The 69,233-nt window shown below is 45.1% G+C and overlaps 1 pseudogene across 1 annotated transcript; it reads right to left on the bottom strand.

Annotated features, from left to right (window-relative positions):
• Window positions 1-38,143: 38,143 nt before the first annotated feature.
• On the bottom strand, window positions 38,144-64,432 carry LOC308578073 (protein CIMAP1C-like; annotated as a pseudogene). The gene is made up of 5 exons: window positions 64,421-64,432; window positions 58,006-58,066; window positions 56,555-56,665; window positions 55,822-55,935; window positions 38,144-38,628 (listed from the first exon to the last, which is right to left on the bottom strand). The product of its transcript is annotated as a protein CIMAP1C-like (transcript).
• Between the last annotated feature and the right edge of the window lie 4,801 nt (window positions 64,433-69,233).

Here is a 69,233-nt window from a genome sequence, read left to right as displayed (position 1 = left end):
GAAAGCGGTACCTATTTATCTACTTGCACTTAAGTGTGCTTTCGAAATGCTAGGTGGGCAGAAGCTGGGACCGAAAGACGGGAGCTCACCCTGCCGCGGGGATTCGAACCGCCGACCATACGATTGGCAAGTCCTAGGCACTGAGGTTTTACCCACAGCGCCACCCGCGTCCCATTTTCCCATTCATAGGTAGAGGTAAATTAGTGATTACATAGAACAACAACATTCATCACAAGATTAGGAGCTGTTTACTTATTGTGGCTACAGTGGTGGCAAAACACACACAGAAAGAGAAAATCTGCTGTTACTCCTGCTGCAACAAGTAAGCAGCCATGGACCATTAGGTGAATTGTACTCTGCCCTCCACAAAATCACTCCAATTCCCTCTGCCGTCTGAGTTTCAAGTCAAACGTTTGTGCTAAATAATGTTTAGTTTGGCAGTGAAGTAACGATTTAAAATGTGGGCCTTGAATTCTACAGAAGCTCCAACAGTCAACACATACAACAGTCAACAAGATTCACATCTAGTTCTTTTTCCTCTCAAAAATACATTGACACAGGGATGTTGTGTCAACTTGTAGCTAATAACAATATTTATTTATTTATATACCACTACTTAAATGCCAAAGTGGCATATAATGCACATTCAGTCCCCAAGCCTCTCAAGTTAAGCTCCAATGAATTCAGTGGAGCTTCTGGCATCCGATTGTGCTGTCAGAATAACAAAAATTTCCCACCATTTTTTTCAGGTTTCTGGTCCTGCATTTTGAATTAAGAGAAGACATTGAAAGCAACTCAGTGGTACCGTGTGGTGTAGTGCTTAAGAGCGGTAGTCTCGTAATCTGGGGAACCGGGTTTGCGTCTCCGCTCCTCCACATGCAGCTGCTGGGTGACCTTGGGCCAGTCACACTTCTTTGAAGTCTCTCAGCCCCACTCACCTCACAGAGTGTTTGTTGTGGGAGAGGAAGGGAAATGGAGAATGTTAGCCGCTTTGAGACTCCTGAAGGGGAGTGAAAGGCGGGATATCAAATCCAAACTCTTCTTCTTCTTTCTCAGAATCCTGCTATTTATGATTTGCACTCTTGAATAATATTTAAGATCTACTCCAAAAGCAGCAGTAGTAAATACCTTTATTGGGACCCATTGGGAAGATACAGACTAGTAAGCAAGCTTTTGAGTGCACAAGGACACTTACTCTCACTGGATGTTAAGTAAAGAAGAAAAGGTCTTGCTTGGCATGGGGGCAGTTGTGTTATATTTCGTTTTGGAATTTTCCACTGTCCTAACAAAGTTACTAGCGGTATTTTATTTGTTTGTTTTTTAAAAGTATTCGAAAATGTAGCTACCCAGGAAGAGAGTACTAGCACTGGAGGACAATGATTTTCTGCAATGGAGCTTTGCTTATGGGAAGGAACATACCCTCTCTCTATTATTATTTATTGAATTTATATACCGCCCTATACCAGAAAGTCTCAGGGAGGTTCACAGAACAAAATCAAAATACAAAACCACAAAATACATAATCAAAATAAAAACAGCAACTCAAGAACACCCCCTCCCCCAAACCCCTACATCTTAAAAGGCCTAGGATGTCAATCAAATCAACCAAAGGCCTGGTTAAAAAGGTGTATAATGAAGACACCAGGTGAACTTTCCTGGGGAGAGAATTCCACAGACAGGGAGCCGCTACAGAGAAGGCCCGTTCTCGTGTTCCCACCCTCCAAGGCCTCTCAAGAAGGAGGCACACAAAAATGGGCTTCAGAAGATGATCTCAGGATCCGAGTTGGTTCATATGGAAAGAGGTATACCTTGAGGTATTGCGGTCCTGAGCTGTTTAAGGCTTTGTAGGTCAAAACCCGAACTTTGAATTGTGCCTGGAAACTAATTGGTAGCCAGTGCCGTCGGACCAGGATTGCTGTAATATGCTCAAACCATCTTGTTCCAGAGAGCAACCTAGCCGCTGAATTTTGCACTAGCTGAAGTTTCTGAACTGTCTTCAAATTCAATTACAATTACCTATGTATAATGCATTGCAGTAATTTAACCAGTGTTTTTTTCTGGTGGGGGGCATAGAGGTACACATACCCCTAAACATTTTGTGAATCTAAGTTTGGCCTCATTGAGGGGCAGTATTTCAATATGAGAAGGAAAATGAGAGTACCCCTAAACATTTTTTTTAGAAAAAAGCATGGAATCTAACCTTCATGCTACCAGAACACAGACAACAGTAGTTAGGCTATCCCTATCCAGATAGGAGCATAGCTGTGCCACTAGCTGAAGCTGATAGAAGGCACTCCAGGCCACTGAGGCCACCTGAGCTTCAAGCAACAGCAAAGGATTCAGGAGTACCCCCCAAGCTATGAACCTGCTCCTTCAGAGGAAATGTAACCCCATCAAGAGCAGGCAATCTCCCACCCATCCGGTCTAGGGAACCACCCACTAACAGTGCCTCTGTCTTATCTGGATTGAGCTTCAGTTTGTTGGCTCTCATCCAGTCCATTACTGAGGCAAGACATTGGTCCAGCACTTCCACTGCCTCACCTGCAGATGTAAAGGAGAAATAGAGCTGAGTGATGTCAGCATACTGCTGACAACATACTCCAAACCTCTGGATAACACCACCTAGTGGTTTCATGTAGATGTTAAACAATGTGGGGCATAGGATTGCGCCCTGAGGAGCCCCACATTGAAGGCTCCATGGGGTTGAAAAGCATTCCCCAAGCAACACCCTCAAGGAACGACCATCCAAGTAGGACTGGAACCACTGCAAAGCGGTGCCACACATCCCTAGTTTGGACAGTTGTTCCAGAAGGATACCATGGTCAATGGAATTGACAGCTGAGAGGTCAAGGATAATTAACAGGGTCATGTTTCCCATGTCTCTCTCTCAACAGAGGTCATCATACAGGGTGACCAAAGCAGTTTCTGTGCCAAAACCAGGCCTAAAACCTGAAGAAATGGATCTAGAATATGAGTTTCTTCCAAAAGTGCCTGGAGTACTACTAGGTGCTGCTACCCAATTTGGATTCCATGGAGAGTGGTTTGGATCCAGGCTAATTTACTTTAACTTAGGCCCCTTTGACATCACTCATGCAAACTTAGTCTAGATTATTTATTTATTTATTTATTTATTTATTTATTTATTTAATGAATGAATGAATGTACTACTGTGCTGCTTAACATTAATTGCCAGCCTTGTAATATGAGGACAATAATGACATCTTGACTTTTGATTTCTGTTTTACAATAGATCAATTTTAGTACAATTGCTGTAGATCTAGCTTTTATATTAATGATGAGAACCAGCTGGCTTCAGCTTTCTTAAGCAGAGCAGCAGTCAGATGCTGGTAACAACGCATGTAGTTCCTGGCCCTACCTTGCTGCTTCCTGCTTGTCTTGACCCTTGACCCCATGATCATTGGATTCCCTGACCCCTGAACCACCTGACCATGCAGATTGCTGTTCACCTGACCCGAGGACTGGACCTGACTTTGGGTGCAAGTACATCTCAGAGACTCTTCTGGCTGGCTGGCCTCCCACGCCACTGAGCCCTGCGCATTGTTGCTCAGCAATGAGACTACAACAGTTTGTTGCCAGCCCCTTCAAGCCCTGTTTGCCTGGAACCCAAGCAGCCAGCTGGTTCTCATCAGTGCCTTCTGCTCTGTTTCCTTGAAGGCTGATCAGATGCAGGTGGAGTCACTGCTCATCAGCAGGGCAAGTGGACTCTGGGTCTATGACAAACAACTAATTACAGGGCATTTAAGGAGTAATGCTGAAAACACCGAAGGAGAAAATTAGAGGCAGAAGACACAAAAAAGAAGCTTATAATATAAGGTATAGGAGACCATTCCTGAACTGAACTTACTTCAGAGGGAACTGCGGCTCTCCACAGGTTTGCAGGCCCATGACTGCATCTCTCATCAATCAAAGCCTGCTATAGAAGGATATTGTCAATGGGGAGAGACACTGCCATATAATATAAGGTAAGTGCTCTGTGGAGCAACCATTTTCATTCTTCTTCCAGCTCTTCATGGAAAAGCAATGCCTCATCATTGCTGAGGGCCCTTGAGTAGAAGCAACTCTAACGAGCAGTTCATCCTGCACCTGTATACTCAGAAGTAAATCCCGTTAAGTTCAATAACTGACTGCCAGTTCAGTGTGTATAGGACTGCAGACTCCATTTCGTTTTAAGACTACGAGAAACAACCAATTTGAGCTTTTTATCATGGACGCCAACATATTTTTCTCTTTCCTGCTGCTTTTCTTATTCTTTGCATTCAGCTGAAAAAAGAGTTTAAGTCAACATTTGGAAAATAATACAATAAAACACAACAGTTATTATACAGTAAGAATGGGGGCAAAATGCAGTGCAGTTTCATTTAAAGGCAAACCTGCTTAATTTGTACTTTCTAAAACAATATGAGAATTGAAACAGATATCCTTAGAAATATACTACTGCAATGCGCTCTATGTGGGGCTACCTTTGAAGGTGACTTGGAAACTACAACTAATCCAGAATGCGGCAGCTAGACTGGTGACTGGGGGCGGCCGCCGAGACCACATAACACCGGTCTTGAAAGACCTACATTGGCTCGCAGTACGTTTCCGAGCACAATTCAAAGTGCTGGTGTTGACCTTTAAAGCCCTAAACGGCCTCGGCCCAGTATACCTGAAGGAGCGTCTCCACCCCCATCGTCTGCCCAGACGCTGAGGTCCAGCGCCGAGGGCCTTCTGGTGGTTCCCTCATTGCGAGAAGCAAAGCTACAGGGAACCAGGCAGAGGGCCTTCTCGGTAGTGGCGCCCGCCCTGTGGAACGCCCTCCCATCAGATGTCAAAGCGATAAATAACTACCTGACATTCAGAAGACATCTTAAGGGAAGTTTTTAATGTGTGATATTTTAGTGTATTTTTGGTTTCTATGGAAGCCGCCCAGAGTGGCTGGGGAAACCTAGCCAGATGGGCGGGGTACAAATAAATTATTATTATTATTATTATTATTATTATTATTATTATTATTATTATTATTATTTATTTGCTCTGAATTTTGCACTGCATTATGCTAGGAGTGATTGCTAAAATGTTTCTATTAGGCAAAATTGCACATATGTACATTAGTAGTGATTCACACTTAAACACTGATGAATTTTGATGAGGACTTTTTTTAATAATAAAAAACCCCACCACATAGTGATGCAGAAATATGAACAATCAAACTTAAATTTGGAGAAAAAAAAGAAACTGAGAGAAACTGAAATTGACAGATCCGCTCATCCTTATTATATGATCAAAGTCATAAATCATGAAGGCTTGCTCACTACTCTTTGTGCCTTTCTAACTGGGCCTGATAAGAGTATTATCTCCCTGCTACTTTTGGATTTTTACCCCTTAATGCACCAACATATGTCCCTGCAACTATTTAAACTTCAGATTTTAATACAGGAAGCAGAGCATTACACTGATATGTACTATGCATATGTTGATGATTTGTTTTTTGATGTGGTATGCTTGCTGCTGGTTTGAATATTGCTCCAACATAGGCAGTGTAGATTTGACCTCGTTTGTCTGTGTGCCCTTGTCTTGATAGCTGAAATCCTGCAGCTGTAGCCTCGACCCAACTGTACATCAAGTGCGGTGCCCCTATGGCCCTGTCCTACTTATGGAAATTCCTAACGACTCCAGTTCAAACTGTGGCTCAGATCAAAACTGAAAATGAGTTTCAGGTCTCATTCGACTCTCCATTTGTTCACTTCCAAAACCACAACCCAATTTTGCATGATTCTTGAGCAGTTATTGCCAGAGGGCAGAAATGGGGAGGGGGGACTTCAGGAAGATGAAGAAAATTGGGCAATGACGTCTTCATTAGAGTACTATAATTAGATCAGCTAGTCAGTTCATGAATTCAGTAATTAAAAAGAGAGAAAAAAGACAACAAATATTTTCTTTGAGGTCGTGTTTGAATTGAGGATTATAGAACTCGTTGATATACTATAGAGAATGGCATTTTATCTATGAGCAGGTCATATAGACAGTCTATAAAGTTCAGCAATGTTGGTAACTGCTCCTAGATTATCTCTCTGGGGTAGTTACCAGCTCAAAGCTGCTCTTTCATGGCTGCCAATGCCCAGATCATGCAAGTAACATTGGAATGTTGTATCATGCAGATAGGCCTGGATTGCCATAGTAAGGTTCCTCTTCTGTTGGAGCTGCTGATGTTGGCATGGGAAGTACCCATGTGATTTGACCTACTCTCCAGATACAGAAAGCCTGCCTTACTCCCAGTGCAGCATAGAAGCCAGTCACTGGCAATTGGCTTTGTGGCATAAGCTGCATCACAGAGACTCATGTTCATTACTTTAATAATGATATGTCTTCAGATGCTATTCCTTGTAGCCTTTGTTCTACCTTAAGTCTGTCCTGCCCCCTCCCCCAAATGGCTGTATCCAGCCATTTTGTTATGAATGCTAGTTCAATTTGTTATTTCTGTAGTCACATTTTAGGAGCTTTTGCTTTGGGTGAAATCATGCAACTAATTGCTGGTGAGAGCGTGGGAAGTACCCCCCCCCCCTCCTGGGGTTCCAAGTGCTTTTCTAGGGTTCTGTTTCCTTAGAATAAAGGTCAACGGAAACTGTGCTGTCTTTAGCATACATGGTTTTAATTGCACACATACACAACATGAGCATAGGATGAGAGCTTTCACAGATCTCATGGACCAAACAGATCTTGTTTTTCCATTAGATTTCTAGCTTTCCATCTATTTCCCACTCAGCTCTCACACAATTCTTTCATTGTTCTCCTACTGTTATGTACTGAGAACAATAGGATCCAAATTGCAGCAGTCTGATTAGTCCTAGAACAATAGGATTCAGAATGCAGCAGTCTGATTGGTCCTAGAACAATAGGATTCAGAATGCAGCAGTCTGATTGGTCCTAGAACAATGCAGCAGTATGATTGGTTGGCAGGAACCACCCAATCCTGCTGCAGATAGAAGTGAATCCACAACCTGATTGGCTTACAGTAGAATTCCGGAATTAGCCAATCATGTGCAGCCCATTGTGTAAATAATGTATATAAAGCAGATACTGTGAGGGGACATTCATTCATTCCTCCTCACCACTATGAGCTGAATAAAGAGCATGAAAATGTTGATATTGCAGAGTCCTGTGCACAACGGAATGACGAACAGTACGTGCCACATGCTTAAAGTTGCTTTATTTTCAGTTAAGAGTTGATAAATTACAAACATGCATCTTGCCTCTGCTGGAGCAGAGAAGCAACCGTCCTTCTCATCGGAATGAAGAACACCGTGAGAACAGAGTGAAAAACAGGAAACCAGTGTACGTCACATCCAGCTTCCCATTCCCGTGGGAAAACCCAACAGTACTCTGACTGTGGAATGTAAACATTGTCTTGTGACAAGCACTCTGCTGCACAGTGAAGAGAGCAGAAACCAACATCCTCCCCCTTTCCGTGAACATCACTGGGCAGCGTGTTCGTACAGTATCAGTACAAACCCAACTTCTGTACATAGGTACAGTGTTGATCCCTTGATACAATCTTGGACAATACATCAGCAGGAATTTCATTACCTGGCATATAGGACACCGTTACGAGTCCCTTCTGAATATGTTCCCTAGCATGTTGCAACTTCAATTGCAAGTGCTTCGTGCTTTGCTTACAACTTTCCGAATTCAGCAAAGCCAAACATGCTTTGTTGTCCTGGTAAACCTGGATTGGACATTTGACAGGAATTTTCATGTCTTTGCACAATTGTAACAACCATTCACAATCCTTAAGTGAATAAGACAGTGCATTCAGTTCAGCTTCACAAGTACTTAAGCTAATTGTTGTTTGCTTCTTGCATGACCAATCAAAAAGACCCTGATTGTACATGTAGCAAACTCCAGACGTACTTTTCCTGTCTGCAGTGTCACTTCCAAAACTTGCATCTGCAAAAATCTCAAGACCACCAGACTTCTGATTGTTAAATCTCAGTCTGTAATGCATAGTGCCTTTCAAATAGCGTGCTATGCGTTTCAGAGCTTTCCAATCCTTAACAGTAGGATTGTTGACTTGTCTGCTTAGCAAATTACAGCTAACAGCAATGTCAGGTCTTGAACATCTGGCAATAAAGTTTAGCTTGCCTAGCACACTTCTGTACAGTGTAGTGTCAGAAAACGCTTCTTCAGTGTCTTCTACCTGATAACCTGTTGTCATCGGTGTGTCTACAGGGTTAGCATCCATCAGGTTTAGTTTGCTTAACACATCAGCAATTTTCCGTGACTGGTGTACTAGAATGTTACCACTTTGATCTTTCTCTATTTCCAGAGATAGGTAATTGTTTACCTCACCAAGATCTTTCATGTCAAAATGCTCTTTCAGTTGAGCTAGGGCATTATTGTACATTGTGACATCTTTCCAAAAGAACAAAATATCATCAACATAAAACAAACAATACAGCTTCTTTTGCCCCTCCTCTTTGACAAATACACATGGATCAGCTTTCCCTTGCTGAAAACCTAGAGAAAACAATGCTTCAGTGAGTTTTGTGTGCCAACACCGTGCACTTTGTTTGAGACCATAAAGGGACTTTTTCAGAGCACAAACAAATCCCTGTTTTACCTGTACGCCATCAGGTGGAAGCATATAAAGTGATTCACCTAGAGATCCGTACAAAAACGCTGTATTCACATCGTGGTGACTAATGTGTAGATTCTCCTCTGCAGCTAGCTTGAGCATAAGCCTAATGCTCTCATATCGTACCGTGGGTGAGTAGGTCTCGTGATAGTCTTCACCTGGTACCTGTGCAAAACCTCTGGCTACCAATCTGGCTTTGTGTCTGACTATCTTACCATTTTGATCAGTCTTCGCTTTGAAGACCCATTTGCTTCCAAGCAGTTTCATTCCTGGAACTACTGGAACTAGCTCCCAAGTTTTGTTCCTTTCTAAGGAATCAAGCTCAGCCTTCATTGCATTTAACCATGGCTCAGCTTCCTTAGAATCCAAATCCTGGATTTCTTGGAAACTTGAAGGTTCAAATACCTTCTTGGAGCTTTTAACAGCTGCTACTGCTGTCTTAGCAAATTCATCAGCAAATCTCTTTGGAGGTCTGCCTTTTGTGGCTCTTTGTGACCTGCGAATTAGTCTTTGGTCTTCAACACTCTCCTCTTCCTTCTTAGGAGAAAAGTGGCCTATTGTGAACAATGGTTCTTCCAATTCCTGATCAGAGCTTTCAGAGGGTCGCATAGAGGCTTTCGCACTCTTGAAATCCTCTGAAGTATCCGATTCAGTTTCAGACTCAGAATCAGAACCTTCATCAGTGGGTGTGGGTTGTTGCGGCTGCTTATCCTCGGTCTCATCACTGTCATCAGGATAACATTGGAAAATTCCCACATTCTCCCCCCACTTGGCATTGTACTCAACACTTCTTGTGAGCTTAATTGTCTTAGAGTCAGTCATCATTATTCTGTAAGAACCTTTCTGATAACCTAGAAATATACCATGCAAACCACGTTTGCCTAACTTGGAGCTTTGTGGCGAATGAATCCACATGTCAGAACCAAATATTCTCATGTGTTTGATGTACGGTTTCTTACCAAACATCTTCTCATAGGGGGTACAACCAATCGCTGAAGATAACCTGCGATTGTAACTGTAAATAAAACACGAGAGAGCTTCGGCCCAATAACTCTCTGGAAGATTGGCATCATGCAGCAAGGTTTTTAACCCTTGAAGCAATGTTTGATTTGCCCTTTCGCAAAGTCCATTCTGCCATGGCGAGCGAGGACTGGACAAATCGTGTTGAATTCCTTTCTCAGTCAGAAAAGCTTCAAACTGCTGAGAAGTGAATTCTCCCCCGCGATCTGTGAAAAGAATTTTTATCTTCTTACTATGCACATTTTCCAACCAAGCACAGAATTCCTTGAACCTTGGAAAAGCCTCTGATTTCTGCTTGAGATTGTACACGTAAATATACCTGGAAAATGCATCAATGAGAACCATGAAGAATCTATTGTCACCCAAAGAGGGTGATAGTGGACCTACTAAATCAGCATGAACAATCTGGTATGGTTCTGTAGCTTGCCTACTAGACACCTTACCTTTCACAGCCATTTTCACCTTGTTTGCTGTGCATGCTTTGCACTTCATGTGGTACCTGCAGGGTTTAATAGTCATACCTTCAACCAAGGTAGGCATCTTAGATACTGCCTCAAAATGCAAATGACCAAATTTCCTGTGAAAATCATGAATACATTCTGCATGCAAACTTTTGTTAGAACCTGCAATGCAACAAGTCTCATTCTGCACAACATCATCATAATACAAAACAAACAAACGATCAACACATTCAGCATGCAATACATAATCGTCTTTCTTTGTGATGGTGCATTTCTTGTTCTTGAAGGAAACGTCAATGTTCCGTTCATTCAGCTGCATCACACTTAGAAGATTGTGTGTGGCATCTGGAACATACAGTACATCCTGTATCGATAAGTCCAAACTGTGAAGAACAACAGTTCCGTAGCCTTGACTGGGGATCGTGTGGTCATCCGCCTGGTGAATCGCACCTTCCTGCGGTGTAAAAGACACGAACAGTCTCTTGTCGTTGCACATGTGGTGGGTAGCTGCTGAATCAACAACGAAGAAAGATCTAGACGTCTTCTGGACCTTTGCAACCTTTGGAGTAAAGCGTGAGACCATTGCCTTGTGCTGCGTTGTCCTGGACACCGGACCTTTGCCTTTGCTTTGGCCTTTTCCACGCGATGAACTTCCGCTGCGCTGCTCTGTCTTGGCCTTGGGATGTTTGCATTCCCTCTTCATATGGCCTAGACGTCCACACGAGTAGCATTTCTCTGCCTTCAAAGCTTTGGCGCCCTCTGGTGGTTCCACTGCACTCCGGGATGACGTCTGTGAAGACTCCCCCATACCCATGCAGCTAGCACCCCGGCGATCTGCTTCATTCTGGATCACGGCAGTAACATAGGCTACTGTGAGTTGAGCAGTTGGTTGAACAGCAATCTGAGTGGCAACGGACTCCCAACTTGGACCCAAAGAATGTAGTATCATGAAGGAATACACAGCCTCTGGAAAGTTGAGTCCTCTCTGCTGCAACTCATGTCTCAGATTCTGCATCTCCATCAGATGTTTACGCACATCTCCACCTTCAGCAAGAGCCATACCATGCAACTTGGCATAGTAGTACATTGAGGAACCAGCTTCTGTCCTCAAGTGAGCCTCTCTTAAAGTGTGCCAAATTTCTCTGGCTGTGGTCTTTCCACGCAACAGACAGAGCTCTTCTGGGGATACTATCAACGTAAGCGTTCCCCGTGCTTTGGAATCCTTAGCATTCCATTCAGCTGTAATTGGAGCTGGGGGGTTGTCTGTAATAACATTAAACAGACCTTCTTTCCGCAGAATTGCCTCTGCATAAATTACCCACTCCGTGTAATTATTCTTATTGAGCGTAGGAATCCCAAAAGCATCAACCAGCTTTGCATCAGCCATCATTGCTGCTTTAATCCAGCTGCGTCACAGTACTGCAGCTTCTTCCAAAAGCACTTTTAAAAAGTACTTTCGTTTTCCCCAGCCATTGCCTGATATCGCGGCAAAACGGCTTTAAAAGTTCAAAGACCAGCCATAAAGCAATTAACTAGAAGCTGGCAGGCTTCCCGGAGCATGAGCACATACCTTCATCAATCAAACTTGACGCGCAGAGCAGATAACGCGATCCGTTCCTCTGTACCTCTGCCGGCATTCTTCAGTTTGATTTACGTCTTTCTGGGCCCATAACCAAAATGTTGATATTGCAGAGTCCTGTGCACAACGGAATGACGAACAGTACGTGCCACATGCTTAAAGTTGCTTTATTTTCAGTTAAGAGTTGATAAATTACAAACATGCATCTTGCCTCTGCTGGAGCAGAGAAGCAACCGTCCTTCTCATCGGAATGAAGAACACCGAGAGAACAGAGTGAAAAACAGGAAACCAGTGTACGTCACATCCAGCTTCCCATTCCCGTGGGAAAACCCAACAGTACTCTGACTGTGGAATGTAAACATTGTCTTGTGACAAGCACTCTGCTGCACAGTGAAGAGAGCAGAAACCAACAGAAATCACTTTGCGACTCTGAGTATATTTCACTGGCGACGAAGGTGGGATCCCGCTGAGCTGACTGCCACACACAGCACCGCAGCAACGCCACCTGCCGCACCGCTGCCTCGCACCGTGTATCCAGGCTTCAGCTCCGGGACACAAGGAACTCAGAATGGCAGCCAACAGCAGCTTCTCGCCATTCAACCCAGCATCTGGAGACTGGGAAGCGTATGCCTCCCGTTTCACCTTCCTCCTAGAAGCCAAAGGGGTCACCGACGAAGAAGACGCCAAGAAGAGGGCGATATTCTTCAGCGTCTGCGGAGAGGAGACGTTTGAAATTGCCCGGGCTCTTCTTACGCCTGAAGATGTTGCTACTGTTCCATACAAAACTATAATGGAACAGCTGAAGGGGCACTTTTCGCCGCAGCCCTCAGTGGTGGCTCGTCGAAATGCCTTCTACGCAAAGCGACAAGCCCCTGGGGAAACCATAACTGGGTTTGTGACCTCTCTCCGCCAAGCCGCCCGGTTCTGCAACTTCTCAGAGCTGGAGAACATGCTTCGTGACCGCCTCGTCGGTGGCCTGAAGGATGAGAAGCTGCAACGACGCCTCTACGCTAAGAAGGACCTAACGTTCCAGGTCGCTCTGGAGGAGGCCCTGGCAACGGAAGCTGCCGAGAGGTCGACGCAAGAGGCACGGCCGAGCCTGCCATCCCAACCGAGGGTCCACCATGAAGACCTCACCGACGACTCAGGATCCGACAGGGAGGAGGTGCACCGAGTACAGCAGCACACTCAAGCAGCGCACAAACCACAGCTGCCTCGACGAGAAGGAGGAAACTGCGCAAGCTGCGGAGAGAGTCACGAGAGGAGGACCTCCCGTTTCCGCAACGCAGAGTGCAGGCAGTGCAGAAAATCGGGACACATTGCCCGGGTGTGTCGGGCTCGGCCCACCCGACACCAGGCATCAGATGACCAACCCAAGAGCCCCAGGTCCCGGGGCCCAACGCACCAAGGCAACTCGACGGAGCTCACGGACTGCCAGGTATACCAGTTGCCCCACCCCAACGTAGAGAAAATTTATGTAGAGGTACAGATAGAGGGGGCCCCATGCCGCATGGAGCTTGACACGGGTTCAACTCTATCCATAATCTCGGCAAGGACCTTAAGGAAACTGTGTCCTACTGGGGGTCCCAAACTCAGGCCGGCCCCATTCACCCTACGGGACTTCCAGAAACGTAAGGTCCCCACAATGGGGGTGGGGACCTTCAGGGTGCAATACCGAGGGCGGACGCGGCAACTGGATTTGCTTGTGGTCAAGGGCCCCTACATTAGCTTACTGGGATTGGCATGGTTTGGACCACTGGGGCTAGCCATCACCGGGGTGAACCACACTACCTTACAAGTGGACGTGGACGCCATCTGCAAGGAATTTCCAGGGGTTTTCGATGGGAAATTGGGACAGTATACGGGCCCCCCCATTGCGCTACAGCTTGACCCCGCAGTACGACCGGTCAGGCTCAAGGCCCGCCGGGTCCCGTTCGCCTTGAAACCCCGTATAGACGAGGAATTGGACCGACTTGTGGAACAAGGAGTGCTGGAGCCGGTGCCTAATGCCCCCTGGGAAACCCCAATCGTCACACCCGTCAAGCCTAATGGTTCGGTCCGCATCTGCGCAGACTACAAATGTACCATAAACAAGGCCCTCACGGCCCATGCATACCCAGTGCCAGTGGTCAGCCATGTCCTTGCCACCCTGGCTGGGTCGAAAATTTTTGGCAAGCTGGACTTGGCCCAAGCATATCAACAGCTGCCAGTAGATGAGGCCACAGCAGAGGCACAGACGATTGTGACGCACAGAGGAGCGTTCAGGGTAAAGCGGCTGCAATTCGGGGTCAGCGTGGCACCAGGCATATTCCAGAATCTAATGGACTCGCTCCTTAAAGGGATTCCTGGCGTCACCCCCTTCTTCGATGATGTGTTGATTGCCGGGCCCACACCAGAGGAGTTCGAGGACCGCCTCCACACCGTTCTACACCGTTTCCAGACGGCGGGTCTCAAGGTGAAGAGGGAAAAATGTCTACTAGGAGTGCCTCAGGTGGACTTTCTGGGATTTATGGTGGACGCAGAAGGGGTCCACCCGACGGGGGACAAGGTACGGGCCGTTTGTGATGCCCCAGCGCCCAAGAGCAAGACTGAACTTCAGGCCTTCTTGGGACTACTGAACTTTTACCATTCCTTCCTTCCCCACAAGGCGGCGGTAGCGGAGCCCCTACACAGACTCCTAGACAAGCGGGCCCCTTGGGTGTGGGGCCAGCGCCAGGAGGCCGCATTCCAGGCAGTCAAGGACTTGCTTGTCTCAAACTCTGTCTTGGCACACTTCGACGAGAGGCTGCCGGTGGTGCTAGCATGCGACGCCTCACCCTATGGCATTGGCGCTGTCCTGGGGCACCAACTCCCGGATGGAAGAGAGGTACCGGTGGCGTACTTTTCCCAGACACTCAACGCAACCGAGCGGAACTACTCGCAAATCGACAAGGAGGGTCTGGCAATCGTGAAGGGAGTAAAAAAATTCCATGATTTCTTGTACGGGCGGCCCTTCACCGTGGTGACTGACCACAAGCCGTTGCTTGGCTTGTTTGCCCCCAAAAAGCAGACCCCCCAAGTGCTGTCTCCTCGCGTCCTCAGGTGGTCAATTTTCCTTGCCAGCTACCAGTATGCACTGATTCACCAACCTGGGAAGGCGATGGGCCATGCGGACGCCCTCAGCAGGCTACCACTACCGGAAACAGGCCCTGACCCAGCACCTGCACAAGAGGTTATGAGCCTGGAGCTGCTTCCCGACCGCCCCATTCAGGCACAAGAAGTTGCCCACCATTCCAAGAAAGATAGGGTCATCTCCCGAGTCCTGGACTGGGTGTGGAGGGGATGGCCCAGCAGCAGCCCCGGGCCAGAATTCGCCGGCTACACAACCCGCAAACATGAACTGTCGGCCCACAAGGGGTGCCTGTTATGGGGAAGCAGAGTCGTTGTTCCCCAGCCCCTCCGCAAAAGGGTCCTCACAGCCCTACACGAGACACACCCAGGGGTAGTAAGAATGAAGGCCCTTGCCAGGAGTTATGTGTGGTGGCCGGGGATCGATGGAGAGATAGAGGCCTGGGTCAAACACTGCCAGGCCTGCCAAGAATCCCGCCCAGATCCCCCAAGGGCCCCAGTCCAGTCCTGGGAGTCCGCCCGAGCACCATGGTCACGCCTGCATGTGGATTTCGCTGGCCCCTTTCAGGGGAAAACATTCTTCATAGTGGTGGACTCCTACACCAAATGGCTGGAAGTCGCACTGGTACCGTCCACTTCCACGTCCGCAGCCATCCGGGTACTACGCAGGCTGTTTGCAACCCACGGGCTCCCTGACACTCTCGTCTCAGACAACGGGACTGCATTTACGTCAGGAGAATGCCAAACCTTCACAGCACAGAACGCCATCCGCCACATCCGTTCGGCGCCGTTCCACCCTGCCACCAATGGCCAAGCAGAACGCATGGTGCGGACCACCAAGGACACCCTTCGCCGCATGACGCAAGGGGACTGGGAGTACCGCCTTGCCACATTCCTTCTAGCACAGCACAGCACCCCCAGCTCAACGACTGGCCGGAGCCCCGCTGAACTACTAATGGGTCGGCGCCTTGCAATCAGATTGGACCGCCTTCACCCCGATAGAGCTCAGGATGAGGTAGTGGTGGGGGAAGGCAGGAACCCCCGGACCTTCGAGGCCCAGGACCCAGTGTACGCAAAGAATTTTGGGGCAGGCCCAGCATGGGTACCCGCCACAGTCACCAGGGTCACTGGCCCAGTGTCATATGAGGTGCTAACGGATGGGGGGCAATGCTGGCGCCGCCACTGCGACCAGATACGGCGACGATTCCCGGGAGAAACCCAGGATGAGGACAGGTCAGAGGAGTCCCAAGGGAACAGCGGGGCAGTGAGGCCCATAGAGCAGGAGGGGCCAGCAGGAGAGGCAGAATCAGTAAATACAGAGAGGACACGCGAGGCCGAAAGGACACCGGAACCAGAACCACGGCTGAGCGAGCCGGTTGCACCAGACCAAACAGCCCCATCACAGCCAGCATCCTTGGAACATGAGCCAGAACCTAGAGCCCGGACCAGGGAACACCCCAGGCCGCAACGCACACGTAGGCCGCCGGCATACCTTGAGGACTATGAATGCGACCTCCCGGGCAGGACTGGAACTTAGAGGGGAGGGGTGTTATGTACTGAGAACAATAGGATCCAAATTGCAGCAGTCTGATTAGTCCTAGAACAATAGGATTCAGAATGCAGCAGTCTGATTGGTCCTAGAACAATAGGATTCAGAATGCAGCAGTCTGATTGGTCCTAGAACAATGCAGCAGTATGATTGGTTGGCAGGAACCACCCAATCCTGCTCCAGATAGAAGTGAATCCACAACCTGATTGGCTTACAGTAGAATTCCGGAATTAGCCAATCATGTGCAGCCCATTGTGTAAATAATGTATATAAAGCAGATACTGTGAGGGGACATTCATTCATTCCTCCTCACCACTATGAGCTGAATAAAGAGCATGAAATCACTTTGCGACTCTGAGTATATTTCACCTACACAGCAGCTAGGTGACTGCGGTGGGGAGAAGATCCACCCATTTGTTCTAAGGCATGGAGCAAATTATTTGGTTGTGCTAAATATGGTACTTAACCAGACAGCCAAAGCCTTGGTTTCATCCAAACTCATAACACACTTTCCCATCATATTTAGCTTTCTACCTCCATTTTCAGTGGTGCAAAAGCATAAACAAATCAAGGCACTTTCTTTGAAGGTTTTCATTTACAATGACCTTAGTTGGGCTGTTTTAAGTTTGGAAGGTCAAGAAGAGATGAGTGGTACTTGTCATTTGTTATGGCCAGTATTAAAATGTAGTTGATTTGAGATTCACAGCAATACTCACTGACATAAACATTGACTGAATCTATGCTGCAATCAATTATGGTGATATAAGAGCATAATGTATTAGCAGAAGAAACTAGTTCTTGGTGGATAATAGTTGTCAAAGGTTGCATTTCATAGGCTGCTTAGGAACATAAATATATATGCATCCCATTGTTTTCAAAGGAAGAAGTATGGGATTTGTTTTCTTATGTCAAAGACTTTTCAGGGGCTCTTGAAACGCAAAAAATAAAATAAAAAAAATCATTTGTACAGTGGAATGATGCAGACCTATGATGCAGCTAATGTCCTTGGTGTATTCCTAAAAATAATTTTGAACATTCAAATCACAACTCTGTGGTTGAAGTGCAGAGGGAGTTATATTATCAAAAATGTAATGAGTTTAATGTGCATAGTTATACATCACAAGAGTGTCTCCACAGATTAAAGCAACTCCAAAATACACGCTAACATAATGGAGTGGATCTGGTCTTGCTGCTTTATTCAGTACTCTATGAACTGTTTCCAAGCACATATGTGTAGAAATCGCTTGCTTTTGGTATTTATTCCAAAACAGGGCCATTTAAAGAGAGAGAGAGGGAGAGGGAGGGAGGGAGGGAGGGAGAAAGAGTTGGGGGGGGGAACAGTACCCTGTACCGCCAGCTTCAACAGCATTCTCAAGTGGGTTTGGGGTGCTTAGCGTGCTAAATTTCTTGAAATATCAACAGTACTTGTGTCCACAGAGGATTATATTGATGAAAAACATCAAGTTGAAAACGCATGCTTTAGCTAGCTTGAGCTCCAAAAATGATTTTCATTATGCATATTTGATATATGAATATTTGAAAATCAGGCCAAACGACGTTGCTAAAAGTTTCTTCATCAATTAGGTTGAAACTCAGAATGAGATGCTTTGGTCTAAATTGACAGTGATAGAGAGAAATCTGAGGCCTGCGAACAAAAGTTTCCCGTTAACGCTACCTTGCATGCTATGGAGAGCAGCAGCTGCAAACATTGGAGGGAGGGTGAATGTGGAGTTTTTAAAAAGATGCAACAATATTAAATCTGAATGTTCCAAGCGCCAGGCTGCCAGCTCTTACAATTATATTGTTTGATTGTGCCATTTAATTTGTTTTCCTAAAGTATTTAGCAGCCTGATCCTCTCGAAGCACACAATTGGCTGCTAGGCTCCCAGCATGTGTGTGAAGGGGCACAATGTTTGATCGATGGAAGCAACAGCAGTTTGATCTTCTGAGCCAGGATAGCAGCAACTGGTTGAGCAAACTCTGGGGTGGCCATGTGTCCTACTTTACACATGACAGTCCTCTTTTGAAGGGCTCTCCTATGTCCAGTTTAAAGATGAAGAACCATAAGGACAGACAGCAGGGGCCTTGAAGTTGCCTGTCAACAGCTAGCAACTGGATAGCAGACTTAGAAGGCACATAGGTCATCTGTTTGCAAGCTTGCTCCAGTATGGTAATATGTGCTGCATTTATATTTAAACTACAGGAATACTTTCCTGTAAGGTAAAGGTATTAAAGGTAAAGGTAAAGGTAAAGGACCCCTGCATTAAAGGTAAAGGTAAAGGACCCCTGACAGTTAAGTCCAGTCACGAACGACTCTGGGGTTGCGGCGCGCATCTCGCTTTACTGGTCAGGGAGCCGACGTTTGTCCAAAGACAGCTTTTCCGGGCCATGTGGCCAACATGACTAAGCCGCTTCTGGCAAAACCAGAGCAGCGCACGGAAACACTGTTTACCTTCCTGCCGGAGCGGCAATTATTTATCTACTTGCACTTTGACGTGCTTTTGAACTGTTAGGCTGGCAGGAGCAGGGACCGAGCAACAGGAGCTCACCCCGTCACGGGGATTCAAACCACCAGTGTTTTGATCGGCAAGCCCTAGGCTTAGTGGTTTAGACCACAGCACCACCCACATCCCTTGATGTTGCATTAGATACATATAAATTAGTGTATGAAAATCTGCCCAATTTTTGGTGACGCTTTCCTTCTTTTTTGCAATATCTACATGGAAAAGTTCCTTGTACTGGAAACCTGTGGCCCTCCAGATGTTGTTGGACTCCAAATCCCATTTGCTCAAGACAGCATGGCTAATGGTCGGAGATGATTCCACAGCACTAAGGGAAGCAGGCTGAAGCTTAAAAGTCCCAAGCCAACATGCAAATCAGTTTGGTACTGAGGAATTACAAATGTACATGGGATGATCCAGTCGTCTAGTCACAGACCTGGGATGGGGAACCAATAACACTCTGCATGTTGCTGGCCTCCAGCTCCCAACAGCATGGTCCACATGATCACAGCTCACACTGTTGCTTATCTTGTTGGTCACTCATTGAAGAGGGCAGTGGCAGTGGCAGATCTACATTTGGGGGGCCCTAAAGCTTGAACCTTTATGGGGTTCCCTTTGCAACCAGCAACTGAGGCCTGGGTAACTATTGTTGCCTTCTTCATTGGGGTTGTTCCATGACAGATCACCACACCTTTACAACGTCTGTGCTACTGACTCTCAAACTTTGGAATCGTTGAAATATATACAACCAAAAATCAATTTAAGACGTGCGACTCAAATTGGGTCTACTAGACACAAAATATCTAAGCCATGTGAAGTAAAGTCACTTCTGGGGCGCCTCTGGGATTAGGGTCCCTGAAACTTAAGCTTCATTAGTTTCGTAGTAGATCTGGGCAGTGGGAAGCAAGAAGGAAGAACAAGAGGTTCCAGGGGTTGATGGTAGGCTCCCTATTGTGCTTGGCTGATCCTTGACATCAACCCTGTACAGGTAGCGTTCTCCCCAGTGGCGTAGCGTGGGGGGTGCCAGGGGTGCCGGCCGCACCGGGCGCAACATCTGGGGGGGCGCGAGTCCAGAGGGAAGGGAGAAGCAATCGAGGCTTGTTTGGGGTGGGGGGGTTGTCGTCTCCGTTTGGCCGGCCCCCCTCGAGGAAGCGGGAACCTCTCCAAGGCGCAGCGCGCCGTCGGTGGAGGGAAAAGAGCCGCGCAGCAGCAGCAGCAAAGCCGGGAGGAGGAGGAGTTGGAGGCGCCGCCTGCCGCAGGATCCGATCCGAGCCTGCTAATCACTTGCTGGGAATTAAGCGGCTCAAAGAGGCAAAGGAAGAGGTGGAGCCGCTGGCCCGGCCGGGAGGAAGCTGGAGAGAGCGCGGCGAGGTTGGGTAGGTGTGCCCTGGCTGGCTACCCGCCTCCCGGGCTCAGTGCCTCCATGACCCCTCCAGCGGCGATGGGAGAGATGGGGGGGGGGGTCTGGAGCAGCCCCGGCTGGCTTGCTCCTGCTTCTCCCCCGCCTCCTTCCCGTTGCCGGTGCCTTGATCTCATCCGGATCAGGGACGAAACACGCCCATCCTTTGCTACTCCTTGTCGGGTCACTGCTTCATTTCTCCAGGGAGAGAGAGAGGAGAGGAGAGGTGCCGGGGATTGCCAAGCGGGCGTGATGCAAAGGGCCTGCCCACGCGCAGGCTGAGCTCCACGTGGCGGGGCGGAGGGAGGCGCTCTGCACATGCTTAGGAGGCGCTCGCGAGTGGCGTAGCGTGGGGGGTGCAGGGGGGGCCGGCTGCACCGGGGCAACATCTGGGGGTTAGGGTTAGGGGGCGCAAATCCATGGGTTAGGGGTGAAATAAGTATTTAATTGCCTCCCCAAGGGCCCCCCTCCTCAGGGGAAGGACCAGGGCCCCGGAAGGAGCGCAAGTGAAGGCTCTGTACCGGTCGGGAAAAGACAGAGACCACACCAGGATTGGAAAAAAGCAAAGCCTGATCTTTATTGAAAGAACAGAAAAAATAACACAAAAAACTGTTGCAACAGGGTCCCCGCTCACGCAATGACACGGAGTCAGAGACCCTGAACAAAGGGACTGCCTTGATTCTTATACCTTTTGATTTTCATTCAGATCAATAGCAGGGAGGTGGGGGGAAGCGATATGAGGGGTGTGAAGAGTGGATTAACATAAGGTAAACAGGATGTTGAAAGAGTTTCTGGAGGTGTCAATTTGCTGAAGGGCTCAGGTGGTAGGTGTCGATCTTCATGTTATTTAATTTTGGATCTGCTTAAAATGGCTTTTCCTTTATCTACAGGAAAACCTCCGCAACTGTTGATAATCAGCATGCAGGTGTGAGGCTGGATGTTTGAGAAGATGTTAGGAAATGACTTAAATGTTAATGTGAAATCCTATTCTGCATTGCTATCAATTCGGGTGATAGCCTGATGTTTGCATACTTTTTGGAAAATAGGATTGCTTTATTTCGAGCTCATATCTGTGTGTATTCATGGTATGGTTTGCAGACCCAGTAGGAGGCAGTGTGGTGGATTGAGTTTTGGCAGCCTTTTGGATACAATATTGAGTCAAGTATATACATTTTGAAATATTTAGATTGTTACATTATTTTAAAACTACATTTTGGATACATTTCAGAAAAGTACAGCATAGTACGGCATTACATTTAAAAGGATAGCTTCATGGAGAAGGAATGGCAACAGGCACATTACGTTAAGATGATGCATTAAAAAGGCACACATTATATTACATTCAATGATACGTGAAGAGACACAGTAAGATGGCATCTTCCCAACAATGCATTCTTTAAGGCACAGATTATTATTATTGTGGGACTTTGGGTAGGATGATATCATTAGGATCATTTTACCTTTATTCCCCTCTCTGACCCTGATTCTCTTATGACAGGGGGCGCAAATTACTTGCCTTGCCCCGGGTGCTGACAACCCACGCTACGCCACTGGTTCTCCCTTTGGAGCTTGCATGAACAGGAATTTTCACTCTTAGGCTAACCAGCCACTATAGTTATGGTAGGAAATAAATACAGTGTTATCTCGGGTTAAGTACTTAGTTCGTTCTGGAGGTCTGTTCTTAACCTGAAACTGTTCTTAACCTGAAGCACCACTTTAACTAATGGGGCCTCCTGCTGCTGCCACACCGCCGGAGCACAATTTCTGTTCTTATTCTGAGGCAAAGTTCTTAACCCGAGGTACTATTTCTGGGTTAGCGGAGTCTGTAACCTGAAGCGTACGTAACCTGAAGCGTATGTAACCCGAGGTACCACTGTAGTTCTGAACCCAGATTGGGTGATTCCTCCCACCTCTCTGCTTGGTGAAAGTAACTTGCAAACACACCCATTCTTCTATGGGAAAAACCCCAACCATGTTTGCTGAAGCAGCCTGTGATGGACCAGAGTGCGAACCTCAGATCTCATTAGCCCAAAATAAACACTCTTCATTGCCAGTTGATCATTTAAACATCTGAATTTGATCTGTTTGCTTCTGATAATTAAATCCAGCTAAAGGGAAACCATTCAGTTGTGAATTTAATCACGGCAGGAGAGAATGTTGGAAAATGGGGGGCTAACTTCTCCTTTCCTGCCTAATGGTTGCTTTTTGCTCCCCCTCCCCTCCCCCACAAACTTGCATTCGATGCCTTTTCCCATTTGCCTCTGTGTGTGTGTGTGTTGTGTCCAAATCAATGTGCTCATAAAGCACATCATCATGGCTTAATGTAGCTGCAGCAGCTTGGTGTCCTATAGCAAAGCAGTCTGTGTATTAATCAAACTGCTCATTATATAGTTGCTTTATTATTGTAAGGAGAGCAACAGCATAGGTTGCTGGCAGCATCCTGTTTCTGCAGTGTAATTATAGAATTGCTGTGAATTTGCATAGTGCCAGGATGCTGCCAGTAAATATTAATGGATTACTTTTTATTCATTTAGCTAATGTTTTTGAAAGATGCTTTGAAAAACAAAAAGATCATATCTGTATGTTGTTTTTTAATTTATTTTCACCTTTTTGTCTCCTTTGGAGCCCCCCAGCATATCATCACTTTGTTTACCACAAATTAAACCTTCGCTGATTGTTTACCAGGCTGGAGACCCATGTGCATTGCTGCGGCACTCCCCCCCCCCTCTTTTTTTTTTAATAATCACAACCTGGGATTCGTTTGCAAGAGGCCTTAATCTGCATGAGAATTATACAATTAACTTTTGATTAACCACCTAGTTCTTTCGGAAAACCGCAGTGTATAGGATACTCTGCATTTAAATAATTTTCCTTAAATTGGGAGCAGGCCTTTCATTAAGCCTGTGAGTTTGACTAAACAACAACATTTGGAGATAATCAGGGTCAAAACAATAGGCAAGGCTGCAAGGCTAGAATGTCATCTTTAAATATAACAGCTGAGATAAAGGCACCCAGATTGTGCCTTATCAAAACACAAAAAAATCAAAGCTGTCTCTTGTCTGTGGCAAAATACCAGGCCCTGGTGTTCAGGGCTACTATTGTTTGGGCCTATAAGTGTTGCTGGATTTGCATTCAGAGAGCCAGTTCTGACACACATTACATCACGTAGGGTACTTATCTAGGAGTCTGACAATAATTATCAGGAAGAATATACTCAGAATGACTTTTTTGTGATTTTTATGCATCCCCAACACAAGGAAGGGGAGATAACAGCATTATGAAAAAGGGGAGAGTCTCAAAAGACTCTCCCTGGAGCTGCGTTCTTCGATTAAATTTGCTATGCCACTCTGGTGTGCTGAACAAGTGGTAAGAAAGACTATGAGGCTTTTATATAGGGCAATAATAGTCCCGAACACAGCCCTTACCGAAAGATAAGATCCATTGTCGAAACAAACAAAAGGAACGGTATTAAACACCACTCCAAGAATATATATGAGGAAAGTTTTAAAGCCTTTTTCTTTCCTTCTTTTTTTTTTTTAAACCTTGAACCTGATTCTCTCAAGTAGTCACATTGTTAGTTTACTAGGCATTCCTGGAAGTGGCTCATTTGAAAGTGTAGTTTATTTTGAAAGCATCTCTCCTTCTCATCATGATATTCTGATAAGGGGTAGTTAACATTAAAAGAAAGAAAGAACAGAAAGATCATATGACAACCATTAGAATGGCAGAGAGAAGAATGTAGAAGAAAGTCAAATTTAATTCACATTCCTAAGCAATTGTGCCATCTCTGGTATATTTTTCCTCTAAAAACATTAGGGCTGGATTCAACGGGCCCCTTCCTCTAATGGAAGAAGTTTCCATCTGAGGAACGGAACCACTGGAACCAGCCCAATGACCAGGATCTGAAGAACCAAAAGGTTTTATGCAGGTTGAGCGGCATTTCTGCCTCCCTTTCACCTTTGAATAGCAGAACCTCATGTCCTATGGGTTTTTTTTTTTGTTTGAAAATCAGTTTGCCACGAAACTGGATTGGGGTGATGATAAGCAAATGATAGGATGCTACCTTAGTCCTTTGCAATCTTTTTTTTAATATGAAAAAGTGTGAGCATCAATGTACCCATATATCTAAATTTATCAGCATGGATTAGTACTCCATAAATCCTCAATACTTTTCAAGTACCTGTAAGACCTACACACCACCAGGTTGAGATATATTTAGGCACATTTAAAGTATCTACACACAGTAAAATACAGCATTATAAGAAAGCCCAGAACAAGCTTGGGGAACCTTTGGCCTTTCAGATGTTGTTAGACTCCACCACTGCCAGCATGGTCAATGGTGATGGATGATGAGAGCTGGAAGAGAGGAATGTTAAGGCTTGTTTGAAGGCCTGCATTGTAAAATAAGGTTACCAGACGGCCCCGTTTCCCGGGACAGTCCCCGGATTTACAAATGAGTCCCCATACAAAATCCATTGAAGTTGAAAAGTGTCCCCCAGTTCATTGAAAACAATCTGGTAACCATACTAAGAGTTATGTGGCAGGGACACTAAAGAAAAGGCCCTAAAACTTTTGCCTACCACTGATCTTACAGGTAAGCCCAAGAAGCGGCTCCCCATTGCAATTCTTAACCAAGAGGCAGGATTGTGTTGGAATGGCAGTCCTTTAGGTGTAAGGCCAGCCAGCTGGATGGAACAGAATGTAAGAATTGGAATAATCTCACTAATGGAACAGACAATTGGTGTTGGGTTGGAGGTAGCGATCAGTTGAGCAAGTTTAAAAGGCAGCTTACAGCCTTGCAAATGTTCTGATCTGCAACAGGAAGCACTGTTCTACAAACTGGTGCTCTGGACACAGTATGTCTCTGAACACCAGTTGCTGGGAATCACAACAAGTGGGGAAAGTGCTATTGCACTCAGGTCATCCATACAGGCCTCCCATTGGCATCTAGTTGGCCACTCTGAGAAGAAGATATTAGACTAGATGGTTGGAACCAGCAGGGTTCACCTTATATTCATTTGAATGTAGGGGATTCCTACAATGGAGTATGCCAGCAAATATATTTAAAGCTCATAAATTTGAGTATTTCCCCAGCCACCCACTTTCTTCTTATTGTTTTCAGAAGTTCAAAATCAGTTTGTGCTGGCATGAGCTAGTGCTGGCATGAGCTGGCATGAACACATTCCTAAAGGGATGTGATTTTAATCAATGGAAATTAAGATGTTTGAAACACAAGCACACACACCTACCTGAATTTGTGGTACAATTTTATGGGCATGTGCAGTAAGTCAGCACAGATACTTTTAAGGTTATCTAGGAGTGTAGAAGCCCACCCTTCTGACAAAACAAAATGGAGGTAGTGCCTGAAGTTGGACTGAAACACATTTGTGGGTCCCAAACCACCTGCTAAAGATCAGTGCACTAGAAGACAGAACTGCACAGTCTCAGCTCAGCAGTATGCATGGCTATCTTAATCTGTACTGTGTTGTTTTGTTATGGTAGCCTTTCACAGCTTAGTGCTTTGTAATTGATGGGTCATTCGGTTGCCCTTTGCTTGAAAAGATAGCTTGGTGTGTAAAGTCCAGAACATAAGGACCTCCATCATTGGATTTTCCCAGTTTTTAAAAAAATATTATGTAGCTGATGCAACTCTGATTTGGCTGTGATAAGTGGTGCTTGGACTTGCTGGCAAACTGCTAAACAGTGAATAAAATGTTGTCGTTTGGGTTTCTTTGCTGCTGTTTTCAGACAGCTCTTGATGTCACTACAAATCTAGTACTTCCTGGGTATTTGATTGTTTGATCTATAGCTTTGTAAATCAAAAGGCCCTTATAAAAATGCTGCAAATCTCCTGCGTGCGGTCTTCCTCAAATTAAAACTCACCCTCTAAAGCCCCGATGGAGAACTTCTGGCCTTCCAGGTGTTGCTGAATGACAGACTCTCATCATTCTTGAGCATTGCCTGGGACTGGGACTGTTGGGTCCCTATTCCCTGCTCTAAATCTGCTTTGGATTTACCACTGCTCAGAGAAAGGATAATGCAACTATGATAGCCATATATTGGGAACTCAAGGCACCTGATGATGAAGCCAAGTGTGTTCTGATAAGCCAAGTTAAATTCAGAGTATTTATAATATTAATTGTCCAAATTTTCAGCTGCTTCTGAGCAATTTGGCTCAGCAGTGATTTCTTGCTGAGTCGCTTTTATTGATGAGAATTTCTGTGTCCAAGTACGTCCCAGTTCTGCTGTTTGGTTCATGTTCAGCCAAGTCCCTCTGACTCAAGTCTGTGGATGTAGTACAGAGTAATAGTTTGCACAGAGCACATTTGTTTTCACTCTAATTTCCCTAAAGAAGCTCTTCTTTCTGCCTGCCCTCTGCAGGCCTTCTCCTAGTTTTCCTCTGCACCTATTTCTTTCTTTTGCCCTGCATCAGAAACTCAACAGCCAGCCAGCATCCAGGAATAGCTCTTCCATCTCCCTCTCTCTTTCTGAATCACTGTTGTCAACACCATACTTGACTGCTGTCCTTAATAACACACAAGTGGCTCCTTTTGGAAGCGATGAGAGCAAAACTCCATGGATCAGCTAGTGGGGATGCTGAGACAGCAACATTGGCAGCAGCCTTGCTGGAAGACTGAACGAATCACCTATGAGACACGCTAAGTAAGTGCCCACTGGCCTGCAGCCCGTGGATTCCACATCTACTCTCAAATTCCTCTTTATCTGTAAATGCAGTACACTGCCAAATCTCAATTAGATTGCCAGTGACACAGTTGGCTCTGGAGAGCATATTGGAAAACCATACCAAAGGACACTCTTAAACAAGAGTTCAACTAATATGTTCGGGGAACCAAGGATGTTTTATTGCACGATGGTAGCTAATAACAAGACAAAAATAGCCCTCAGTAAACCCTGCCAAGTGCCTGTACAAGGAATAGTCTCTAATATGCCAGGAAAAAGGAAAAAAAATGTTTTAGGGAATCAAGAAGGGATATATAGATATAGATGCATATGCATTTGAATGTATGCTTCTTGAGGGTAGGATTGGCATTTAATCCACACAGAACAAAATCTGCTAGTGCTGTAGCAATGTTGGTCCAATAATAATGAATGGGGCTGGCACATGCATTGCAGATGGTGGATTTCAACTCTAATTGCTTTTTATATTTGGATAAAGGAACACCAGGACCGTCCCTCTTTACAGATAATCAGTGTAATATACAGTGCAACACATCTGAAAATGAGGTATGTTTTTAATCAGCAGAATATCAAAAGCCCATTGATGTCAGATCCTGCACATAACAAGACCATGTACATGGTTGTTTAACCAGAGCTGCCTAAAAACCATGGGCTGGATCCAGTAGTACTTAACTGTACAACTATCTCTAACCCATGACTGTTGATCTCTAAGAGTAGCATATGGATGAGATCTCTCTTTAAATTCCAGAGCCCACCATAGGGTTCAAGTTGTAGGCCAGAGCAAGATACCCAAGGAGAATTTCTAGAAGAGAGAATTCTAGACCAGCCAACAGTTCTCATAGATTTATTTAAATGCTCAAAATAACCAAAAAGCCATCTCCCCCACTTCTCCCTATTGTTTCCTACTTGATTGGGAAGGTTTTGTATTTATTTTTGTATTTTCCCTTTGCTTAATCCAAGGCAGCAGCATGCTGATTACCTTTAAAGAAACTGAATTAAGCACCGGGGAGAATGCAAGTGAATAGATTTCCCAGATGTTTCATGTCAGCTTGCAATACTATCAAAATTGATCTATGTGAAGGCTGAAAAGAGGTTCTTCTGGGCCATGAACAGCTGGGTCCTTGTGGGGTTATGGAGTTGGAAACCACTAATCCTCTTCTGCCTGAGCAGACTGATCCTAGATCACCCACAGAATTCCAGAAAATCATCTGATGCCCATTTCTACTCTTTACATGGTAACTTACTAGAGATGATTTACAGTTACACACAAGTATTTTTGGTACAATGGCAGGGAAATACCACCCAGTAGTGATTTAAAATGTGGTCAGTGTTTACTCCAGTACATGCTATTAAGATCTTCTGCTGAGGCCCTTCTCCAGATGCCTCCTTTATCAGAGATATGGTATGCAAAAATTAATACCATAATACAAAAAAACCATAAATTATACTTAAATTAATACCCTAATTCAAAATATAATAATAATAATAATAATAATAATAATGGCATTTATATCCCATATTTTCTTCAAGGAGCACAAGGTTGTGTAAATGGTTCTTCCTCTCATTTAATCCCCTCAACAACCCTATGAGGCAGGATAAGTTGGGAGGCAGTGACTTGCCCAAGGTCACCCAGTGAATTTCATGTCCGAGTGGAGATTTGAACCCTGGTCTCCCAGGTCCTAGTCAGACAGTCTAACTGCTATACCGCACTGGCTGATAACAACCACCACCACCACTAAGGCTGTAGTTCTATACACACTTACCTGGAAGTTTTATTGCATTCAGTGAGGTTTATGCAGTGCTTTCTCCCCCTAAAAAATGTACTCTTATTTTGACTCCATTTTATAGTTCAAATCATGAAAAATAAATACAGTAATGGACAAAAGACAAAGATTCACAAAATGTTTGGGGTTTGCAGCCCCCTGCAGCTCCCCAGAAAAAGACCCTACATGACAGTCAGATGCAACCCAGTGATGATGGTGTTGGATCTAGACTTAGGCTGTGCACAAATTACAGTTTACAGTGTTTGAAGCTGAGTACACACGACAGCCATAATCCATATATTTTTTTTGTTTTTGTTTTGAGAAATTCTGATGTTTTACGTGTTTCCCCTCAAACCAGCTTCTGTCTGTTTTGAAACCATAATCCATGGTTAAGCTGAGGTGTATACATTTGAGACATTATTATTATTATTATTATTATTATTATTATTATTATTATTATTATTATTATTATTTTATTTTATTTATACCCCACCCATCTGACTGAGTTTCCCCAGCCACTCTGGGCGGCTCCCAATCAGTGTTAAAAACAGTACAGCGTTACATATTAAAAATTTCCCTGAACAGGGCTGCCTTAAGATGTCTTCTGACTGTCAGGTAATTATTTATCTCTTTGACATCTGATGGGAGGGCGTTCCACAGGGCGGGCGCCACTACCGAGAAGGCCTCAACAGTTGGAGGCCGGGATGGCAGCAGCATGCAAAGCAGGGACGACCGAAATTCCTCCGTATTATCTGTTGGGAAACTGCCAGGGAGATATTGTCCATCATGGCCCCAAGCCGGCTGTCGGATGTCCATCGATCTCCCGTAGACAGGCAGATCCAGCAGTTAGCGACACGAAGCCTCGAAACAGATTGCCACATTCCAGGCTTGTGCACAATGTCTATCAGCAGAAACACAGCCAAAAGTTGCACCGCAGAAGAGCATAATTTACAGACTTTATTTATCGTTGAACAGAACAAAAGAAAACATGACGATGACGTGCACCAGATAAAGCGGGAGCGCAGGAAGTTCCAACAGAAGTCCAAAGGTCAATCGGAATATGCCGGCTGCGGAGGCAACCATTCCCGTGCCAAGTGTTGATTCAGAGATGCCATCTGTCGGAAGTGTTCCAGAAGGGGCCACATTGCTAAGGTCTGCCGATTGGCTCCGTCCGGCACCCCCCCTTCACTGCCTCACAAGTCCAAGTCTTCACTCCAGTCCGCCAAGGAAAGCTGTTTCGCTCTCACCAACTGCCACTGCCCGTCTGGAACCACTATTGGCCAAACCGACTCGCCTACGCGACGCAAGCTAAACGTCACGGTGCTCATTGAAGGAGCTCCATGTGACATGGAGATTGACACTGGGTCTGCCCTGTCCATCGTGTCTTGGAGCACCATCAAAAGACTGGTACCCAGAGTGTCTAAAAGGCAACTCGACTCTCACCGTGTACACCTGAGAGACTACCAGGGAAACAACATTCCCGTGGTAGGCGTTGGCCGGTTCCAGATCACCTTCAAGGATTTTTCAGGCCTGCTCTGACTGGTGGTGGTCGAAGGTCAGCGGCCAAGCCTCCTAGGGCTAGACTGGTTTGATGGAAGTCACCAGCATCAACTGCATCTCTAACGCAGAGACTGAGGATCTGGTCAAAGACTTTGCTGAGGTTTTTGACGGCACTTGGGGCAATATACAGGTACGCCCATCTCCTTTAGCCTTGATCCACAAGTCGCCCCCATCAAGCTAAAGCCACGCCGGGTTCCCTTTGCTCTCAAGGCTAAGGTGGATGAACAATTGGACAAGCTGATCGCCCAAGGAGTTTTGGAGCCAGTTGACCACGCCAAGTGGGAAACCCCCATCATCACGCCTGTCAAGCCGGATGGGTTGGTGAGAATCTGCGCCGACTACAAGTGCACAATCAACAAGGCACTTCAGCAGCACGCTTACCCGGTTCCTATTGTTCAACACCTGCTGCGTTCCTTGGATGAGGGTAAGGTCTTTGCTAAGCTGAACCTTGCCCAAGCCCATCAACAACTGCCCGTCGATGATGCCACCGCTGAAGCCCCGACAATCGTCACCCACCGAGGGGCATTCTGTTGCCGCCGTTTGTAGTTTGGAGTAAATGTGGCTCCTGGGATCTTCCAAAGCCTTATGGAGTGTCTCCTGCAAGGGCTTCCGGGCATGGTACCATATTTTGATGATGTCTTGGTGTCCGCAGACTCACACCAGCAGCTGTTCGAGCGCCTCCACACCGTACTGACCAGGTTCCAGGAGGCCACGCTCAAGGTAAAGAGGGAGAAGTGCCAGATCGCCGTTCGCAGGGCAGCAGTTGAAGAAAGAGCAAAAAGGGTTTTCTTGTGTGTGTGTGTTTCTTTGTGGCTGATTAGCTGTTCTCCCTGTGCAAAGGTCAGAGGGGGCAGGGTTTCTGTTGAGGCAGGTGATTAGCTGTGGGAAGAGCTTATCAGAGCTTGCAGGGCAGCAGCGCGCGCAGTTTGATCCATCGTGTAGATTTAGGGGAGCTAGTCTCAAACGTTCGTTGGGGGAGACCTAGGGTTTTTTTGTGGGAGGAGTTATTTGTCCTGTCTTCACGCTTTTTATGATGGAGGACCGCTGTAGCCACCCCCAATGACACATTCTCAAGATGGAGGGTGAGGGAACAGCTGCAGTCGCCTGCGGTTCCTGCGCAATGTTTGCCATCTTGCCAAAGGTTGCAGGCAGCTTTACCTGTAGCAATTGCATGTTGATTGCCCTCTTAAAAGACAAAGTCCAGCAACTGGAGGAACGTGTAGCTACGCTCCAAAGAATTAGAGAGCTGGAGCTCTTCTTGGAAGCAACAGAGCACACCGTCTCCACCAAGGAGGAGACAGGGGACTCCCCTGAGAAGGAGGCTAGTTCACCAACACAGGAGCCAGATATATGGAGAAACGTGACTCAAAGAAGTAGGAGGCCCAGGGTTCGCTCTGATTGTTTAGAAATACACAATCGCTTTGAGGTCCTCTCCCCTAGCATGGAAGACGAAGAGCAGACTCCATTTGAGGATCTCTCCCTCATTACAGTCGATCAGGTATATGAAGACGAGCAGCAAAGTCAGTCCTCAGGGAATGTGCAGGCGACCTTGGAACGGACAGCTCACGGAAGAACCCCGACCAAACCTAAGAGGAGGCGTGTAGTGGTGATAGGGGATTCCCTACTGAGGGGAACAGAAGCAGTGATCTGTAGGCCTGACAAGATGTCTCGGGAAGTGTGCTGACTCCCCGGGGCTAAGATCCAAGATGTAACTGAACGACTGCAAGGAATCATAAAACCCACTGACAAATACCCCTTCCTCTTGGTTCATGTGGGAACCAATGACACTGCAAGCAATAGCCTCCAGAAGATCAAAAGAGACTACGAGGCCCTCGGCAGGAAATTGAAGCAACTAAATGCACAAATTGTCATCTCATCTGTCCTCCCAGTTGAACGACGTGGCCCAGGGAGAGAGGGAAAAATAGTGGAAGTGAACAGCTGGCTTCGCAAATGGTGTAAACAGGAACGGTTTGGATTCTTAGATCACGGACTGCAGTTTCTTGAAGATGGACTTCTGGCAAGTGATGGGCTGCACCTCACAACGGTTGGGAGAAATGTTTTTGCCAAGAATCTCAGAAACCTCATCAGGAGGGCTTTAAACTGGGGGAGGGAGACAGTGCTCCTGAAGGTAGGAGTCCATCAATTGATGAAGATGATCATCCAAATGTCATAGACCAAATGGAGCAAACAGCACGCAGACCTAGTGGTGGGAGGAAAAAATCCTTAAATAAGAGACACGGGGGAATGATTAATGGACTTCAATGTCTGTACACTAATGTGCAAAGCATGGGAAATAAACAAGATGAGCTTGAGCTCTTGGTACAACAAACTACATATGACATAATAGGCATCACTGAAACCTGGTGGGATAAGTCCCACGATTGGAATGTAATAATGGGGGGATACAATCTATTTCAGAGAAACAGACCAGACAAGAAAGGAGGAGGAGTGGCGTTATATGTCAGGGATGTGTATACCTGTGAAGAGATCCAAGATTTAGAACCTCAATGCCAAAGTGAGAGCATTTGGGTCAAAATTAAGGGAGAGAAGAATAACAGTGACCTCATTGTGGGAGTTTACTATAGATCCCCAAGCCAAACGGAGGACATAGATGATGCCGTCCTGGAACAGATGGCCAAGCATGCAAAAGGAAGGGAGATAGTAGTAATGGGGGACTTCAATTACCCACATATTTGTTGGATGTCAAACTCAGCCAAGAGCATACGGTCAAACAGATTCCTCACTGGCCTTGCAGACAACTTCATTGTCCAGAAAGTGGGAGAAGCAACAAGAGGAACAGCCATTTTAGATCTGGTCCTAACCAATATTGATGACCTGGTTAGTGGGGTAGAAGTGGAAGGATCATTCGGCGCGAGTGTTCATGCTCTTCTGAAGTTTACTATACAGCGGAAAGGAGCAGCCAAGCATACTAGGACTCAATTTCTTGACTTTAAGAAAGCCGACTTCATAAAACTTAGGAAAGTGCTGGGTGAGATCCCATGGACAGTAATACTAAAAGGAAAGGGAGTTCATGATGGCTGGGAGTTTGTTAAGAGGGAGATACTAAAAGCACAACGTCAGGCAATACCAATGAGACGGAAACATGGAAGGTGCCTAAAGAAGCCAGGGTGGCTATCTAAAGAACTTTTAACTGAATTAAGATTAAAAAAGCATGTGTACAAAAAATGGAAAAGGGGGGAAACCACCAAAGAGGAATTCAAACAAATAGCCAGCACGTGTAGACACAAAGTCAGAAAAGCTAAAGCACAGAATGAACTCAGGCTTGCTAGAGAGGTTAAAAGCAACAAAAAAGGCTTTTATGGGTATGTTCGTAGCAAAAGGAAGAACAAAGAAACAGTGGGGTCACTCAGAGGAGAAGTTGGTGAAATGCAAACAGGGGACACAGAAAGGGCTGAACTCCTCAATGCCTTCTTTGCCTCAGTCTTCTCTGATAAAGAAAACAATGCCCGACCTGAAGAATTTGGAGCAAATGATTCAGCAAAGGAAACACAGCCCAGAATAACTAAGGAGATAGTACAAGAATACTTGGCTAGTTGAGATGTATTCAAGTCTCCAGGGCCAGATGAACTGCATTCAAGAGTATTAAAAGAACTGGCAGATGTGATCTCAGAACCACTGGCAGTCATCTTTGAGAATTCCTGGAGAACAGGCGAAGTCCCGGCAGACTGGAGGAGGGCAAATGTTGTCCCTATTTTCAAAAAGGGGGAAAGAGAGGACCCAAATAATTACCGCCCAGTCAGTCTGACATCAATACCAGGGAAGATTCTGGAGCAGATCAGCATGGATTTCTGAAAAATAAGTCGTGTCAGACTAACCTGATCTCGTTTTTTGACAGAATTACAAGCCTGGTAGATGAAGAGAACTTATTTTTCAGACTTATTTTTCAAACTTATTTTTCAGACTTATTTTTCAGAAATCCATGCTGACTATTTGTTATCACAGCATTCCTTTCTAGGTGCTCACAGACTGTTTGCTTAATGATCTGCTCCAGAATCTTCCCTGGTATTGACCAGATCTAAAATGGCTGTTGATCTACTCCAGAATCTTCCCTGGTATTGACCAGATCTAAAATGGCTGTTCCTCTTGTTGCTTCTCCCACTTTCTGGACAATGAAGTTGTCTGCAAGGCCAGTGAGGAATCTGTTTGACCGTATGCTCTTGGCTGAGTTTGACATCCAACAAATATGTGGGTAATTGAAGTCCCCCATTACTACTATCTCCCTTCCTTTTGCATGCTTGGCCATCTGTTCCAGGAAGGCATCATCTATGTCCTCCGTTTGGCTTGGGGATCTATAGTAAACTCCCACAATGAGATCTGTTATTCTTCTCTCCCTTAATTTTGACCCAAATGCTCTCACTTTGGCATTGAGGTTCTAAATCTTGGATCTCTTCACAGGTATACACATCCCTGACATATAACGCCACTCCTCCTCCTTTCTTGTCTGGTCTGTTTCTCTGAAATAGATTGTATCCCCCCATTATTACATTCCAATCGTGGGACTTATCCCACCAGGTTTCAGTGATGCCTATTATGTCATATGTAGTTTGTTGTACCAAGAGCTCAAGCTCATCTTGTTTATTTCCCATGCTTTGCACATTAGTGTACAGACATTGAAGTCCATTAATCATTCCCCCGTGTCTCTTATTTAAGGATTTTTTCCTCCCACCACTAGGTCTGCGTGCTGTTTGCTCCATTTGGTCTATGACATTTGGATGATCATCTTCATCAATTGATGGACTCCTACCTTCAGGAGCACTGTCTCCCTCCCCCACATTAGTCAGTTTAAAGCCCTCCTGATGAGGTTTCTGAGATTCTTGGCAAAAACATTTCTCCCAACCGTTGTGAGGTGCAGCCCATCACTTGCCAGAAGTCCATCTTCAAGAAACTGCAGTCCGTGATCTAAGAATCCAAACCGTTCCTGTTTACACCATTTGCGAAGCCAGCTGTTCACTTCCACTATTTTTCCCTCTCTCCCTGGGCCACGTCGTTCAACTGGGAGGACAGATGAGATGACAATTTGTGCATTTAGTTGCTTCAATTTCCTGCCGAGGGCCTCGTAGTCTCTTTTGATCTTCTGGAGGCTATTGCTTGCAGTGTCATTGGTTCCCACATGAACCAAGAGGAAGGGGTATTTGTCAGTGGGTTTTATGATTCCTTGCAGTCGTTCAGTTACATCTTGGATCTTAGCCCCGGGGAGTCAGCACACTTCCCGAGACATCTTGTCAGGCCTACAGATCACTGCTTCTGTTCCCCTCAGTAGGGAATCCCCTATCACCACTACACGCCTCCTCTTAGGTTTGGTCGGGGTTCTTCCGTGAGCTGTCCGTTCCAAGGTCGCCTGCACATTCCCTGAGGACTGACTTTGCTGCTCGTCTTCATATACCTGATCGACTGTAATGAGGGAGAGATCCTCAAATGGAGTCTGCTCTTCGTCTTCCATGCTAGGGGAGAGGACCTCAAAGCGATTGTGTATTTCTAAACAATCAGAGCGAACCCTGGGCCTCCTACTTCTTTGAGTCACGTTTCTCCATATATCTGGCTCCTGTGTTGGTGAACTAGCCTCCTTCTCAGGGGAGTCCCCTGTCTCCTCCTTGGTGGAGACGGTGTGCTCTGTTGCTTCCAAGAAGAGCTCCAGCTCTCTAATTCTTTGGAGCGTAGCTACACGTTCCTCCAGTTGCTGGACTTTGTCTTTTAAGAGGGCAATCAACATGCAATTGCTACAGGTAAAGCTGCCTGCAACCTTTGGCAAGATGGCAAACATTGCGCAGGAACCGCAGGCGACTGCAGCTGTTCCCTCACCCTCCATCTTGAGAATGTGTCATTGGGGGTGGCTACAGCGGTCCTCCATCATAAAAAGCGTGAAGACAGGACAAATAACTCCTCCCACAAAAAAACCCTAGGTCTCCCCCAACAAACGTTTGAGACTAGTTCCCCTAAATCTACACGATGGATCAAACTGCGCGCGCTGCTGCCCTGCAAGCTCTGATAAGCTCTTCAATCACCTGCCTCAACAGAAACCCTGCCCCCTCTGACCTTTGCATAGGGAGAACAGCTAATCAGCCACAAAGAAACACACACACACAAGAAAACCCTTTTTGCTCCTTCTTCAACTGCTGCCCTGCTAGGTCTGATAAGCTCCTCCCACAGCTAATCACCTTCCTCAACAGAAACCCTGCCCCCTCTGACCTTTGCACAGGGAGAACAGCTAATCAGCCACAAAGAAACACACACACACAAGAAAACCTTTTTTGCTCCTTCTTCAACTGCTGCCCTGCTAGGTCTGATAAGCTCCTCCCACAGCTAATCCCCTGCCTCAACAGAAACCCTGCCCCCTCTGACCTTTGCAAAGGGAGAACAGCTAATCAGCCACAAAGAAACACACACACACACACACACACACACACACACGAAAACCCTTTTTGCTCCTTCTTCAACTGCTGCCCTGCTCATTGATGTTTTGTAATGTGTTCCTAATGTTGTACACCACCCTGAAATCTTTTGCTAAAAGATTATAAAAAAATTGAATTATTAATATTAATAATAATATTTCACTCATGCACTTGCAAAGAGGTTGGATAAAGTTGGCTGGAAGTGCTGTAAAAATGATACATGGAGCAAGAGCAGCAAACAAATGAGAGAAAGGGGGTCAGCTTAGTTCCCATCTGGTTTATAGAAGAATAGAATAGTGGGAAAACATTCCTGTTACAGGATAAATAATACATTGAAAAAAGGCAGTTTAGAGCCTGGTTCTTACGCATTCTTATTGTGAAGTGAGTGAGTTCAGTGAGTCTTCTTCCCAAGAAAGTGGTTTTTGGCTTGTGGTGCTCATCTAGATTAGGAGGAGAGAGCTAAGAACCAGCATTTCTCTTAGAGGAAATTCTGTGTATGTGTTGTGGGCAAGAGGCACCCTCAACCTTGAGACTGATGTGAAGTGCCATAATTTCACCACCAGCAGACAAGACAAATAACATATTTGCTGGCAGGAGACAAACTGTAGCAGAACAGAAATGGTGCTGCATGCAACAAATAAGAGGTTAGGATAGAAAACGATACCTAAGCAGCCCAGTCTCACTCTCCCTTTCATACATTGAATCACCTGGGTATGGAGGGGGAAGGGATGCACAGAGCTCATAAACATAATCAATGTAGCCTACATTTATCAATTGAGAGCATAATGAATGTGGTTTGATGATAGGCATGTTAGAAGGTACATTAGTCATCCCAAGCTGACAAAATCCAAAACTGCGATCTAAATTGGATTTATTTATTTACTTACTTACGCAAAGCAAGTAACATGTAAACAAGTTACATAGACTGCCCTATAAATTCACTCTTTGGAAGGCTCTTCAATACACACTGGTAAAACACAATATTAAAAACAGCTCTCTCATTTTGCATTTCATTCTCAGTGTAAATAGAATAGTAGCAAGGAAAATAAATATTTATGGAGCTTTGTAAAAAAAAAAGGTAATACTTATAAAATTATAAAACTATTTCTTATATGAGCAAAAAGAGCATCTTAGCCTTCTTCCCAATAATCTTCTGTAACAGAAAGCGAATTAAGTGGTGGGGTGAGAAACACTTCACTAGTAATGGAAGGAGGAAGGATAGAGAAAGGATTTTGCCAAGAACCAAGGCAGACCCCCTGTCTCACAAAGGAGGGCTATCTAGTCCCCCTCCCCAATTACCTGACCCTGGCATAGCCCAAACGTGTTCAAAGTTCATCAGAATCTCTCCCTCTGAAACAAGCTATTTACACCTGCTTCCTGACACTGTGTCACAATGGAATTATTTGGAGGTGGGTCTACCCAAAGGGGCAAGTCACCTCTGTGGCCTGTGAGTCCACCCTCACTCTTTGAGTAAACAAACTGGAGGTGTGCCATGAGAATACTCAGAGTGACGAATCCCAAGACTGAACTGTGGGGCTCTGGGTTTGTCGGTGGTGACCAGCTCCGCATTGTAGTCAGGGGGTCCTGGTGTATAGTTCTTGCTGGAGGAAGCAAACCTTTGGGAGATGCTGTAGGATGGCTGGTGGCACAGGTAAACATCTGGTTCAGGTATGGTATTCATTGCCGGGCCAGGCCCTCTCACCAGGTCTTTAGCATAGCCCCACACAGAGGCACTGGATGCCATTGAGAGGCAGGGAGCTGCAGGTTTGACAGGCAGCTTTGGACCCAGTGTCTGTGGAAGGGTGTATTGGTTGGGTGCTGGGTTTGGGCTGCTCACCCAGTAGTGCGTTCGAAGGCCCATAGTGTATGCTGGTGCATTCGACTCTTCAAGTGGGTGTATCTTCTCCACGTAGTACTCATTTGGGGCAGGTGTACAAGATATAACTGCAAGCCAAGAGCAGATAGGAGGTGACACCCCTCACTTGGTGCTCCCCACTGTCGAGCATGTGGATAAACCTGTGGATACTGTTGGGAATCAAGCCTTTATCAGGAGAAACTGGCAACTCTCCAGGCACCTGGCTTGATCTCCTGATGACCTCCCTGTCTGCATTGCTAGGTCGCGATAGGCGATCCTTCTCAGCGTGAGAAGAACACACCCCTCTTTCCTGCCCCCCCCCGGCAGGGGAAAGAGATAGACAGAAACGTATTTACATGCCTTTATTTCTGTCTTTGCAGCGTTACAGAAAAACACGACTGCTCTCTTCAAACTCCAACAGCCGAGAGACAAACTCCACCTGTACTTCCTGTACAGCTCATATTACACTCTCAGCTAATTCCGGCGCCCTCTGCACTGTGAATTGACTGTCCCTCTGTTTCCCATGGAACAGTCCCAACATTCCCATTATGTTTTGCTTTCAAGCTACCAGCTCGCGGCCGCATTGCTTCTATATCGTAACATACTCCCCCATATGAATCAATGTGCGCTGCGAGCAAAGCGTGATCCAGAGAAGAAAACAAACAGTTGTTATACATATAACACTCCCCTGTTGTTTCAGTTCCACCCTTGGAACTACCCGCCACTGGTTTCCCCAGTGTACCTCTCTGGTAGTCTGACTTCCAAGGAATGAGTGCATCTGCATTACCTTGGCTAGGGAATGTAGTGTTACACTTAGCAACTCCCTGTTGTGTCTTTGTCTCTGACTTAGACACAGCTTCAACCTGTCTTGACTTGTCAACAATAGTAACACATGCAACAGCTAAGTTAGCAAACTCTTTTGAATACCTCTTGGGTGGTACACCCTTTGTAACTCTCTCAGACCTACGTATGAGGTGCTGATCCTCTTTGCTCACTGGTTCAGTCTCAGGACTCTTTGGAGAACCAGTTCCAATAGTAAACAGTGGTTCATCCTTCATTTGTGAAGGTCTAGCCATTGTGTGAGATTTCCTCTCAATGACTGTGTCAACTGAGCTCTTTGAGCTATCACTGTCACTCTGAGTACCACTGTAATCAGTAAAATCCTCATCAACATCTGAATTGTCCTCAGTGGGAAATGTGTGAACAATTACTCTCTCCTGTTCAGGAGCACTCTCTAGAAATTTTCTGAGAATCACCTGACCAGATTCAGACAAAATTACTCTGTAGAGACCCTTTTCATAACCCACAAAAATGCCTCTAGCATTCTTTACTCCACCTGGAGCTTCTGTCTTCACATGAGACCCAAAAACCTTAAAATGGGCAACGCAAGGTTTTCTACGGAACAGCTTCTCAAAAGGAGAACTTCCCAAATCTTTTGAAACCTTTCTCAATCAAGACTAACAATAACACAATATCGACTCCGCCCAATACTCATGTGGCAAATGTGAACTCAGCAATTGTGCCTTCATGCCATTTTACAATTCTTTGTTCACTTGCACACAGACACTTCTGTTCCATGCTTCTGCAGAAACAGCAGTCTTGTGCCTTATCCCTTTCTTATCCAGGAAATCCTGAAAATCCTGTAAAAGAAAAACTGGCTTTTCATCTGTGAAAAGACAATCAATGTTAGCATTATGAACATTCTTAACCTTGTCACAAAATTCTTTAAACCTTTCTAAGGCTTCTTGTGGTTTCTGCAATATATATACCCACACATAATGAGAGAAATAATCCACACACACAAGATAATATCTTGCATTGCCTCTAGATGGTGCTAGAGGACCAATCACATCAGCATACACTCGCTGAAAAGCTTTGATTACTTGTGTCGTCTTCTGGACGTTTTTCTACACACCTGCGAAAGAAATCATGTTAGATTCAGATGCATTACAATTTATGCAATCATTTTGATTAAAAGTCAACAAATACAGCCCATCTTTCTCTCTGGCAGAAAGATACAGCTCTCCATCTTTGAAGATTTTGCAGCTTTCTCTATCATAGGACAAAGTCAGTCCTTTCTTTGTGATCTGCGAAACACTCAGCAGATTGAACTTTACATCAGGAACCAAATACACATTGTTTATAGTCAAGTTCAGACTTTCAAGATGCACAGTTCCAAACCCGGTCGCTTTCAGCTCCTGGCCATTGGCCTGTTTCACAGTGAAGCTTTGCTTCTTAAATGTTGAAAACAGATCTCTGTGCGATGTCATGTGCTGTGTGCATCCCGTGTCAAGAACAAAAGCGTTCTCCGTTGAAAATGCGGCTTTTGTTGACAGCAATGCTTTTGCAGGTTTCTTTCTTTTTTAAAAAAAAAATTATTAGAGTTTCCAATTTTTACAAACAAAAAGAAAAAAGAACAAAAAAACCCAAAAACACATAAATTTCACAGCTTATTTTCTCATAACATCTTTCCCCGACCTCCTCATACCTCCCCTTCTTGTATATCCAATTCAGATTATTCATACAGCAAATCCTTATCTCAAAGCATTACAGCTTAAAAAGAAAAAGAAGAAAAAAAAACCTTATTTTCTTAGATTATTATAACTTTGAATAAAAGAAAACCATTTTATCAAATTCCTTTTACCATTACAGCTGAAAACCGCTTAATTTCAATCCAACATCATTCAACATTCCTTAATTTTGCAATATTTTTGTAAATAGTCCTTAAATTTTTCCCAATCTTCCTCTGCCGACTCTTCTCCCTGGTCACGGATTCTGCCAGCCATTTCTGCCAGTCCCATACAGTCAATCAGCTTCATCTGCCATTCTCCCAAAGTGGGCAAATCTTGCGTCTTCTAATACTTTGCAATAAGTATTCTTGCTGCTGTCGTTGCATACATAAAAAAAGTTCTGTCCTTCTTTGGCCCCAATTGGCCAGGAGAAAGGCCTCTGTTTTTTTCAGGAAGGTATACTTAAATACCTTTTTCAGTTCATTATATATCATCTCCCAGAAAGCCTTAATCTTTGGGCACGTCCACCAAAGGTGAAAGAATGTACCTTCCATTTCTTTACATTTCCAACATTTGTTATCGGGCAAATGATAGATAGATTTTTGCGAGCTTGACTGGGGTCATGTACCACCTGTAAATCATTTTCATAATATTTTCTCTTAAGACATTACATGCCGTAAATTTCATTCCGGTGGTCCACAACTGTTCCCAGTCAGCAAAATTAATATTATGTCCAACATCTTGTGCCCATTTAATCATGACAGATTTAACCGTTTCATCCTGAGTATTCCATTTCAACAGCAAGTTATACATTTTTGACAAAATCTTGGTTTTGGGTTCTAACAGTTCTGTTTCCAGTTTAGTATTTTCCACCTGGAAGCCAACTTTTTTATCCAAATTGTAGGCCTCCATTATCTGATAATAATGGAGCCAATCTCTCACTTTACTTTTTAATTTCTCGAAACTCTGTAATTTCAGTTTATCTCCTTCTTGTTCCGAAATTTCCCAATATTTCGGCCATTTGGCCTCCATATTGAGCTTTTTCTGGGCCTTTGCTTCCATCGGTGACAACCACCTTGGGGTTTTATTTTCAAGTAAATCTTTATATCTTATCCAGACATTAAACAATGCTCTTCTGACAATATGATTTTTAAATGCTTTATGTGCTTTAACCTTGTCATACCACAAGTATGCATGCCACCCAAAAACGTTATTAAAACCTTCTAAATCCAAAATGTCTGTGTTCTCAAGAAGCAGCCATTCTTTCAGCCAGCAAAATGCCGCTGATTCATAGTAGAGTTTAAAGTCTGGCAGGGCAAATCCACCTCTATCCTTTGCATCAGTTAATATTTTAAATTTTATTCTGGGCTTCTTGCCCTGCCAGACAAATCTAGAAATGTCTCTCTGCCACTTCTTGAAACAGTCCATTTTGTCCAAAATTTGCAATGATTGAAACAAAAATAACATTCTTGGCAATACATTCATCTTTATAACAGCAATTCGACCTAACAAGGAAAGCTTCAAGTTTGACCAAATTTCTAAATCTTTTTTAACTTCCGTCCAGCATTTTTCATAGTTATCTTTAAACAAATTTCCATTTTTAGCTGTCATATTAATCCCCAAGTATTTCACTTTCTTAACCACAGTCAAACCTGTTTCATTCTGGAACTTCTCTCTTTCCAATGATGTTAAGTTTTTCTCCAAAACCTTAGTTTTTAATTTGTTCAATTTAAATCCTGCCACCTGACCAAACTCTTGAATTAATTCTAATACTCTTTTGGTACTAGACTCTGGCTCCTGTAACGTCAAAACTAGGTTACCTGCAAATGCTCTCAATTTATATTGTTTAGCTCCGACCTGTATACCTTTAACCTGCCGGTCTCTTCCGATCATATTGAGCAGAACCTCCAGGACCGATATAAAAAGCAATGGGGAAATTGGGCACCCCTGTCGTGTTCCTTTTTCTATCTTAAATTGTTCCGTAACCACATTATTTACAATTAATTTAGCCTTTTGTTCAGAATATATTGCACCTATACCATTTTCAAAACCTTGGCCTACCCCCATACCCTGCAAGTTCTTTTTCATAAAACTCCAAGATATATTATCAAAGGCTTTCTCTGCATCCACGAATATCAAAACTGCTTTAGTGTTTATATTCACTTCTAACTTTTCCAAAATGTCAATTACGTTCCTCAGATTATCAGATAAATGTCTTCCCGGCAGAAAACCCGCTTGGTCCTTATGAATCTCTTCAATCAGTACTTTTTTCAGCCTCTTAGCCAAAATATCAGCAAAAATTTTGTAATCCACATTTAATAAGGATATGGGACAGTAGTTCTTAAGTTGAGTCTTTTCAGTCTCTGTTTTCGGTATAAGTGGTTCCTCTTCATCCTGGAGAAGAGTGACTAGTGGGGTGCCACAGGGTTCTGTCTTGGGCCCGGTCTTATTCAACATCTTTATCAACGACTTGGATGATGGACTCAAGGGCATCCTGATCAAATTTGCAGATGACACCAAACTGGGAGGGGTGGCTAACACCCCAGAGGACAGGATCACACTTCAAAACGACCTTGACAGATTAGAGAACTGGGCCAAAACAAACAAGATGAATTTTAACAGGGAGAAATGTAAAGTATTGCACTTGGGCAAAAAAAATGAGAGGCACAAATACAAGATGGGTGACACCTGGCTTGAGAGCAGTACATGTGAAAAGGATCTAGGAGTCTTGGTTGACCACAAACTTGACGTGAGCCAACAGTGTGACGCGGCAGCTAAAAAAGCCAATGCAATTCTGGGCTGCATCAATAGGAGTATAGCATCTAGATCAAGGGAAGTAATAGTGCCACTGTATTCTGCTCTGGTCAGACCACACCTGGAGTACTGTGTCCAGTTCTGGGCACCACAATTCAAGAAGGACACTGACAAACTGGAACGTGTCCAGAGCAGGGCAACCAAAATGGTCAAAGGCCTGGAAACGATGCCTTATGAGGAACGGCTAAGGGAGCTGGGCATGTTTAGCCTGGAGAAGAGGAGGTTAAGGGGTGATATGATAGCCATGTTCAAATATATAAAAGGATGTCACATAGAGGAGGGAGAAAGGTTGTTTTCTGCTGCTCCAGAGAAGCGGACACGGAGCAATGGATCCAAACTACAAGAAAGAAGATTCCACCTAAACATTAGGAAGAACTTCCTGACAGTAAGAGCTGTTCGACAGTGGAATTTGCTGCCAAGGAGTGTGGTGGAGTCTCCTTCTTTGGAGGTCTTTAAGCAGAGGCTTGACAACCATATGTCAGGAGTGCTCTGATGGTGTTTCCTGCTTGGCAGGGGGTTGGACTCAATGGCCCTTGTGGTCTCTTTCAACTCTATGATTCTATGATTCTATGAAATTTTGGTAGCAATTTCTCCTTTGCATATATCACCAAGCCTCTCTTTTTAACTTTGTCATACGAAATAAATTCTTGTCCCAATCTGTTATTAATAAGCATTTTCCTGTGTAGCCTCATTACATGTGTTTCTTTTAAACAAATCAAGTCCAATTGTTCTTTCCTTAATACATGAAAAACAGATTTCCTCTTCCGAGGGGAATTCAGTCCATTACAATTCCAGGTTAAAAGTTGCAGAGCCATGGTAAGTTACTTAGCTTTCCCTCCAACTGCACCGAGTTGTTGTTGTCTTTCCCTGGGCCCGGGAATCCAAATGACAAGTTTGCTATGTCTAGAATTCCTTTTCCTGATGCAGTCAGCTCCTCTCCTGATTCCACTTCCTTCTGTAAGTCCTCCTCGTGATCTTTCAGAAACTTGTCTGTATCATTCACTGTCCTTATTCTTATTTTCCTTCCTTTGTATTTAAAAGATAAACCTTGGGGAAATTCCCACCTGAAGAGTATTTTATTTCTTCTAAGTAGGCCGACAAGATCTTTATAATAAGCCCTTATATCCAAAATGTGTTTAGGTATATCCTTGAAGGACTCAACAAATGAGTCTTCAATTTCCAAGGTTCTTTGGTAGTGCAGATTCAAGATTTTATCTCTTTCTTCTTTTGTTCTTAAGGTGATCAAACAATCTCTTGCTCTGTTCTTTCCTTGTCTTTTGCTGAGTCTAAATGCACTCACTATCTTGAATTCATCTTTCCCCAGGTCTTGTTGCCAAAAGTCTGTGAATTCCTTTGTAAGGAAGTCTATCAAGTTGTCTTTCTCACTTTCAGGTACTGCTCTAATTCTTAGGTTTCTCTCCTTTCTTTGTAATTCAATCATAGAGAGTGTCAGGTCGTGATCCTCTAATTTCTTATATACCGGTGGTATCTTCTCTTGAACAGCAGTTGCAATATCCTTAGCTTCCTCTGCAATCTGTCGAGTCGAGGCCGATTCCTCTAATAGTTTTTCAATGGACTGTGTATTGGAGTTCACCTTGTTCCCCAGTTCATTAATACTTGGAGTGTTCAAATCTATTTTTGCTGAGGCCCCAGCTACTTGTTTATTTGTCTCTGCAACCTGTTTGGCTAATTTTTCCAAAGATGCATCAATTTTGCCAAGTGCCTGAGCCAATAGCTCTTCAGATGACATAGCTTTTGATTTTACTTGCGAAGCAGCAGCTCCTACTGTGCCTGCCGCTCCGGATGTTGAGGCCCTTCTCTGAAAAGTAATATCAGTCTTGTATTGTCTGCCGGATCTGGTAGTTTTATCCTGTATGCCACTCACCAGCTCTATCTTCCCTTTCCCATGTGCCATAACAAGCCCAAGGTCAGTCACATGCTTGGTGAGTTTGTTTTGCAAAGTAATTTTCCAGAGCTTGGTAACTTGATGACAAAATAGTTGTTACAACGTAGTCTCCTCTAGGGGGACACCCTTCCAACTTCACTATGCAACTGTTAAAAACAAGTATAGTTCTTAAAAGTTCCAATATCCCTCAAAAGCCAGAGTTTCAATGCTTTTAGAAAAGTTTCAGTGTCTCTAAAAAGTTACTTTATAGTCAAAGGCAGATCTATAAACACTGTATCTTTCTCAAAGTGTCAATATTCTTTACCCTTAACATGCAGACAATTCTTCCCACTGGTCGACCTTCCCTGTCATAGGCAGTCCGTTCCCAGATTTCCGAGACAGCAGAAATATGTTTACACCCTCTTTTCTTGCAGGTAAAATAATGCTCGGTTCTCCCCCCTCCACTCCTGCAAACCGGAGGGGAGTCGTCTTTTTTGGTGCTGGATTTGACCTTTAAAAGTCGTCTTTCAGGGTTACAGCTTTACAGTCTCTTTACTTTAATCTATTTACAAGTCGGAAGAGGCAGACTTCCTGTTTGTGCCTTTCCCGTTTCGGTGCCAAATTAACTAAATTTTTCTTCCAATTACTTGCTTACTCCTACTCACGGGTAGTTGCTTTAGCTTCCAATTGTCCAGAAAGAAATCAGCGCTCTCCGCGCCACACCCCCCCTTTCCGTTCCGGAGCCTTTAAAAAGGGGGGCGCAAACGGAGCCCGCCGAGTCTCCAAGTTCTCAGGCTTCCCCGCCTGAGATTTCTTCGGGCCCCGCTTCGCCGCAGCGGTCAGACCCTGTCCCCGTGGAGCCGATTCCCTCCGGAGCTCAGAGGGAATCCGCCATTTGTCGCTGGTGCTGACCGGAAGTCTTTTGCAGGTTTCACCTGGGACTTGGTACGACTTTTGCCTGACGCTTCAGGCTTTGCAGAGCTCCCCTTAGCTCCTTTGTGTTGACATGGCTTCTTACAATTCCGCTGAAGATGCCTAGTCTGTCCACAATTGAAACAATGGACAACGTTCAAAGCAACAGCCTGTTCTTCACTAGCAATAGCAGTGGGGGTGTCAGAACTCCGAGCTTCTCTCCCCCTGTCTTTGACATCTATTGCAGCAAGGCGATCTTTCTCATTGAGAATCACGGCGCAGATTCTCTCCGTCGTGAGTTCTGCGGCAAGTAGAGAACCAAGCTGACTTGCAACCGTTTTATAATAATAATAATAATAATAATAATAATAATAATAATAATAATAATAATAATAATAAATTTTTATTTATATCCCGCCCTCCCCAGCCGAAGCCGGGCTCAGGGCGGCTAACAACAATCAAATAATCAAACAGTAAAATAGTTACACAATGTAAAAATATTTCATTATAAAAATTAATTAAATCAAATTGAAGGCAACCAATTAAACAAAATTATGTGCAGGTTGCCAGAGGAGGGAGTCAGGCTGCGCCCTGACCAAAGGCCTGGTGGAACAACTCTGTCTTGCAGGCCCTGCGGAAAGATGTCAGGTCCCGCAGGGCCCTAGTCTCTTGTGACAGAGCATTCCACCAGATTGGGGCCACAGCCGAGAAGGCCCTGGCTCTAGTTGAGGCCAGCCTAACCTCTCTGAGGCCTGGGACCTTGAGGATGTTATTATTGGCAGACTGTAGGTTTCTCTGTGGGGCATACCAGGAGAGGCGGTCCCGTAGGTACGAGGGTCCTAGGCCGTATAGGGCTTTAAAGGTTAAAACCAGCACTCTATAAACACTGTATCTTTCTCCTGTACTCCACCGGGAGCCAGTGCAGCTGGTATAGTACCGGGTGAATGTGATCTCGCAGCGAAGACCCCATAAGGAGTCTCGCCACGGCATTCTGCACCCGCTGGAGTTTCTGGGTCAGTCTCAAGGGCAGCCCCATGTAGAGCGAGTTACAATAATCCAGTCTGGAGGTGACCGTCGCATGGATCACAGTGGCTAGGTCAGGGCGAGAGAGATAAGGGGCCAACTGCTTAGCTTGGCGGAGATGAAAAAATGCCGCCTTTGTTATAGCTGTAATCTGCGCCTCCATGGAGAGGGAGGTATCGAAGATTACACCCAAACTCTTAACGGACGGTGCTGGCACTAATTGCACCCCCGCAAGAGATGGGAGTTGCCCCCTCAATCCCATATCGTCCCGCCCCAGCCAGAGGACCTCTGTCTTCGAAGGATTTAACTTCAACCGGCTCCCACGTAACCATCCAGCCACAGCTTCCAGACATCTGGTCAGTGTGTCTGGGGCCGAGTCAGGATGGCCATCCATCAACAGATAGAGTTGGGTGTCATCAGCATACTGATGGCAACCCAACCCAAAACTCCGGACAAGCTGGGCGAGGGGGCGCATAAAGATGTTAAAAAGCATCGGGGAGAGAATTGCACCCTGAGGCACTCCACACACCAAGGAGTGGCGCGATGACAATTCCCCCCCAAGCGCCACCCTCTGTCCCCGACCAGAGAGAAACGAGCGCAGCCATTGAAGGACTGTGCCCTGGATCCCCACGTCGGCAAGGCGGTGGTCCAGGAGTTCGTGATCGACCATGTCAAAGGCTGCTGACAGATCTAGAAGAATCAGCAGCCCCGACCCGCCTCGATCCAGCTGCCTGCGGAGATCATCTGTTAGGGCGACCAGAGCCGTCTTGGTCCCATGACCAGCGTGGAAGCCGGACTGGAATGGATCCAAAGCAGATGTTTCATCCAGAAACCTACCAAGCTGTTCAGCAACCGCTCTCTCAATCACCTTACCCAGGAATGGAAGATTCGAGACCGGGCGGTAATTGGATAGATTTGAGGGATCTAATGATGTTTTCTTTAAGAGCGGACGCACCACCGCCTCCTTCAGTTCCCCTGGGAATATCCCAGTGCCAAGGGACAAATTGATGATATCCCCCAGGGGGGCCCGCACCTCGTCTGGACACGCTCTAATCAGCCATGACGGGCACGGGTCAAGAGGACAGGTGGTGGGCTTTCCAGCTTGGAGGAATCTGTCCACATCGGCTGGAGATATCCGGTCAAAGTGGTCCAATACTGGACCCGAGGACAGTCGAGGGGCCTCCAGTTCCTTTATTGTATCCAAATTGGCAGGGAGGTCATGGCGGAGCAACAGGACCTTCTCCGCAAAAAAGCTCGCAAATGCCTCACAGCTGTGTGTCAGATTGTTATTTAAATTTGGCTGTCCTTCAAGGGATGTTAAAGACCGAATTATACTAAATAATTGCGCCGGGCGAGAGCTAGCGGATGCAATGCAAGCCGAGAAGTAAGACGTCTTAGCGGCCTTCACTGCCATCTCATAGGTTTTCATAAAAACCCTATAAGATGTTCTTGAGGCTCCGTCACGGGCACCCCGCCATACTCGCTCTAGCCGTCTGAGGTCCCGCTTCATTTTCCGAAGCTCCTCGGTAAACCAGGGAGCCCGGTTTCTGCGGGGTCGTAGAGGGCGCTTAGGTGCAATCTCATCGATGGCTGCCAGGAGCTGGGTATTCCAGCCCTCAACAAGCTCAGTCAATGAGTCGCCAGGGGGAGAAAGGTCCCGCAAGGCTTGACGGAATCTATCAGGGTCCATCAGCCTCTGCGGGCGAGCCCAAATCGGCTCGCCACCTAAGCAGGGTGGGGGTGGAACATCAATCCTGGCTTTCAGAGCATAGTGATCAGACCATGGCACCTTCATCGAAGGAGACATGATCACATCTATACCGGCGCCAAAGATCAAATCCAGCGTGTGGCCTGCTTGATGTGTGGGGCCCGAAACAAACTGGGAGAGCCCTAGTGTCGCCATGGAAGACACCAGGTCCAGAGCCTGTGAGGAGGGAGTGGCATCAGCGTGGAAGTTGAAGTCTCCCAATACCAATAGGTTAGGGAACTCCAAGGCCCAGCCGGCCACCGCCTCCAACAGGCCTGACAGGGTGGCTGCTGGTACGCTAGGTGGCCGGTACACCAGCCAGACAGCCAAGCTCTCCTCGGAGCCCCACACTAGGCCAACACATTCAATGCCGGGGATCAATGGCGATGGTAGAGCCCTGAAAGAACAATCTTCCCGGATTAATACTGCCACCCCTCCCCCCCGGCCCACAGTCCGTGACTGGTGGAGGACGGAGAAACCCGGGGGCGCCATCTCTCGTAAGGTAACAGTTACCCCTTCGCGCACCCAGGTCTCCATCACACAAGCCAGGTCAACCCCCTGCGAGGTAAAGAAATCTCGCAGGGTAGCGGTTTTGTTGCCTATAGACCTGGCATTGCACAACACCAGTGAAGGAGGTGAGTAATCCTTGCTCACCCTACCCTCGTCCCTCGGGATGGGGCGCAGATTGGAAGGGGTACGAGCATATCCGTATCTCAATCCCCTTCGCCTATAACATCTGCCCCCACCTCCATACCTCCCTCGCCCCTCCACGGTAGCAATCCCAAACCTCATACTAACCTCCATTTACAAATTAGAAAACAAAACAACCAAAACAATTATGCCCAAACAAAACCAATCCCCACCCCACTCGATATCCAACCCCAAAAACAAAACAAGACGGAACAAACAAAAATACATAGATAAAAACCACCATTCACGGTGGTACAACAAAGTAAACAATAAAAACACCTTTAAAACACCTTAAAATATATATAAACATCTTCAACATTTGCTGCAGCAGCACCAGTGTCCTTAAAGCTATTACGGGGGTGAGCCTGGGCCCCGCCCCCTAGGCCGGATGGAGTGAGCCTGAGGAGGGAGAGGCCTTCTCCAACACTCCGATGCAGCAGCAGCGATGTCCCAGACCCCAATGAGGCCTCTTAAGGCTGTGGCGAAGGTGAGCCTGGGCCCCGCCCCCTAGGCCGGATGGAGTGAGCCTGAGGAGGGAGAGGCCTTCTCCGACACTCCGATGCAGCAGCAGCGATGTCCCAGACCCCAATGAGGCCTCTTAAGGCTGTGGCGAAGGTGAGCCTGGGCCCCGCCCCCTAGGCCGGATGGAGTGAGCCTGAGGAGGGAGAGGCCTTCTCCGACACTCACGATGCAGCAGCAGCGATGTCCCAGGCCTCAATGAGGCCTCTTAAGGCTGTGGCGAAGGTGAGCCTGGGCCCCGCCCCCTAGGCCGGATGGAGTGAGCCTGAGGAGGGAGAGGCCTTCTCCAACACTCACAATGCAGCAGCAGCGATGTCCCAGGCCCCAATGAGGCCTCTTAAAGCTGTGGCGAAGGTGAGCCTGGGCCCCGCCCCCTAGGCCGGATGGAGTGAGCCTGAGGAGGGAGAGGCCTTCTCCGACACTCACGATGCAGCAGCAGCGATGTCCCAGGCCTCAATGAGGCCTCTTAAGGCTGTGGCGAAGGTGAGCCTGGGCCCCGCCCCCTAGGCCGGATGGAGTGAGCCTGAGGAGGGAGAGGCCTTCTCCAACACTCACGATGCAGCAGCAGCGATGTCCCAGGCCCCAATGAGGCCTCTTAAAGCTGTGGCGAAGGTGAGCCTGGGCCCCGCCCCCTAGGCCGGATGGAGTGAGCCTGAGGAGGGAGAGGCCTTCTCCGACACTCACGATGCAGCAGCATAAGTCCGATTAAGGCTGTTAATAATCATGAAGCAGAATATCTCTTCCTGTAGAGGGAAATTGAATTCTGCCATCTGCTGGCGTAAGAATTTCATCTCTGTCAGATGCGCTTTTACATCTCCATCTGGCACTAGCCTTAGATTGGTCAGCTTTTCAAAATGCAGCAACGCTGAAGAACCAGCATCTCTTTGATGTATTCTACGCAGCTGTCAGAGCCGCTTCCAGGTCCCAGCTCACAGAGGACCACGCTAGCCGGCAGTATTGTACAAACTTCTTTATTGAGCTACAGTTTCCATTTTCAAGCCGCAGCGCGCAGCTCTACGTCTTAGAAGCTAGACCGGCGAAGCTCCGTCTGAGTCTCCGCCTCCTGTACACCAACTTAATACTCTAGCCTTACTCCACCTCTTCCGTCTTTCCTTTCTCCTCTGGGTCCCTCTACCCCCCGTGGTCTCTTCCTTCCTGGACTCTTCTGACGCTGACCCCCCCGACTCTTCTCCCTCCTTGCGGCGGGCTTTAGGACCTGGCTCCCTATCCGGGCTGCTTACTGTGCCGCCTTCCTGTGCATTTGAACTTGGCGCGCGCGCGCAGCCTTCAACCTTCCTCTTGACCGTTTCCTCGCTCCCCGATGGAGGTGTGGCCAATCCTAACTCCTGCCCTCCCGCTTGCGGCGAGCCGCCAGATCCCGATACCTGGGACCCCTCCCCCCTACTGCGCTCTGGTGGGGAAGCTGGTCCCGATTTCCAACTTCTGCTCTCTGAGTCCCCTCTGGTCCCTTCTACCTGGGGTGTCCCCCTAGGCACCCCCCTTGCTCTGACCACTGGCGCCCCTTTCTGTGAATCTTCCGACTCACTGGAAAGACTCGGAGATCTTGGGCCGCTGTCATCGCTCATATTACCTCCGGATTCCTCCCCCTCGCTCTCTGTTTCCTCCCTTTCCTGTGCCTCTGCTCCTGAACCCCTGACAGCAGCGTTTGCCAAATCTCACGCACGCATTGCAAATTCTGAATATGCACGAGTTGATCATCTGAGATACACAGAATTATGGCCGTCCTGGCTCTCACATTCTGTGAATTCCAACCTGGCGTTGGTGCAGCAGGGATGGGGTTTTCAATCACCCCAAAAATCCTCTGATTCTGAAGCAGGGCTTTCATCTTTACAGACCATGAGGAATAATTGTCATTAGTCAGTGGAGGTGGGTAAGGTAAGCCTCCTCCCTTCTTGGCATCCATTTTGAATCCAAGCCTCAGCTCTCACTCTCGAGCCTGTAAAATTCCAAGAGTCTATTGGCTGTTTACTGCCTCACTTGGCAGTTAAACACAGGCTGTTTTGAAAGTCCTTTCAAGAGCAGTGAGATATTAGACAAAACAAACGCTGTTTACCAGCCTCTCACAGTCCCAGCCCCTCTTCCGTTGTTGGCCGGTAACTTTCCACTTTACTGATGTTTCGTTGCTTAGCAACTGGACATTCCAGGCTTATCAAGACTCAGGTATGCGAAATATGTGGCTCTCTTTCAGTGCTGGTTTCATCCAAAAGCAGACACTCAGTGAACCGAAGAATGTCTCAATTCGCGTTCACTCTCACAGCCATAAAATTAGCATACCTTAGGGGTTCCGTTGCTCAGCAAAAACACCTCCTCCGGTGCTTCCATCCGCACGCTACCATATCTTCCTTATCTCCTTGCAGAGGATGAAGTACGCTCCATCAACCTCTCTTGTTGCTTTCATGGATCAAAACCATCCTCTGCTACCAGATGTTGGGAATCAAGCCTTTATTAGGAGAAACTGGCAACTCTCTAGGCACCCGGCTTGATCTCCTGATGACCTCCCTGTCTGCATTCCCCAGCAGGATACAGGCTAGGTCGTGATAGGCGATCCTTCTCAGCGTGAGAAGAACACCCCCCCTCTTTCCTGCCCCCCCCAGGCAGGGGAAAGAGATAGACAGAAACGTATTTACATGCCTTTATTTCTGTCTTTGCAGCGTTACAGAAAAACACGACTGCTCTCTTCAAACTCCAACAGCCGAGAGACAAACTCCACCTGTACTTCCTGTACAGCTCATATTACGCTCTCAGCTAATTCCGGTGCTCTCTGCACTGTTAATTGACTGTCCCTCTGTTTCCCACGGAACAGTCCCAACATTCCCATTATGTTTTGCTTTCAAGCTACCAGCTCGCGGCCGCATTGCTTCTATATCGTAACAGATACATCATATCCTACAGGAGCACAGGAGGAGGCAGGAATGATGGATGTAAAATCTGACAGGTGAGAAACATTGAGGCTTAAAGAGAAGGAGCAATCTGCCATGCAGGGTTTGTTTGTTTTTTAAGTTGCTGTTTTACTTGCTAATGTTAGGAGTAAAAAAACCCCACTTATTGATCTATTAGTAGATCCCAAGCTTCCATTGATGTTTCTCAAACGAAAGGGAAAAGCATTCCCCATGTATTTGCTACAATACTCTGCTCCTCCTTGTAGATGACAAGCCTTGCATATTCTCTCTCTCTTTCTCTCTCTAAATTTGAGAATTCTATTTGTTCTTAAGCTGAATCATTTGTAAACTGTTGTGATTTTGAGGATGTTGGAGGAAGAGGCACTATCCTCCTTGCCTTGACTGAAAATCCCCCCCACTTTTAAAAATCATGGCATTGTCCTCCAATCTCCTCTTCTAGCAGCCTTTCCAACTAAGTTCATCACCTGTGGAGTTAAGAGTGCACTGCTATTAATCTCTTCCATGACATCTTCCCTTGCAATTCACTGTCATTTACTGTTAATTCCATAGGTACCCTCCAGACTACTTCCTAGATTATGACTCTAAAGCAACATGACCCTCTTGTTTTCCCTTATGCTGTTTTTGGTGGCTCTCCTTTCTGTCCGTTCATCAGCCACATGCTCAACATCTTATGGTCCCTTGGCATCAGGAAGATGAGACTTCCAGCGTGATTGACCAGAATGCTGCAACATGATTGCTGGCAGGAGTGAGACCTTGTCAGCATATAACACCTGTGCTCAAAGATCTGCACTGGCTGCTGATTTGCTACCAGGCCAGGTTCAAGGTGTTACTATTGATATATATAGCACATGGAAGAACCCTTTGCCTAGAGGATTGCCCTCTGTAAAGTAGGACACTTAGACACCCTAATGGTAAAAAGTGTTTTTCAACCCAGTTGACTTGGTGGAACACCAATCAGGAAAACTATATTTCCCCCAGTTCCTTGAATGCCCCTTTATCCAGAGCAGCCCCACTCGGTCAAGGCCAATAGCTGGAAAGCAATAGGGATCACACACACACATGGAATGAATGGAGGGATGGATGGGCGTCACAGACACTTTTAAACTACACTTTGATATCACCCCAGACAATCTCCCACATCAAACAGCCCACTTAGGTAAGGTCTCTGTACATAGCTGGTTTTCCTGTCTGGTTCTTGACACCCCCTACTCAGAAATATTTTTTTTTATCAAAGAGTGAATAAACTTTTACAGCCTATGGACAACACTCCCATGCAGTCAACCTTCCAGGGCCTGCAAACCAGTGGGGCTGGGACAAACAGTGAGTGTGGCTGATAAAAAAAGAGGGTGAGGCCACCTGTCTCTTTTTCATATGCTTCTCTCTGTAGTGCCAGATCTAGGGCAGTGCAGGCTGTTCCCCTGCTCAGGGTGCTGAGCCAAGGGGGCATAAAATAATAATAATAGTAATAATAATATTGGTAGTAGCAATAATAATAGTAATAATAATAATAATAATTAATACTTATATTCATGTGGGTACCTACTGAGAAACCCCATTAAAAAGCAACTGTACCAAAAGGAATTACTGTGGAAATAAAATATATTGGGGGAAGTGCCAAATTTTGTCCTCACTTAGAAAACCGTATTACCAAAGTCTACCCCTGCTCTCTGTCATTCATACACAAATCCACATGCATGCAGGTAAAAGGTAAATGTAAGGTAAAGGACCTTACATACATAGTCAAAGGCGTCTATGCGGTGTGGCGCTCATCTCACTTCAGGCTGAAGGAGCAGACAGCTTTCTGGGTCATGTGGCCAGCATTCTGGTGCACCGGGACACTGTGATAGAAGCCAGAGTGCATGGAAACGCCGTTTACCTCCCCCCTGGAGCAGTACCTATTTATCCACTTGCACAGGTATGCTTTCAAGCTGCGAGATTGGCAGAAGCTGGAACAGAGCAACAGGAGCTCACCCTGTCTCAGGGATTCGAACCACCAACCTTCTGCTCAGCAAGCCCAAGAGACTCAGTGGTTTAAGACCACAGCTCCACACATAATGCTCCCACACATCCATTTTCATGCATAACACACCTGCTCATTCACTCACACTCATTCTTTTTCATTCCCTCTCTTTCATGTTCAGGGATTGACCAACAAGCCTTCTTTGCACAAGGTGAGAAAGAAACATTTTCATCACAAAATTGCACAGATGCCACTCCAGCCCCATCTTGACCATCATAGTATCTCTCATCTTTCAACTTACATGCCCGCTTTCTCTCTTGCACCATGCGGAATGAAACTGGTCTCCATATCCCTAGACGGGAAATGCTTGGGTCCACATAGTAGCAGGGCCCAGGACTCTCCGTGATCGAGATCACTTGCAAAGGAAAGAAGAATTGTCTGCATGAGGCATGGTGTGGATTCTGAGCTATTTAGCTTGGTTGCAATGACTGACTTCCTATCCGATATCAATTAAAGGCACCCACTAGCTAGATAGCAGTGAATATGTTAAGCTCCGCCCCCTGCACCTCCATTCCTGTTATCCTTCAACATGGCTTAAGTGTAGATCATCCTCTTCCCACTAAGGTCCACAGCTGTACAACTGAGAACCCTGATTTTTGTGCAACCATAATAATCAGCAGTATAAGACCCTCCAGCCCTTGCTGGACTACAACTCCTATCATTCTTGACCATGCTGACTGGGGCTGATGGGAGTTGTAGTCAAGAAACAACTACATTAGCCCCCTACATGCAGTGCCATTGATCCAGTTGGAATGGAAACTTTGGAAAGCCACCCAGCTCTTGATCATGGATCACCCAGGTCCCATCAACTGTGGCCCCGATAATTAGAGAGTCCCAAAAACACAGGTTGTCAATCTCTGTTCAAATGTTTTGCCAGCAAATTTAACAGTTGTTTAGCCAGCTTCACCCTGTGGGTCAGTTAATGCTGTTGGGAAAACCCAAATAACACAGAACCTAACTTGTCAGCATCTTACATCTTTCACTGGATTTCACACGCATTGTGTAGGCTGGCTCAGCATACTTGGTGAAGTCATGGTCCTTAATGCCAGTGAGAGGCTACCTACCATACTTCCCAGGTCCTGGCCCTGCAAGAGAACCACAAGGGGGGGAGGAATAAAATAATGGGAAGACAACCCGGAACCATTAGCATTTGCAGATTATGAGCTGCCACACTGGGTAAAAGGGCAAAATGGAATAATATATTGTGTTGAATAATATATTGAATAATATATTGGGTTTTGGAGCTACAGCTCTCTAGGTGTTGTTGTTGTTGTTGTTTAGTAGTTTAGTCGTGTCCGACTCTTCGTGACCCCATGGACCAGAGCATGCTGGGCACTCCTGTCTTCCACTGCCTCCCGCAGTTTGATCAGACTCATGTTTGTAGCTTCGAGAACACTGTCCAACCATCTCATCCTCCGTCGTCCCCTTCTCCTTGTGCCCTCCATCTTTCCCAACATCAGGGTCTTTTCCAGGGAGTCTTCTCATGAGGTGGCCAAAGTATTGGAGCCTCAGCTTCACAATCTGTCCTTCCAGTGAGCACTCAGGGCTAATTTCCTTAAGAATGGATGTGTTTGATCTCCAGGTGTTGCTGCACTGCAACTCCCATCATCTCTGACCATTGAACCAGACTGGCTGGGGCTGATGGAAGTCCCACAACATACTTTTCTTCTTCCTCTGGTAAAATCTCGCTAGCCTTGGGCCAGGATATTTGCATTGCAATAGGAAGTGAGCATTACAAGGCACCTGAATTCTTCTGTGGCTCGGACTATAATTCAAGCCAGAGAAGATTTCCCATTTTACTCAACCACCTATGCTCTGCCTGTACTTTCCCAACCCCCTTCCTTCATCCCCTTTAAACAAGCGTTACCCTGGTAGGACAACAGCAGTGGTGACATACCAGCCACAGGAAAAGGAAAACAAAAGAAAAAAAATATTATTAGCCTGACTCCCTCCTTTGGCAATCTTCACAGAACTCTAGCCCAATGGTTGCCATCAATTTGATTTGAATAAATTTTATAATGAAATGATTTTAGAATGTTGTATTATTTTATTGTTGTTAGCTGCCCTGAGCCCAGCTTCGGCTGGGGAGGGCGGGATATAAATAAAATTTATTATTTATTATTATTTATTAACAAGGAAATATGCACTGTCTCGCATGCTAGCAGTACTCTTGGAAGAAAGTTCTGATGGTGACTGAGAAATGTAGATCAGTTTCCTTCTTTGGTTTCCACAAGAACAAAAAAGGAACCCTGATGGATCAAGCCAGCCAGCCACCGAGTCCAGCATCCTGTTCTCACAGGGGCTAACCAGATGCCAGAGGGTCTTTCAACAATGCTGTTGAACACATCCAGACTGGCAAAGATATGGGTACCTCTGTATTCCTGATCTCCTTCTCTCTCTTGCCCCATCTATTCCCACAGCTCACCTTTATACTTGGCACTGATGGACGCATACTGCTTCTTGATGGCCGGCACTCTGGCTGGATGCTTAGAGATACCAGAAAGACAACTAACAGGCTGAGCTGCACCTTTGGCTCTGGAAGTCGGCATTGGAGTGTGCCCACTGCAGTGGGGAGTCGTATGTGTCACCAGTGCTCTGGGGAATGAAAGTAAATGAATGAATGCAAGTCCAACCTGCAATAAAATGTTGCACCATGGAGTGTTGCAGCTCAGGGTTCCAGCTACTCCGTTCTACCCCACCCCAAACAGTATTCAATTTCCACTAAGTATGCTAAGTTCACATTGGGCTATTTGGGGAGGGGGGAGTGTTCTCCTCTGAGGGATCTTATCCTATCCTATCCTATCCTATCCTATCCTATCTTCAAACCTTGCCGTTTTCTCCAGGCTTGCTGAGCCCTCCGTCTTGCTGAGCCCTCCGTCTCGCTATGCCCATGCTAAGACCATGTTCCCCATTCCTTTGCCTTCATATAATATAGTATTCATTGATTTTTTTGGTTCCATTTTTTCGTTTTATTTGCAGCATTTGTATTCTAACCTTCCCCCATTCCCAGGAGCTCAGAGAGGGGTGTTTGCACAGGCTGCCTGGGCAACAATGACCACATCCCAGTTAAAATGAAACAAAAAGTCCAGAAAGCATAAAAAAATGAACCTCAAAGCAAAAGAGAATGTTTCTCAATATGAACAGAGGGATGGAGAGGAAATTCAGTTCCCTTAACATGAAACTGACCCAATTCACCCTTCCTTAAACAAGAGGCACACTGAAACGCAGCTTTCTTTTGAAATTTGCACTTCTTGGAATTTTGCCACATGGTTCTCCAACAAAAAACAATGTGGACATACTGTCAGGGAACTGACATCGGAGCAGAGGGGAGAGGCGAGGCTCCCGGACTCTGCAGGAGAGGGGACAAGTAAGGGAAGAGAGAGAACGTCATCTGGGGAAGGAAGTCCAGGTGACACCAGGAAGAAGGGAGAGGCAGAGAGCAGCTCGGACGTGAGGCTCCGAGACTCTTCCAGTGAAGTCAGTGAGGAGGGTGGAGGACCACCACTCGGCACGCCCACTCTGCGCAGAAGGCTTCCGCGCAGAGAGGCGAGGCGAAGGTTGTCCGTTAAGGAATTCTTTTTTTAAAAAAAATAAAATATTTATTGCAATTTTTTAAACAACGAACAAACCACCAAACATATAAAATACCATCACCATACAGACAGAAAAAGTCAAAGCAAAGTTAAGAAATAAACAAAGAATAAAAGAATACATATAAAACACAGTTGTTCATAAGTCATATTTTCATAATCTTTGGACTTCCCCGCATCTCCCTTCCCTGCGTTCTCAGTCACATAGTTATAGACAGCAATTTATTACCTTATTTCAATTCTTATTTTGTAAATCTCGGATATTATGTCCCAACTTTTAAATAACTTTATCATAAATTAAACTGCTTGATTTAAACATAATATTGCTTCAAATTTCATCATTTCCTTAAACCTCACTTATTCTCATATATTTTACAACAAAGTTTCTGCTGCCGTGTTACTTTCAATCGTGCATTCTCCTAACATTCATACAGTTTGTAGTGTTTTTGTAAATAGTCTTTAAATTTTTTCCAATCCTCTTCCACCGTCTCTTCTCCCAGGTCCCGGATTCTGCCAGTCATTTCAGCCAGTTCCATGTAGTCTATCAGTTGCGTCTGCCATTCTTCCAGTGTGGGTAAATCTTGGGTCTTCCAGTGCTCTGCAATGAGTATTCTTGCTGCTGTTGTTGCATACATAAAAAAGGTTCTATCTTTCTTTAACACCCCTTGGCCGACAATGCCCAAAAGGAAGGCCTCTGGTTTCTTAAGGAAGGTATACTTAAATACCTTTTTAACTCATTATAGATCATTTCCCAGAAAGCCTTTACTTCCGGTCGGCGCCAGCGTTAATGGCGGTCCTCTTTCCAAGCTCCGGAGGAGGACTGCTCCACGAGTTCGGGTCTGACCCGCTACGGCAAGTGGGGGACCCCTAAAATCACAGGCGCGGATGCCTGTGAACAAGGAGACTCGGTGGGCACCAGAAGCGCCCCCCTTTATTGCCTTTTTAAAGGCTCCGGAACGGCATCGGGAGAGCGCGGTGCTGAGAGTCGCTACCCAGCCCACAGAGTGAAGCCGCGTCGCCATTGACGGAGAGCGCCGATTCCTTCCTGCAAATTTAATTCGGATTGAAAACCCCGTGAGTAGGATTGAATGACTATCGGGAACTTTTAAATTTAAATTGGAAATTTGGCCGGAAACGGGGGAGGTTAAAATCAAGGAAGTCTGCCTTCCCCCGACTGCATGACAGATGAAGCAACGAAAAACAAAGAGCTGCATCTGAAGGGAAATAACAATAGGACTATTTAAGCCTGGCATTTGGATATAAATCTCCTCTCTAGCAGGCAGGGGCAGAGGGGAGGGAAAGTAACCTCATTAACCTGCATGATTTTTGAAAGAGAAAAACTTTCCGCTGCCTCAATCCCCTGAGACGGACTGTCAAAATAAGATACCAGGACAGTGAAAAGATTTTAGAAACTTGTTACAAGGCTACATAGTTGAGGACTTAACTGATACAAAGTTTTGGGGTTTTGCTGCTACAATATACCAGACTGGACTGTGTTGACAGAGAAACTACATAGAAAAAGTGTTGCAGCATTTATATTGAAGTTTCCTGGTTTCTTTGTTCTATATTCTTTGTTTCCTTCACTTGGACATTATGTTTTGCCCCCTCTAGAGGGCTGAGAAGTAACAGTTGCAGAATAACAGATTAAGACAGTGGGATTTTCCATTTGGAAATTGTTCCTGTGAGAACGTCCTTGGGACATGAGTGGCCCAGCAGAGGAGATAACTACGAGAGCTAAAGCAAAACAGCAGCAACAGCAACAGAAGAAAAGAGGCTCAATATCAAGTTTAACACCGACAGGTGCAGCTGGGCAGGAAAAAGTGACGGCTGTCTCCATGGAGTCAATGACACAGGCGTTACTCAAGATAAATCAATCCCTGGAAGCTTTGACACAGCAGAGTACAGAAAATTCACAAAAACTAACAGAATTAACAGCAAGGCTGGATTTGAATACGAAAAGTGTGATATCCAACACAGAATCTATAAATAAACTGATTGAAGAAAACTCGGCAACACGTAAAATCGCAGAGGATGCCAGAAAGATTGCTGAGGAGACACAGGAAAAATTAGAACCGTTTTCTAAAAAAGTGTATGAACATGATGCGGCCTTGTCTTTGATGGAATTACAGAGAAAGGAGAGAAATTTGAAATTAAGACTAATTCCTGAAAGTGAAGGAGACAGCCTTGTGGAGTTCCTTACACAAGAGTTTTCTGACTTTTGGCAGGAAGAATTGGAGGAAGAAGAATTTAAGATAATAACAGCATTTAGACTGGGCAGGAGACAAAACAGAAAGACTCTGGGGGATTGCCTGATTACTTTCAGATCCAAGGAAGAAAGAGACAAAATACTGAAACTACATTACCAAAAGGCCTTGGAAATTGGAAATTCTCATATACAGATTTTTAAGGACATCCCTAAATATATTTTGGAGGTGAGAACCTTCTATAAAGATCTGGTCTGGTCAGACTTCCGGTTCCGGCCGCGGACGGTGAGGAAGCGCGGAGAGCCACGCCAAAGCTTTCCGGGTAACTCGGAGATTTGGGGGAGCCGCAAAGGCACTGCGCCCCTCAAAAAGCTAAAGCCCAGGGGGGATACCCCTGGGGGAAGGTTTCCCGGCAGCGCAGGAGCGACGTTTCACCTCTGTGGCTTCCCCTCCCTTGGTGGAGAGGGAGCGCAGAATGGGGTCGTGTGCGTAACAAGGGAGAGCCCCGCCTCCGAGCTACGATGCCTCAAGCTTCCACCGAGAAAGGCGACGAACCTCTAAAAGCCTAAAAAAGGAATCCCCACCGTGAATGGATTTGGGATAACGCCAAAGATAACGACTATAGATGGGTGAGTCCGGGTTGCAACAGATTTTAGGTATGGACTCCACCCGACACAGAGCGAAAATGGTGCAGGTTTTGGAATCGCGGGCAGTTAAGAAAAGGGAGTAACAAGGAACGACCGAACTGTGTGCGTGCGGAACGAGGAGGGATATTTTCGGTCAAACTAAAAGGATTCTTATATACAAATGGACTTAAAACTGCTTGTTTGAGCTGGATATCTATTTGTTGGGAATTTGGCATGGACCTACGCTTGCTTTTATGTTGGGTTATCACCAAGGACTTTTATTTAAGTTTCCCGTGACTCTCAAGTGTAGCCTATTAAGCCCATACAGCAGCAAACGCTGTTGGGAAAGATCCTGAGAGGACAGGAGGAACATAGATGGAACAGAGAGAAGACGCTATTAAGATTGTTTTCTGCGGATACGCTTTAGGGAATTTGTAATGACTTTTTATTAAGGACTTACAAGACTTCTTGGCGGTGACTATATAGCAGAGCACTTTATGAAAGACGTTAAAGACAGATAAGTATTTGTAGCAAATTAGCCTACCTGCTCTAGGTTTTAGTGGTCTAAGTTACTTACTGTCTATTGCTTATTGTTTATTTTTACTGTATATTGTCTACTGTTTGCTACTTGGTGCTCACCCTTCCCCCCCCTCCGCCCTCTCCCCCCCCCACTTACTCACCGCTTGGTTTTGTCTCCTTATAGATACAGTCAAGCCCCCCCACCTGCTTTTTACATTCAATCTGTAAATTCTATACAGCTACGCACCCAACCGCCCCCCCTCTCCCTCCCCCCCTCCCTCAGCTAACAATCAAGTAACCAACTATCCCCTGAACAATCTGATAAGTGGACTGGTATTCAATACGACTTTTTCTGACAATACGTTAAAGGGAAAGAGATTGGAAAAAGCCCCTCAATATAGCTGGAAACATTAATTAGGACAACGAACTCAAACTACAGACCAGAACTGTTCCCCCCACTCGGAAAGCTTCAGAATCTCACCCTGGTCTTGACCTCAGCGCTACCTAATTTAAGACTGATTATAATTTAACTATAAGGGGTGATACCCCCAACACCCTGGGCAGAGAGAACGGAAAGTGGACTGGTACAGAGTGATTGCTTTGGACCACACATCTGGTACAATTACTTGGAAAGGACTAACGGAGCGGTAATAAGGAGATTGTGAGCCCTTAAAGGGAGAGAACTAGCTCCAAAAAGTATAAGCATAATTGGTAACCAGGAGCAAAATGCAAGGGAAGAACGGGAAAATGGGAGGGGGGGACCCCAGGCGAAAGGAAAGTGTCTAGACAGGAAGAAATTAAAGACTTAGATTTTCTGTGGTTAAAAATTAAGGAGGAGCTTAAACAGAATGAAAACAACATAGAGAATAAATTAGAGGAAATGCAAGAGAGGATAGATAGGAGAATAGAGGGAGCAATAGGGGAGCTCTCGAATAAAGTTCAAGAGTTAGCAGTCAAAGCAAAGACTTTTGAGGAAACCAATAAAAAAATACAGAAAGATATGAGAGAACAGAAAAGGGAGACAGAAAAAGTAAAGGAGGAGATACGAGAAGTAAATAAGACACAGGAGCAGATCTGGGACAATATTGCAATGACGGAAATGCGACAGAGGCAAATGCATTTAAAATTCAGAGGTATAGAGGAAGAGATGAAAGAGAATATTAAGGAGAAAATAATTAAGGAATTGGCTAAGTGGCTAGAAATGAAAGAAGAGGAGGTCGCATATACGATAGAAAACGCCTTTAGAATTAAAATGAGAACATACCAGAACAAGACTAAGAAGCCCCTTGGAGACTGCTTAGTAGTGTTTAACTCAATGGGAATGAGGAATCTGATACTCAAAACGAGCTATCATAAAAAATTAATAATAGGCGGCAGACCAATAATTGTCCTTAAAGAGATACCAGTCAGACTGTTACGCAAGAGGGAGGGATATAGACACATAACAGGAGTCTTGAGAAGGAATAATATTCAATTTAGATGGGAATTCCCTGAAGGAATTGCCTTTTTCTTCAAAGACAAGAGATTTAAGCTGACTAGCCCATTAGAGGTGGAAAAATTTCTGAGGAGATATGAGAGGGAGCTTGGTAAAAAGGAGGATAGAACAGCAGAGAGGCAGGAAGTTGGAGACGGTGGAGGCGGGGGTGGGGGGAAGCCGAGGTTGCGAGGGGGGGAGGGAGGGGGAGATGGGGAGATGGAGGGGGAGGAAGGCGTGGTGGAAGAGGAGGAAACAGAGGAGGAGGAAGAAACAAGTAACTGAAAGTCAGATATAAACTTGATATTTTATTTTAATAATGTCATTAACCTTTCTAACTTGGAATGTTAACGGGCTAAATGAGAAACTAAAAAGGAATAAAATAGAGAAAGTCTTGAGGAATAAAAAATGTGACGTGGTGTGTTGCCAAGAGACCCATGTAGCTAAAAAACACAAACATATATTGGTGAATAAAAGGCTGGGACTGGAGTTTATTAACTCAGAGGTGAATAAAAAAAGAGGGTTGGTGACTTATGTTAAAGAAAAATTGGAACCCAAAATAATCTGCAAGGATGAGGAGGGGAGGATCTTAGGGATCCAAATTACCCACCAAGGGGAAAAATTTAACGTAATATCAGTTTATGCTCCCAATACAAATAAAACTGAGTTTTTTTAAAAAATTGGAACAAATACTACTAGAATTAGAAAATGATAAATTAATCTTACTGGGAGATTTCAATGGAGTCCCTGAACCCGGGATAGATAGAAGCGAAAAAAGAAGGAAAGGGAAGCAGGGGAAGCTCCCAAAAACCTTCCATGATCTCCAAGAAAATTTAGATCTGATTGACATCTGGAGGTTCAAAAACCCAACAGGAAAACAGTTCACGCATTTCTCAGGGGTACACCAGAGCTGGGGTAGAATAGACCAGATCTGGGTCTCTAGAGAGCTCTCGATAAGATCGGTGAAATGCGAAATAGAACCTAGAACCCTCTCGGACCACAACCCAATTTTTTTGGAAATAAAGTGCAAACCTATAGGACTATATAGATGGAGAATGAACGATTACTTGCTGGAGCAAGATGAGATCATTGGTAAGGCAAAGAATATCTTGAAAGAGTATTTTGACCTAAATTTGAATAAAGGAACTAAAATTGAAGTGGTCTGGGAGGCAAGTAAGGCACTACTCAGAGGCTTCCTGATTCAACAGAATAAATATAGAAAAAACCTGAGGGAAGTAAAGAAGGAAGAAATAGTCAAACAATTAAAAGAAGCAGAGGGGAAATTAATAATAAATCCTGGGGATGAGAGAACCAAACACGTTTGCAAACTATTACAAACCCAATACGCAACACTGTTAAATCAAGAGATAGAATGGGGAATAAAAACGATGAAACAAAAGTACTTTGAGTCGGCACATAAGACAGGTAAGCTGCTAGCGTGGCAACTGAGAAAAAGGAAAAAACAAAGGGTGATTAACAAAATTAAATGGGAAGACCAAACAATAGAAGATCCCAGTGAGATAAATCAAAAGTTCCTCCAGTACTATGAAACCTTGTACAGAAAAAAGGAGAATGAAGACATAAATGAGATAGAAAGATATTTGGAAAGGAATGGAGGGGAACAGCTGTTAGAGGAGGAAAAGGCACTTCTAAATGAACCAATAACGGTGGAAGAGGTCAGAGAAGCTATCAAAAAAATGAAACCCGGGAAGGCCCCAGGCCCAGATGGCCTCTCTCAAAAGTACTATAAAACCTTAGAGGAACATTTGGCCCCGATACTTAGTAATGTAATTAATAACATCTTGCAAGGAGGGGAAATGCCTGATTCATGGAGAGAGGCCTATATCACAGTAATACCTAAAGCAGATTCAGATATACTTGATGTAAAAAACTACAGACCAATTTCACTGCTTAATAATGATTACAAGATCTTTGCAGGAATAATGGCGAATAGACTAAAGAGATATTTGAATAGAGCGATCCCTAAAGATCAAGCCGGATTCCTGCCTGGCAGGCAAATAAAGGATAATGTAAGACATGTAGTTAATATAATTGAATATCTGGATCTCAGGATTGATATCCCTGCTGCTTTAATTTTTATAGATGCCGAAAAGGCCTTTGATAATGTATCTTGGCACTTTCTCATAAAATGTATGGAGAAGGTAGGAATAAGTGGGCCATTCCTAGAAGGCATAAGGGCAATCTACTCAGACCAAAGAGCAAGACTAATTATTAATAGCAACTTGACGAATTCGTTTAAGATTACAAAAGGTACAAGGCAGGGGTGCCCTTTGTCACCTCTATTATTTGTTATGGTCCTGGAAGTTATATTGAAGAAAATAAGAGAAACACCGGAAATAAGAGGGATCAAAATTGGTAAAAAAGAATATAAAGTAAAGGCTTACGCCGACGATTTAGTAATTTCAATAGAAGACCCCACAAAAGGGATAAACACAGTTATCGAATTAATGGAGGAATTTGGAAGGTCATCTGGGTTTAAACTAAACAAAGCTAAAACAAAGATGCTGATAAAAAATGTAGATGAACAATCAAAAAACAAAATTGAGGTTGAATCTGGGATAAAGACATCGAAAAAGGTTAAATACTTGGGTATTTGGGTCTCCACAAAAAATATAAATCTGGTGGAAGACAATTATAATAGAACTTGGAGAGAGTGCAAAAAAGATCTAGATAGTTGGAGCAGACTGCAACTCTCTTGGGAAGGGAGAATGGCTGCTATCAAAATGAATATCCTCCCAAAAATGATATTCCTATTTCAAAATATTCCAGTAGTAATGGGCACAACAATGTTTAAGGAATGGCAGAGAACCTTGTCTAGGTTTATCTGGCAGGGCAAAAGGGCCAGAATTAAATATAAACTGCTCATGGACAGAAGAGATAGAGGAGGGTTTGCGGTCCCGAATTTACAACTGTATTACGAGGCCTCGTGTCTCTGCTGGACTAAAGAATGGATAACCCTAGATAACACCGACCTATTGGATTTGGAGGGCTTTGATGCTAGGTTTGGGTGGCATGCATACTTATGGCAGGATAAAGGGAGAGTGCATGCAGGATTCTCCAACCACATTATAAGAGGGGCGCTGCTGGAAGTATGGAACAGATGTAAGAGATTGGTAGAAAAGGACACCCCATGGTGGCTATCACCCATTGATATCCTAGCAATTAAGAAATTAAACATGGAAGGCAAAAGGTGGACATACGCCGATCTACTGAGAAACTCTGATAAAGGATGGGAAATCAGACCCTACGAAGAGCTAAAAGATAAAGTAACGGGATGGTTTCAATTCCACCAAATCAATGCCCTATGGAATGAGCACAAAAAAGTCGGAATGAGCAAGAATAAATCTAAGTTCCAACTAGAAATAATAGAAGGGAAGTCAAAACTCTTAACCAAAATGTACAACCAACTACTAGACTGGGACACCATGGATGAGGAGGTCAAAGAGGTTATGATTAAATGGGCCATAGACTTAGGATACCCCCTAGAATATGAAAGATGGACAAAACTATGGAATAAGGATATGAAATTTTCAGCTTGTGTCGGTCTCCGAGAAAATATGGAAAAGATGATGTACCGTTGGTACATCACACCAACAAAATTAGCTAAAATGTATAAAACCGGAGACAAGACCTGTTGGAAATGTAAGAAGGAGGGAGACTTCCATCATATGTGGTGGACCTGTGAGGTGGTAAAGAAATTCTGGGCCTCAGTTTATGATGAATTAAAAAAGATCCTAAAGTATACCTTCCCTAAAAAGCCCGAGGCATTCCTTTTAGGAATGGTCGGGGATGAAATCAAGAAAGACGACCAAACCCTATTCCAGTATGCAACAGTATCCGCTAGGATACTGTTGGCACAGAATTGGAAAACACCCAACGTCCCAACAATCAGAGAATGGCAAACCAAACTAATTGAGTATATTGATTTAGCAATAATGACACTGAAAATCAGGCAACAGAAAAACACCAAATTTATTAACGATTGGAACAAATTCCTCTCATACATGGAGACGATTTTAGGAAATATCAAAATCACAGTAGGTATAATATAAAAACTGTGAGGTAGTAATATTGGTTAACAAAAGACACTGCCGAATATATTATTGAATTACAGCTCACGTTGTGGTGGTGGGAAGTCTAACAATGTAACAGATGTGTATAAGGACTTAGTACCTGAACAATATGGAATTTGATTTTGGATCTATTTAATTTTTTTTTCCTTCTTTTTTTTACCTTCTTTGATGATGTTGTTTTAGTGAACGGTGTATATGTGTTTTTAAGTTGTTGGAATAAAAATAAAGGTTTTAATTTATTTTTTTTAAAAAAAGTTTTGTTTATGGAACATCCCGAACCGCTGTATGCTATAAAATACATCATCTGAGTAATAAAAGTTTCAAGCTCGAAAAAAGAAAAAGAAAATATAAAGATCTGGTCTACCTGCTGAAAAAGAACAACATACTCTTCAGGTGGGAGTTTCCACAAGGACTGTCCTTTAACTACAAGGGAAAGAAGGTGAAAATAAAAACAATTCAAGACAAAGAGAAATTCTTGGAGAGAAGCCACGAGGATCTGCAGAAGGGAACGGTAGACCCAATCTCAGAGCAAAAAAGAGTAGTGGACATTCTGAATCTATCATTTGGGCTTAAACCACCACCATCAGAGGAAGAGCAACAACTTGGAGCGGTAGGAGGAGTAAGTGACAAATAACAAGATGGCCCTGCAATTCCTTAGTTGGAATTGTAATGGGCTGAACATGCCCACGAAAAGACGCCAAGTTTTTCATATTTTGAAAAGAGAACAATTGGATTTGATCTGTTTACAAGAAATCCATGTGACCAGGGTACACAGAAAACTACTTATAAATAAAAGATTAGGACAAGAATTCATCTCATCGGACAAAGTTAAGAAAAGAGGAGTGGTGATTTATGCAAAAGAGAAATTGGCCCCAAAAATGATGTTTAAAGATGAACAAGGAAGATACCTGGCAGTGGAAATACAAGTACAAGGAGAAAAATTGTTAATAGTTGGAATCTATGCACCAAATGAAGGGAAGGCGGAATTCTTCAAGAAGTTGCATGAAACTCTGATGGATTATTTGGACTATAACGTAGTAATTATGGGAGATATGAATGGTGTGGTTTCTACAAATATGGACAAGGCACAAAGACTGACAATCTCCAAGGAAGGGAGACTTCCGAAGACCTTCTTTGAAATGACTG

This window comes from Podarcis bocagei (genome assembly GCF_964188305.1).
Source record: "Podarcis bocagei genome assembly, chromosome: W".
Taxonomy (NCBI): Eukaryota; Metazoa; Chordata; class Lepidosauria; order Squamata; family Lacertidae; genus Podarcis; species Podarcis bocagei.
The sequence above is the reverse complement of the archived record's forward strand: the minus strand, read 5'-3'. Positions and strand labels throughout refer to the sequence as shown.